At 39.7% G+C, this 72089-nt stretch overlaps 1 protein-coding gene across 1 annotated transcript; it reads right to left on the bottom strand.

Moving 5' to 3' along the window:
* Window positions 1–21725: 21725 nt before the first annotated feature.
* Window positions 21726–56574, bottom strand: LOC133561863 (ubiquitin-conjugating enzyme E2 E1). Its single transcript, XM_061915476.1, has 6 exons — window positions 56417–56574; window positions 42010–42194; window positions 35424–35474; window positions 31219–31351; window positions 22075–22222; window positions 21726–21999 (listed from the first exon to the last, which is right to left on the bottom strand). Exons 2-6 carry the CDS (start codon window positions 42162–42164, stop codon window positions 21902–21904), a joined length of 585 nt encoding a protein of 194 aa, XP_061771460.1. The 5' UTR covers window positions 42165–42194; window positions 56417–56574; the 3' UTR covers window positions 21726–21901.
* Between the last annotated feature and the right edge of the window lie 15515 nt (window positions 56575–72089).

The raw sequence follows: 72089 nt of genomic DNA, 5'->3' as shown, positions 1-72089 counted from the left end.
CTACGCATTTTTTTAACTGAAAAAATGTGCCCTGGCTCCAAAAAGGTTGAAAAACACTGTTCTACAGTATATCATGAATGGACTGAAACTTTGATTAAATTGAATTAGGATCAGGATCATAAATACAAATGGTTGCACATGCAAATTTACATTTTCCACTATGACAAAAATTTGACCTATTAGCATACTTGCCAACCTTGAAACCTCCGAATTCGGGAGATGGGGGAGTTATATATTTTCAAGTATTTATTTATATATATATATATATATATATGTATATATATATATATATATATATACATATATCCAACCATTCATCCATTTTCTACCGCTTATTCCCTTTGGGGTCGCAGGGGGAGGGGGGGGGGGCGCTGGTGCCTATCTCAACTACAATCGGGCGGAAGGCGGTGTACACCCTGGACAAGTCGCTACCTCATCACAGGGCCAACACAGATAGACAGACAACGTTCAGGCGCACTAACCCCTCTGCCACCGTGAAGCCCCATATATATATATATATATATATATATATATATATATATATATATATATATATATATATATATAATGAGTATATCCTTTCATCTACCGTGTTCAATGGAGAAGTCTGATCAGCAAAATTTGCAAGCAGCATACCCCTTCCTCTTCAAGTTGTCCTGGATGAACTGAAATAATTTTTTTCCAATCCTTTCGGAACTTGCAAGCGTACTTCTTACTCGTCGTCGCCACGTCTCTTCTTCGTTCTTCTGCTTCGTCTCTGTTATGTTTTTGGACATTACTACTTGCCGTAGTTTTGAAGCAATGCATGATGGGAATCCGGATGTTGTGTGTCAGTGTATTAACGTGCCGGCTGGAATAAACACGCTGAGAAATAGGTCTGTGCCTGCCTACTTTATGGGTTATAGATCAAGCTACTGTATGGATATTGAAGACATAAATAATAGTCTCCTTTTCAGGTGAGAGAGGACGCTAAAGGCAGTGCCTTTAAGGCCCGCCCCCAATATTGTTGTCCGGGTGGAAATCGGGATGAAATTCGGGAGAATGGTTGCCCCGGGAGATTTTCGGGAGGGGCACTGAAATTCGGGAGGATTGGTAAGGATGCATATTAGTATTAAAAATATTTATTTGTACAAACAAAAAAAGTAAATCCAAAGCAAACTGTAAAAGGATGACGATATGTCCTAATATTTCAGTAATGCCCAAAGTGCAGGCCAGAGGGCCAAGTTAATAGTAGTAGTTGTTAAAACAATAATTAAATGAATCAAATCTGCACGAGTCGGCCGGCAAGCTCAACGTTGTGGTCACATAGTAATTCCTGATGCCCTGACCCCTCCACCAAAAATGTCAGTAATGCTAGCATGCTTAAGTCAGCATGTGTCAAGTACCAGGTTATCTGACTCTGAGGTGGACGGCTGCAAAATTGGCCAATAAAAAGTTAGCATGCAAACAGCTAGGATTTGTCAAGTGCCAAGTTTTATGACTCAGAAGTGAGCCGCTGTAAAAGCAGGTAAACGAGTTAGCGTTCTAATGTTAACATTTAAAAGTTAGAATGCTAGCAATTTGCATGTGTCAAGTACCTTGTTATAATAATTTAAAGTCTTCGGCTGCAAAATTGGCTCAAAAAGTTAAAATGGTTACTTTGATTCAGGATACCGTTTTAATATATCCAGAGGGCAGTGGGGATACAAAGATACAGCCACTAAACCGTAAGTGAGAATGGTATGCTGAATAATTAATAAAGTTTTTCTGCTATCTACATGTGTATGGTTTGATGCGGGCCAACTACATGTTAATGTTCCAGCGGCCCAATCACATCTGAAAAAAGTTTGAGAAACATTGAACTATAGTAATACATTATATGTTTTTTTTATTTATAGCAATGTTGTTTTAAACACACATGCTTGGCACATGTTCTATATTTTCAATGGAACATAAAATGTTAGGGTTGTTTACTTGAGTCATATTGCTATCATAGTGCAGTCTACACTAGGGCTGGGCGATATAGCCATATACCCGGGATATCGCGGGTTGGTCTCTGTGTGATATAGAAAATGACTATCCTGATATTCAAGTATACATTCTCACACAGTTGCTTTTAGCTGCTGGCATCACACTACAGGCTTTTATCACTCTTTGTTGTGTCTCCTTCTCACAGACAGCAAGTGCACCATCTTACATACGTCACATACGTATACGCCCTCGCGGAGCAGAGAGGTAGCAGCATGGGTAACGTTAGCTGTGGTGCGAGTGGAAATACGAGAGAAAGAAGGTGCGAATCTCGTAACAAATGAAGGAAGAATGAATTCCCAAGAAAAACAGCAGGGGGTCCATCGTCTGGCGGTGGTTTGGCTTCAAGTGGGAATATGTCGAACAGACAACCGTGATTTGTTAAGTGTGGAGCAAAAGCGTTGCTACAAAAAGTAGCATTACTGCTAATATGTATCATCATTTGAAAAGTCACCTGCTAGAGAATGAAGGGTGCTTATTCTGCATGTCAACATCTCCATTTGGTGCCACACGACCACACCATCAAAATGATCAACACCGTATGAAAAAAATAGTCAACAACAACAGGAGATAATGTCTGCAGGAACCTACCACATAGCAAAGGACGAACACTATTTGATTTCCTATTATGCTGCTCATTTTTATTTGACACTTATTGAAATATCTTGTGTGACATCATGCACAAAAGTTCACTTTTGTTTCAAACTATTGAAGCGGCATTCTGTACAAAAAGTGCACTTTAATTTAGTGTTGTTTTGATATGTCATCTTAGTGACATCATGCACAAAAGTGCACTCATAGCTTGTTTTAAAATGTCTCTGGCAATTTTGCACTTTCTGTTTTAAAATGACAGAATGTTTGTGCCACTGCTTAATAACTGTTTAATAAATACAGTTTTGGTCAATTGACTTAGTTGTGATTACCCTCTCTGCATGAAAGTTTAAAATGAGCATATATTAATGCAGTGTAAAGAAGAATGTTTTAATGTAGACACATAGAATCATCATACTGCTGTGATTATATATATCAAGTGTTAATTCACGGCTAAGGCAAAATATCGAGATATATATCGTGTATTGTGACATGGCCTAAAAATATCGAGATTTTAAAAAAGGCCATATCGCCTAGCCCTAGTCCATACGTATCTCTTATGTTTGACTGCCACCTACTCGACACACTTATTACACCATGTACCAAATAAAATTGCTTTGAGGTTGGTAAGCAAAACCAGCTCCGAGCCAGGGAAGCTGCTCACCAGCCGGTGATGTCAACATAGCCACACAAGCTAGTTGGCTCTCTGTGATCACCTTGCCGCCATAGTTTGCAGTGACGTACAGTCAATTTTGAGGTTAACCCAACAGTCACTTTTCACAAACATACTATATGATGATAAAGTCACTGACTCAAAAGGTCATATTTACAAACATGACAGTATGATGCAACGGCATCGGCTCAAAATCCAAAAACACACAATATGATGATATAATAAAACATTTCAACACACTTAGCACACAATTAACATCACTGCAGAGAAGACACTAGACCAGACCTGGGCAAATTAAGGCCCGGGGGCCACATGCGGCCCATTAAGCTTTTCAATGTGGCCCGCCGGACATTCCCAAATATTTTTTTTTCGATCTTTAAGATGGAAAGTGTAGCTGCCATTATGATGTGCAGTGATGTTTTCAAATCACCATAAGTCTTGAACTACACAAGATATTTCAATGGATGGAATCTGCGCTTTTGCATGATATTTTAGTGACTGGTGTTGTCATGATAACAATATTATTTTGATACTTTTCGGTACTTTGATACTTTTCTAAAAAAGGGGGACGGGAAAAAATTGCATTATTGGCTTTATTTTAAAGGGAAACGTTATCACCAAACCTATGCAAGCGTCAATATATACCTTGATGTTGTAGAAAAAAGACCATGTATTTTTTTATCCAATTTCCGAACTCTAAATGGGTGAATTTTGGCGAATTAAACGCCTTTCTGTTTATCGCTCTGGAGGGGATGACGTCAGAATGTGACGTCGCCGAGGTAATACAGCCGCCATTTTCATTTTCAACCCATTGTAAACATTGGGTCTCAGCTCTGTTATTTTCCGTTTTCATGCCTCGTCAGTGTGTTGTCGGAGGGTGTACCAACACTAACAGGGAGGGATTCAAGTTGCACCACTGGTAAGAAATCTGCTGCCAGACCCCATTGAATTTGCCAGAGTGTCTGCACATTTGACCGGCGATGCTAAGGCAGACATGGCACAGAGATGTATGGATAACCTGCAGATGCATTTGCAATGATTAAGTCAACGAAATCACAAAGGTGAGTTTTGTTGATGTTGTTGACTTATGTGCTAATCAGACATATTTGGTCTCGGCATGACTGCCAGCTAATCGATGCTAACATGCTACGCTAATTGATGCTAACATGCTATTTATGCTAGCTGTATATACATTTGAAACTAGATACCCACATTTAATGCAAAACAAACACTTACCAATCGACGGATTTAAGTTGCTCCAGTGTCACAAGATGCGAAAGTCCTGATCGTTTGGTCCGCACATTTTACCGGCGATGCTAATAACGCAGCCATGCTATGGGCCACTTCATTAGGTACACCCATGCTGTGGCCGAATAGCGTCAATAGCTATTCGCTCAATAGCTTCAATTTCTTCTTCAATCTCGTTTTCGCTATCTGCCTCCATACTCCGACCATCTGTTTCAATACATGCGTAATCTGTTGAATCGCTTAAGCCGCTGAAATCAGAGTCTGAATCCGAGCTAATGTTGCTATATCTTGCTGTGGTAACCGCCATGTTGTTTGTATTGACAGCACTGTATGACGTCACAGGGAAATGGACAGTCACATCGCAAATAGCGAAAATCAAGAACTATAAAACTTTTTTTAGGGATATTTCGGGAGGTGTAAAATTTTGAAAAAAACTTCGAAAAATAAAACAAGCCACTGGGAACTGATTTGTATTGTTTTTAACCATTTTGAACTTGTGATAATGTTCCCCTTTAACAAAAAATCTTAAGAGTGTGGCGGACCGGTACTTTTCAGAGGCGGTATGGTACCGAATAGGACTCATTAGCATACTTGCCAACCCTCCCGGATTTTCCGGGAGACTCCCGAAATTCAGTGCCTCTACCGAAAACCTCCCGGGACAAATTTTCTCTTGCAAGTTCCAGAACAATTGAAAACAAGATTTTCAGTTTATCCAGGAGAGTTCGAAGGGGAAGGGGTATGTTGCCTGTAAATTTTGTAGAACAGACTTCTCCATTGAACACGGTGAACGGATATACTCAGCCATGAATGGTCAGTCAGCAAAGCACAAAGCTTCCGTAATGCAGCATCGTTCACAACCCAGTATTAAGGCCCATCTTGCAAAATGGAGACCCGATGGTGTATCTTATGCTGAGACAAAGATGGATGGCTATGCTGATAGCTGGAAGCAACATCCCGTTCTCATTTGCAGATGTCTACAACAAATCCGTGAAGGATGTTCACGGATTCGAAGATCGCTCGCCAATACACAAATGGCAGAACAAAGGTTATTCACATAGTGAAAGGTAAGTGTTGTTGTTGTTGTTGTTTAGTAACAAGCAAGCACAGTACAGTTAGTAGAACAACTGTGTTTTTATTACTGTGTATTTGATAGGTGCCATCTGAAATTCAACTATTTCTTTTATTTATATATATAATAAAATACATATATAGATAGAATTCACTGAAAGTCAGGTATTTCATATATATATATATATATATATATGAAATACTCGAGTTGGTGAATTATAATCCTCCCCTCTTAACCACGCCCCCCGCCCAAACCACGCCCCCAACCACGCCTCCGCCCCACCCCCCAAAATCGGAGGTCTCAAGGTTAGCAAGTATGGTGTTGGCCCTGCAATGAGGTGTCGACTTGTCCAGGGTGTAGCCCGCCTTCCGCCCGAATGCAGCTGATATAGGCTCCAGCGACCCCAAAAAGGGACCAGCGGTAGAAAATGGATGGATGAAAGGATGACTTTCTTCCCTGGCAATTATCTTAATTGAGAAAGAAAGACTTTTAAAACTCGAAGAAAAATAGAAAAATAAAGAGTTCTCCAACAAAGTCCAGAAGGAAAGGCGAAAGAACTCAATTTACAAGTAAAGTTAAGATATACTGTCTAGTGCAGATCTGGGCAATTATTTTGACTCGGGAGGGGCAAATTTTGAGAAAAAAATGTGTCTGGAGCCGGTGTATCTATTTTTAGGAAAACTAATACAAAACATTACAATAAAGGCTGGTTGAATGCTAAAAATGTTATGACAGACTGCCTTAAAAACGGAATGGAATTACATGTTTTTCTATAAACGATAAAACCCTGAATATTGAGGACCAAGGAACGTCACAACCCCTCTCAATCAACATATTTTGCAATCAAGCCAAATGCAACAAACACAGCGAAATATGAACTTGAAGGGTAAAAAAAAACCCATCTACAATATGACTTATGTGATATATCACTAAGCTTTAGAACTTGCTTCTAAAAAATCTCCTTCCACGTCTGTCCCTGACACCCGCCTTTCAGGCTGGCTTCTCTGGAAACACTCTGTGGAAACGCCCCCTACCCACACTGCTTGGTGCCTCGTCTGACCTTCTGTGACGTAGATTACCATAGTAACTAGTAGGGTTGTACGGTATACAGGTATTAGTATAGTACCGCGATACTAATGAGCATACTTGCCAACCTTGAGACCTCCGATTTCGGGAGGTGGGGGGTAGGGGGTGGGGCAGAGGCGTGTTTGGGGGCGTGGCTGGGGCGGGGGGCATGGTTAAGAGGGGTGGCGTATAATTCACCAACTCGAGTATTTCATATATATATATATATATATATATATATATGTATACTGTATGTATGAACTACTTGAATTTAAGTGAATTCTAGCTATATAGATTACTATTTCTTTTATTATATATATATATATATATATATATATATATATATATATATATATATATATATAATTTCTTGTCTGCTGCGTTATTTAAAGTTAAAGTACCAATGATTGTCACACACTTAGACATCTTATAAGCAGATGCAGCATTGGCTACTGTGACACGAGAAATTCGGCCACCATCTTGAAGTGGTGATGAGGAGCCAGCGAGCAGCCTAAACTGAGAGTTGACAGGTAGAAAACAAAGATGTGTTCGGCGTTTTCCTGCTCAAATGAGCGGACTGTTGAAAATAAAAAATCGGGGGATTACTTTTCACAATTAAGATTTAACATTAATGTACCATTGGTTGTATTTTGTGGAAAGAATATTACCACAGAGTAGAGAAGGAGCAAATATCTACAATAGTGCTGATTATGATGCCTTTTCATTTTAAGCAAAGTATACTTAAACTTTCTTAACACTATAATTGTAACCAGGAAAAAGTCTTCAAGTAACAATATTCAAATACCTACATGGTTTAAAATTTTGTTTTATTCTGAACTCAGTGAAACAGATTGGTGGTTTTCGCTAATATATTAAGACTTTCAGGTGTTTATATATGTTTATTTGGCAGATACTTTTATCCAAAGTGACATACATATAAAACAATCACTGTAAACGTTATCGTTTAAGGGAAGATTGTTATACAAAATATCAATACAAAGTGTCAAGATAGAATAAACTCTGCTGCTGCAGCAACAGAGATACAATCTGTAGGTCCCTAAAATATAGATATCTATTGTATTCATACATTGTTTATGTAGGATATATGCATGTGTATATAACCTAATCGTGTTGTTTTTTTTAACTTAAAAATAGCTGACCGTTTTTTCCCCCTTCTGTGAATATATTCCCTGTTTTGATCTTGGATGTCTGGTGACTTATAGCATATAAGAATATTCTATTACTGTAAAGCAAACTATGAATAATAAAACAGGCCAAAACATGTGTCCTTTATCATAGCTACACAAATGACAAAAAAAAAAGTGTGAAAATCAGTGGTATTCAGTGAGTTAAGATGAATTAAATGTGCTGACAGTTCATTGCTCCAGCCAAATGAATTGCACTGAGTGGAGCGGATCACCACTCCAAGATGGCGGCCCTGCGTCTTGTCAGCGCCACTAGCGCTCCATTCTGCGTCTACTTATAAGATGTTTATGGTCACAAACACACACTAGGTGTGGAGATGAGGGGAGCAGTGGGCAGCAGCGGTGGCCACGCCTGGGAATAATTTTTGCTGATTTAACCCCCAATTCCAACCTTTGAGGCTGAGTGCCAAGCAGGGAGGTAACGGGTCCCGATTTTATAGTCTTTGGTATGACTCTGCCGGGGTTTGAACTCACGACCTACCGATCTCTGGGAGGACACTCTAACCATAGGTTAACCACTGAGTAGGTTATTTTCATCAGTTAACACGGAATTTCCGCAATTTTGACCATGAAAACTATCAAAATATACAGGAACCACACCAAAATAATAAAGCACAGACCAAAAGAGAAATATTATGTTAACCCCCACCTGGAGGCAAGTGAGGCAGTGCCTCACTTGCCTCCCCTGGCAGCATGTCAGAGTTTGTCTGTGTTCGCGCTCATAGTCATACTTGCCAACCCTCCCCGATTTTCCAGGAGACTCCCGAAATTCAGCGCCTCTCCCAAAAACCTCCCGGGACAAATTTTCTCCTGAAATTCAGGCGGAGCTGGAGGCCACGCCCCCTCCAGCTCAATGCAGACCTGAGCGAGGACAGCCTGTTTTCACGTCCGCTTTCCCACAATATACACAGCGTGTCTGCCCAATGACGTTATAACTGTAGAATGATCGAGGGCGAGTTCTTTGTTTCTTATGTGGGTTTATTGTTAGGCAGTTTCATTAACGTCCTCCCAGCGCGGTAACAACACACAACAACAGCAGTCACATTTTCGTCTACCGTAAAGCAGTTTGTAAACAGCAAAGTCGTGATACTCTTGAACAGGACAATACTGCCATCTAACTGTATATGCATACAGTTAGAAAAATAGTGACAGAGAATAGAACAAGGATGGACAATTCAACCCTTAACTCAACAATGAGTGTTGTGTGTATATGTGTAAATAAATGAACACTAAAATTCAAGTATTTCTTTTATTTATATATATATATAATTTAAAAAAATAAAAAAATATATAGCTAGAATTCACTGAAAGTATTTCTTATATATATATTTATATATACATACATGAAATACTTGACTCTTAACCACGCCCCCCACCTCCCGAAATCGGATGTCTCAAGGTTGGCAAGTATGCTCATAGTATCACTAATAGCTGGGTAATAATATCCAAGTAACAACATGCAAATGGAGTAGTGTCTGGATATTTCTTGTTAAAAGTGGCGGCTCATGTACTTACTATCTTACCTGAGAAGAAATGGATGGATGGAGGACATGTCGCTCCCTGCGCGGTCTTGCAAGTAATCAGCAGCAGGTGTGGCAGAGGAATTGCCTCAAAAAGTGTCTTTGACGTAGTTATTTATCATTTTCCCACCAAATATTTACATGTGTCCTCTTCTCCAAGAATACAGCTTGTTTACTTTTTTCATCTCGTCTTTTCCAGAGAAACATGGCGGTTTGGACTTTTGTAGTGACGGCTATCCTGTTGGCTGTGGTACCTCTTATTGGTATTGTTGTGTCGCTGGGTGAGTTTCCTCTTGAACAACACCAAATGTTACAAAACATGAGAGTTCTGGTTGGACAAATGAACATAGAGGTTTATGTGGGTCAACAAGACCGGAAATAAACCACACAATCTTCCGCCTGATTGTTAACTCCATACACCTGTGCTTAAATAATGTTATACTGCCACCCGTGGACACCTGGTGTAATAACATGACAATAAATAGAAGACAGTGGCTCTTACACAAACAGATATTTGTTGTAATGGGGAAAAAAAGAAGGAATTTGCCCACAAATTATCCAAAAATGAACACAACAGTAGTCATTTTAAGTGTCCTGTTGCATTATGGGATATTCACTTAATAGAACAGACTCCCAAATAGTTATCTTTATGAAAATAAATAGAAGGTGGCCCCCACTCAAACAGAGCACATATTACAAGGAATTTCCCCAAATAAGCCCAAAATTAACACAACACCGCAAACGTGAGTGTTCCGTTGCATTCTGGGTGAGGCTGGGCCATGAAAAAAGATTTCTTAAAAAAAATGTTGCATACTCCTCAGCATGTCTAGTTGTATAATGACGTTTCAAATTGTATCCTTTGTGCACTGCAACTTTCTCTGTGCAAAAAAGAGACGTCGGGGTGCCCCTGTGCTCCACAAAGAAATATTGCATTTCCCACTTTTCCTGAAATTGTCTTTGCTCGTTACCAACCTTTTTCTTCATCTTTGAAAAAGACACGTTTGGGGTTGTGGAATATATTTATGTTCAGCCGACGCATGGAGGATAATGTTATTTCCGTAATGTGTGTCGTTCCGATTTTCCTCCCTACAGCAACACTGTGGGCAGCGGATAATAGCCGGGAAAGTACCGGTGAAGCGAGCGCAAAAAAGTGACAGCTCCCGGACTGTAAATCCGGCGTCATATAAAAATATATGTAGAGTTAATCGAGGGAGGCAATGCTAATTAAACAATAAAAAAAACTAATAACGGTTTGAATTGGTCCAGGTTATCAGGGACTGTTATTACTGACGGACAGGTGTCGCGGTGTGACTGCAGCCAGGCACGTAAGAAAACCCTCGTCTCCATGGCAACGTCTGTCGCTTTCACTCACTTGCCGCTTTTCCACTAACGCAGAGGTAGGCAACCCAGAACGTTGAAAGAGCCACTTTGGAGCCAAATAACACAACGCTGTCAAGGGCCATTCATATAAAACTCGCAGGCCGCACGAACATTAAACTTTCATATTAAGGTAGGGGCTGCAAAATAACGTCTCGCGGGCCGCAATTGCCCCGCGTGTCTCAGACCCCTGCTCTAAACAGAAGTGACTCCCAACATAAATAAATGATAAATGGGTTGTACTTGTACAGCGCTTTTCTACCTTCAAGGTACTCAAAGCGCTTTGACACTACTTCCACATATACCCATTCACACACTGATGGAGGGAGCTGCCATGCAAGGCGCTAACAAGCACCCATCAGGAGCAAGGGTGAAGTGTCTTGCTCAGGACACAACGGACGTGACGAGGTTGGTACTAGGTGGGAATTGAACCAGGGACGCTCGGGTTGCGCACGGCCACTCTCCCCAATGCGCCACGCCGTCCCCACGTCATGCATTTAGCTGCTGTTAAATATGTTGTACTATCTTTATGAAAATAAATAGAAGAAAATGGTTCCTACACAACTAGATAATATATTTGTGGTAATAAAAAAAAACAAGGAATTTTCCCCCAAATAATCCAAACATGAACACAACACCGCAAGGGTAGTCATTTGAAGTGTCCCGTTGCATTCAGGGGTAAACTCTAACCCAAGGGTCACCAACCTTTTTAAAACCAAGAGCTACTTCTTGGGTACTGATTAATGCGAAGGGCTACCAGTTTGATACACACTTAAATAAATTGCCAGAAATAGCCAATTTGCTCAATTTACCTTTAATAAATAAATCTATATACATAAATAAAATGGATATTTCTGTCTTGTCATTTCGTCGTACATTTTTTTTCCTTTTATGGAAGGTTTTTTGTAGAAAATAAATGATGAAAAAAAAACACTTGAACGGTTTAAAAGAGGAGAAAACACGAAAAAAAATGAAAATTAAATTTTGAAACAGTTTATCTTCAATTTCGACTCTTTAAAATTCAAAATTCAACGGAAAAAAATTAAGAAAAAATAAAAAGAAGAATTTATGGAACATCATTAATAATTTTTTCTGATTAAGATTAATTTTAGAATTTTGATGACATGTTAAATAGGTTAAAATCCAATCTGTATAATATATAACAAATTGGACCAAGCTATATTTCTAACAAAGACAAATCATTATTTCTTCTAGATTTTCCAGAACAAAAATTTTAAAATAAATTCAAAATACTTTGAAATAAGATTTAAATTTGATTCTACGGATTTTGTAGATTTGGCAGAATAATTTTTTTGAATTTTAATCATAAAAAATTTGAAGAAATATTTGACAAATATTCTTCGTCGAAAAAACAGAAGCTAAAATGAAGAATTAAATTGAAATGTATTTATTATTCTTTACAATAAAAAAATACTTGAACATTGATTTAAATTGTCAGGAAAGAAGAGGAAGGAATATAAAAGGTAAAAAGGTATATGTGTTTAAAAATCCTAAAAACATTTTTAAGGTTGTATTTTTTCTCTAAAACTGTCTTTCTGAAAGTTATAAGAAGCAAAGTAAAAAAATAAATGAATTTATTTAGACAAGTGAAGACCAAGTCTTTAAAATATATTCTTGGATTTTTAAATTCTATTTGAGTTTTGTCTCTCTTAGAATTAAAAATGTCGAACAAAGCGAGACCAGTTTGCTAGTAAATAAATAAATTTTATAAAATAGAGGCAGCTCACTGGTAAGTGCTGCTATTTGAGCTATTTTTGGATCAGGCCAGCGGGCGACTCATCTGGTCCTTACGGGCTACCTGGTGCCCACGGGCACCGCGTTGGTGACCCCTGCTCTCACCGAACGTACTCCCAAGTAGTCATGCATTTAGCTGCTTTTAAATACCTATCTTTATGAAATTAAATAGACAGTGGCTCCTACACAAACAGATAATACATTTGTTGTTGTATAGCTCGGTTGGTAGAGCGGCCATGCCAGCAACTTGAGAGTTGCAGGTTTGATTCCTGCTTCCACCATCCTAGTCACTGCCGTTGTGTCCTTGGGCAAGACACTTTACCCACCTGCTCCCAGTGCCACCCACACTGGTTTAAATGTAAAAATTAGATATTGGGTTTCACCATGTAAAGTGCTTTGAGTCACTACAGAAAAAGCGCTATATAAATATAATTCACTTCACAAGGAATTTCCCCAAATTAGCCAAATATGAACACAACACCGCAAACATGTGTCCCGTTGCATTCTGGGATATCCTCTAAACAATTGACTCCCAACTATTCATGTAATTTGCTGCTTTTACATACGTTGTATTATCTTTATGATAATAAATAGAAGAAGGTGGTTCGTACACAACCAGATAATATATTTGTGGTAATGAAAAAAAACAAGGAGATTTCCCCCCAAATTATCCAAAAATGAACAGAACGCCGCAAGGGTAGTCATTTTTAAGTGTCCCTTTGCATTCTGGGATATCCTCTAAACAGCACGGACTATCAAGTAGTCATACATTTAGCTGCTTTTAAATACTGCTTTTACTATCTTTAACTATAAAAACGTATATTACCACCACTTTCAATTAGTAATAAATAAACAGCTAGGATATTCTATGAATGCTTTACTATGTTTATTTTCTTCTCAACTTGGTCTTGTTTTTAAATTTTAATATACAGTTGATATATTTTTACCAACACTGAAGTATGACGCAAAACCTAGTTTTAACAATACTAGATATAATACTTTATTTAACAAGCATGTACAGCAACATTAAATATAGAAACGTCCATACGAAAATAATTTATCACTTTATTTGACGATGCCCTTGTGGTGACCCATCGGTGTTCCAAACTTAAAAAAAAAAAACCCTGAAAACAGCTCAAATCCAAAATCTAAAACCAAATAAAATATTGTGGAAGTAAAAACAAAAACAACAATCCAAAAAGTCTCAAATGCCAAAGAAGACTATATATATATATAAAAATAAAAACATGAATACAAAAGTGAAGTGTGGGTTTTTGCCCCAGCAAAAATTAAACACTTTTAAAGGCAAATTGATTTATTAATTTAAACCCGATACCCGAACTCTACACATATAGTGGGCCTCAGCCGTGACAACAAGGACATGGACTACAGGGAGGAGGTGAAACATCTGGTACACTGGTGCAGAACCAACAACCTAGTCTTGAACGTCAACAAGACCAAGGAGATCATAGTTGACTTCAGGAAGCACCAGTCCAGCCACACTCCACTCTTCATCAACGGCACAGAAGTGGAGATGGTTAGCAGCACCAAGTTCCTGGGGGTGCAGATAACTGACAATATGACCTGGTCTCTACACACCAGAGCTCTTGTAAAAAGAGCACAGCAGCACATGCATTTTTTGCGTCGGATGAAAAGGGCACAGCTCACTCCCCCCGATCTCAGCACATTCTACAGAGGCACTATATAGAGCCTATGACCAACTGCATTTCTGTCTGGACTGGAGCCTGCAGTGCCTCATACGGGAAGTCTTTGCAGAGAGTTGTGAGGACGGTGGAAAAGATCATCAGGATTCCTTTTCCTCCTATTCAGGACATTGCAAAACGCCGCTGCATGACCAGGGATCAGAAAATCTGCAGAGACTCCTCCCACGCCCACAAAGGACAGTTTTCACTGCTGGACTCTAGAAAGTGGTTCTGTAACAGCTTCTTTCCTCAGGCCGTAAGACTCTTGAACACACCATAATAATCCCCTCAATTCCCTCCAAAAATGGATTAACTGGCTGGAATGTAAAGACAATATAACATACATCCATAAACCTGGATGCACATGCAAAAGTGCAATATATTTATCTGTACAGTAATATATTTATTTATATCTGCACCTCATTGCTCTTTTATCCTGCACTACCATGAGCTAATGCAACAAAATTTTGTTCATATATGTACTGTAAAGTTCAAATTTGAATGAAAATAAAAAGGAAGTCTAAGTCCAAGTCTATAAATATATGTATACATATACATAGATACGTATACATAGTAGAGATGTTTGATAATGGCTTTTTTGCCGATTTCCGATATTGTCCAACTCTTAATTACCGATTTCGATATCAACCGATACCGGTATATACGGTTGTGGAATTAACACATTATTGAACCTAATTTTGTTGTGATGCCCCACTGGATGCATTAAACAAACAATGTAACAAGGTCTTCCAAAATAAATCAACTCAAGTTACGGAAAAAAAAATGCCAACATGGCACTGCCATATTTATTATTAAAGTCACAAAGTGCATTATTTTTTTTAAAATGCTTCAAAACAGCAGCTTGGAAGTTGGGAGATGCTCTCCCTGAGAGAGCATGAGGAGGTTGAGCTGGGCATATATTGTAGCATCCCGGAACAGTTAGTGCTGCAAGGGTCCTGGGTATTTGTTCTGTTGTGTTTATGTTGTGTTAGAGTGCGGATGTTCTCCCAAAATGTGTTAGTGAATTCTTGTTTGGTGTGCGCATATTTCTAACAGTGTTAAAGTTGTTAATACCGCAACCCTCAGTGTGACATGTATAGCTGTTGACCAAGTATGCATGAATTCACTTGTGTGTGTGAAAAGCCGTATATATTATGTGACTGGGCCGGCACGCAAAGGCAGTGCCTTTAAGGTTTATTGGCGCTCTGTACTTCTCCCTACTTCTGTGTACACAATGGCGTTTTAAAAAGTAATACATTTTAGTTTTTGAAACAGATACAGATAAATTTGAAACCGATACCGATAACTTCGGATGTTACATTTTAAAGCATTTATTGGCCGATAGTATCGCCAGTCCGATATAATCGCACATCCCTAATGAATACCGTATTTCCTTGAATAGCCGCCGGGCATGTAACATGCGCCTGCCTTGAATTACTGCCGGGTCAAACTCGCTCCCCAAATTTATTAGCGCATGCTTACTTTTACCGCCGGGTCAAAGTCGTGACGTCACGAGTGACGCTTCCCCTGTCGTTATTTCCAAAATGTTGGAGTTTTTTTTTTGCTTTTACTATGTGTAAACCAGGGGTCTTGTTCCACAGCCATACAGATCACACTGATGGTTGTGATATAAAACAACTTGTCTTTAACAGTGTTAGTAATATGCGCCACACTCTGTGAATCCACATTAAACACATTTCTGGAGAACATTGGCTCTGTAACTCATTATAAACACAACATAAGAATTACCAAGAATTCCAATGCATCAATGACTCTTGGCTATATTATACACCCCGCTAGCACCAAACCTCCCCGCCTCTCCGTGCGCCGGTTGAGGTGGGCGGGGTTGGGAGGCGCGTGTATAATATAGCCAAGAGTCATGGATGCATTGGAATTCTGGGTAATTCTTATGTTGCGTTTATAATGTGTTACACAGCAAATGTTCTCCAGAAATGTGTTTGGTGTGGGTTCACAGAGTGTGGCGCATATTAGTAAGAGTGTTAAAGTTGTTTATATCACAACCATCAGTGTAAAAGGTATGGCTGTTGACCAAGTATGCATTGCAATCTCGTATGAGAAGCAGCGATATGCATGCGTCCGACTGGCACGCAGATAGCATGGTGTAAAAGTGGGTGCGGTGACATGTTGTAGAGCAGTGGTCCCCAACCACCGGGCCGCGGAATAATTATTTTTATTATTTTTTTAATCACACTCAATTTTTTACTGCATGCCATTGGTAAGCACAGGGGTGAGAAAAGGTTTATAAAATTATTTGCGCCTGCTTACTTTTACCGCATGCCTAGAATAAGCGCAGAAGTGAGAAGAGGTTTTAAATTAATTAGCCCGCCGGTGGCTATTCAAGGAAATACTGTATAAATGAGGACAAAGAAGTTTACCAAGTGCAGCATGAGGGACATATTTGGCCTAAAGTGAAATGATTAATAATTCATGATATTCTAAGATATCCCACACCTTTGAGTAAGTTTTGTTCAGACAGTTGCATATACTGATGTACTGATTCATGTTAAGTTAAATTTTTTAATGTGTGCAGTCCTCCTTGGAAGAAAGTTTGTTCACATCTGCGTTAGACTGCAGTTGCTTTGTATTATTTATAAAACAGAGCAGGACTTCACTCGATATTATGTTGTCACACGAGTAAGACTTCGAGCAGCGTATTTTCCTCTGCTGAGTTGTTTGCGCCGCCATTGTTTTTTCCCTTCACACAGCTGGCACTAAATTTACGAGGAGTGCGGCAGGCCAATATACGCTGCAGAAAAGTTTAGAACATGGTGTCCACCCCACAGCTGACTCACACGCACGATCTGCACGTGAACAGGCAGCGGCACATGCTGCAAGTGGGACAGGGAAATCGCAAACAGGTCCTCTATGAAAAAAACTCCAAAAAAACAGCTTTGTCGTGACACGTTATGCGTGACATTTTGGACACAATTTTTTTTTTTTACGGACACTGAGTAAAGATACAGAAAGGGGCGGGGCTAAGCGACTAACAACTTTTCCGACGTTAGAGCAGGGGTGTTAAAAAAGCGACCAGCGGCTCGTTTTTTTTATTGGCCCGCGACACATTCCAAAGACAAAATGTGTTTAAAACCAAGTTACTATATATACTTTTGAAGTGCATGCATGCAAAAGTTTGCATGCTAACAGTTAGCATTTGTCAAGTATCAAGTAATATGGCGTAGGCGTTCAGCTTTAAAATTATCGTCTAGTGGCCAATACTACTGAAGTGTTGATATTTTTAGTTGATTTACTTATTTGTATGCGTAAAAATTTTACATTTACGACAGAATTAGAGAATATTCAAGCCGAACTTAGAGGCAAAAATTAGCATGCTAACAGCGAGAATGCATCAAGTACCAAGTTACATGACTATAAGGTGTAGGCATGCAAAATTAGCAAACAAAACATTAGCATGCTAACAGGTAGAATTCACCAAGTACCAAGTTACGACTATGATGCGTAGGCATGCAAAATTACCTAAAAAAATTTTAGTATGCTAACATTTAGCATGTGTTGAGTAGGCGTTCGGCTTCCAATTCATGTCTCGTGCCCAATACTACTGTAGTGTTGATACTTTGTTAATTTAGCAATTTGTATGCGTAAGAATTTTACATTTACAGCAGAATTACAGAGAATATTCTTTGAAAATGCGCACGCCGAACTTAAATGCTAACGTTAGCATGCTAACACCTAGAATGCATCAAGTACCAAGTTATATGACTAAAGTGTAGGCATGCACAATTAGCAAACAAAACGTTAGCATGCTACAGGTAGAATTTACCAAGTACCAAGTTATGACTATGATGCGTAGGCATGCAAAATTAACTAAAAAGTAATGTTAACATGCTAACATTTAGCATGTGTTGAGTAGGCGTTCGTCTTCAAAATTCTCGCCTAGTGGCCAAAACCACTGTAGTGTTGACATTTTTAGTTGATTTATCCATTTGTATGCGTAAAAATGCTACATTTAGGCCAGACTTAAGTAGAATAGTATTAGAAATGCGCAAGCTGAACTTAAATTGTAACATTAGCATGCTAATACCTTGAATGCATCAAGTACCAAGTTATATGACTATAAAGTGTAGGCATGCAAAATTAGCAGAACATTTTTTTGGGCATGCTAACATTTAGCATGTGTTGAGTAGGCATTCAACTTCAAATTCGCGTCTAGTGGCCAATACTACTGTAGTGTTGATACTTAGTTGATGTATCCCTTTGTATGCGTAAAAATGCTACGTTTGGGCCAGAATTACATAGATTTGAAATGCGAAAGCTGAACTTAAATTCTAACATTAGCATGCTAACAGCTAATTATCAAGTTATATGACTATAAAGTGTAGGCATGCAAAATTAGCAAACAAAAAGTTATCATGCTAATAGCAGGTGTCAAATACAGTTATACTCTCAAAATTCTCACCTATAGGCAGTAAATGGAATGACGCGGACACGTTTGTTACTGGATACTTTCCAAATCGCCTCTGCCTTGGAGAGTTTGTATGTGTAAGTAAAATACAACTAATTATTTTGACAATTCAGGTTGACAAAAGTGTTTCAGACTGCAATATTGTTCAATCAAGGACACTCATTACCTACGTCTAGCTTGTGTGCAATTAAGTGCTTAGCTGTTGTGTATCTGCCAGCCTCTCGCTTTGCACAAGCAAGCGTGCTGCAAGACGACTTGTATCGGAGGTCATATTGGACATTTTACATGCAAGCGGATATCATCCGACAGTCGTTTTATTTGCTGATATCAAAAGTGACATCTTATGTTGTATCAGATCGATGTCATCGTAGGACAGTCCTGGTCTAACACGTATCAACGTGGGAACTGGAAGTGCGTTCTCTTACAATCATCTTAAAAAAACAGCACAACTTCAGAGACTTTTTCGGTGTAAGTTAAGAATTTGTGCCTGACGACACAAAAAGTGGACATTCTAGAGTTTAATGTTAGAATAGTCAATATTATTGTACTATTATATATTATATAACAGCAGTGCCGGGCCGTGCGTTTCCCACCTAGGCCTCCAGTGATGTCCGACTAACGATTACCTCTCAAAATACCATCATTGATGTCACCGCATGACCATTGCTGGAGAAATACTATACAGAAACAAAGTTACACACTACTTTTCTGGCGCATTTAAAGATCAATAAACCCGCATCAGCAATTAAAACATATCTTATGTGGTGCCGTCAAAATTTAAATTGCAAAAAAAAAAAACATTGTAAAAGGGAAAAAATAAAGACATAAAATATCTGAACTCACATTTCAGGGACAGCTGAGCCAGCTACCGGGGTTGGCCAAATGGTCTCCCAAGATGTGGTTTCTCTTGAAATATCCTTTTTGAAAATAATGGCTTTGCAAATATATTCAAAAGTTAAAGTAACAATGATTGTCTCACACACACTAGTTGTGGCGAAACGATTCTCTGCATTTGACCCATCCCCCTTGATCCTTGATCACAACTCTGGGAGTTGAGCGGAGCAGTGAGCAGCAGCGGTAGACGCGCCCGGGAATAATTTTTGGGTGATTCAACCCCTAATTCCAACCTTTGATGCTGAGTGCCAAGCAGGGAGGTAATGGGTCCTATTTTTTAGTCTTTGGTATGCCGACCTACCGATCTCAGGGCGGACACTCTGGCCACAACGTGTTGCCTTGTCTAATCATAAAAGATACAGACAAGGCGTGTTGGGCTGACTTCTTAAACTTTACTCCACACCGGCATGTCTGGATTAAACAACCTAAACGGGGCTGCTGTGCATGGTCTCCACTACTGCACTGAAGCAGAATGAGCTGACAACGCCTTGGAAGGATGTTAAAGTATTATCTTAGGAGCGGACATTTATCAATGAAAATATGGAGAAGCTGCTGATTGTATGTTTGACAAAGAAGTAGCTGAAACTCTCGGGGCAAAATGCAAGGTAAAATAATAAATAAATATTATTATTTCTATAACGGTGTGCTACATTCTATGTTAAAGTTAAATTTAAAGTACCAATGATTGTCACACACACACTAAGTGTGGTGAAATTTGTCCTCTGCATTTGACCCATCCCCTTGATCACCCCCTGGGAAGTGAGGGGATCAGTGGGCAGTAGCGGTGCCGCGCCCGGGAATCATTTATGGTGATATAACCCCCAATTCCAGCCCTTAATGTGGAGTGCCAAGCAGGGAGGCAATGGGTGCCATTTTTTTATAGTCTTTGGCATGACTCGGCCGCGGTTTGAACTCCGGCCGAGTCATACCAAGTGGTAGTTTTTCATGCAATATTTCATATGTAAAAAAAAATATTTTTAAAAAGGCATGCCACATGTTAAAATTGTGCTCTGTTGAGGCTCGAAGCATGGATTAAATTAATTTAATTTTTTTTCATTAGGAGCTGTTTCGCAATACAAGTCTTTTTTGCATTTTAGTGTTACAAGATCAATCAATCAATCGTTTATTTATGCAGCACGAAATCACAAGTGTCTCAAAGGGCTGCACAAGCCACGACGACATCCTCGGTTCAGAGCCCACATAAGGGCAAGGAAAAACTCACAACCCAGTAGGATGTCGATGTGAATGACTATGAGAAACCTTAGAGAGGACCGCAGATGTGGGTGACCCCCCCCCCCCTTTCCCAGAGGAATACCAATTAAACTCATATCCCAATGTACTTCAGTATTCAAAAACAAAGCTTTTAATTATTTAAAATGACAATTGTTTCTTTCTACTGCCTTCCTATTAAATTATTTCCCATTTTAACATTGTTTAATTTTACCTCCAGAATGTGCCGTGGGTCAATAATTGAGGCGAAGTAGCACAGATATGTGTAAAAGACAGTAATTAATAGTAGTGTACTATTTACACCTGCTCAGTGGCTTAGTGGTTAGATTGTCTTCCCTGAGATCGGTAGGTCGTGAGACTATAAAAATTGGAACCATCACCTCCCTGATTGACACTCAGCATCAAGGGTTGGAACTGGGGGTTAAAATCACCAAAAATGATTCCCGGGCGCGGCCACTGCTGCTGCTCACTGCTCCCCTCACCTCACCTCCCAGGGGGGTGATCAAGGGTGATGGGACAAATGCAGGGAATGATTTCGCCACACCTAGTGAGTGTGTGACACTCATGGGTACTTTAACTTTAATATAGTGACATTTATCCCTGCCAAGTGTGGCCCACTTGAAAATGTCAAGTGGACCATTTGTTTGTGTACAAAGTGTGTACCCAAAATAAGTGGAGCATTAAGTACAGCTGCTGCTGCGGAGATGAATAACATGTTAAAGAACACGCTGTACTTGAGGTCGACACTGGAAAAAAAACACATCGCATTTGCATACGTCTGGTATGCTCACCATGATTGGCCCGAACTTCCTTTTTGGGCTTTTTATTGCTTGTTTGCCCGAGCGAGCGAGCGAGCGAGAGTGAGCGAGGGTATATGAGGTGAACCCCTCCTCCCTACATTAAAAAAACTATTTCTGTATTAAAGAATAGGCGACCAAAATACAGTCTCCTTTCCTTCGTGTTTTTATTTCCATATTTGCGCAGATAACTTAATCAGGAAGCAAAAAATATACCAGACAATAAAGTACTAAAAATCTGAGATAGAAACAAAAGCCCTCACACAAACCACCGGGAACTCGCACCCCTCCTCCTCCTCCTCTCGCTGCCGTCGCCCCCTGCTGGTTTATGTGGCGTACCGCTTTGTCCACTGTTTGGCTGTTCGGTCATGTTCGGCTCTGTTGGTCGTGTACTGGGTGGCGATGCTTCCAACCAGAGGGTCGGCTGCAGGGGGCGAGACGGGCTGAAAGGTCAAACGACCATTTGACCGGACAGGAAGTGTGTGTGTGTGTGTCTGACCTGGGTTGCAGTCTGTGAGCAGGGAGCAGATGGACAGCAGCACCTTGGAGATGGTGAGGGCGGGGCTCCAGTTGTCCTTCAGGATGTCCAGGCAGATCACGCCCTGGCTGTTGATGTTGCAGTGATAGATCCTCGTGCGGAACGTCACCTGCGGGCGACGCTCACGTTAGCAAACCGCACTCGCATCTTTGTTTACACTCGAATGGACGTCACGGTCGTAAACACTAGACAAGGCAAGGAGGGCCGGGCCGATAAAATTATATCAATATATAATCGCTATAGACACAATCGATATATATATTTTTGGGTGGAAGAAACCGGGAAATAGGGTTGCACGGTGTGGAGGGGGGGCGTGGCCTGCGGACCTGCAGTGAAGCAGGGCGTGCCAGGACCGGCTTCGAGATCAGCGACAGGTGATTAGACGGCCCACCTGAGTGTGTTTTTCTAATCACCTGTCGCTCTGTTAAAAGGCAGCAGCCGTGAAGGAGGAGGTGGATGGTGGAGCACGAGCGAGACCGACCGAAAGACACTTGCTAAAAAGTAGTAAAAGACTTTGCACATTGCTGAAAATAAAACATTGTTGTGACCCTGGAAAAGCCTGGCATGTCTGTGATTGGTTTTCCGAAAAACCCGGAAGTGCAAGTCTTCCACATACGGTATAGTATATTACTGCGATACTAATTAATCATATTCGGGACTATACCGCCTCTAAAAAGTACCGGTCCCCCACCCCTGCCAAGTCATTGCTGGTTTACAAGCAGAGGAGCATGTTCGGCAACGCACAATCGCGGAGTACTTACAAACAGACACAGTGTGTAGACATACAAGGGAAAAGGAACGCATTTTGGCTTAAAAACTACAGATAAAGGTGACGTTATAACACTGAAACAACCTCAGGAAGAGGTGTTTTAAAACATGGCTAGCTAGCTAGCGGCTAATGTGTTTTAGCTACTTTTAGCAGTGTTTTAAAGTAGGTTTCTTACAAGTATCATCCCTTCAGGACCAGGAATAGCTAAACATGCGTCACTACACACCGTAGCTCACTGGCGTCCAACGCCATTGGTGGTTCTACACCTGACATCTACTGTAATGATACCAAGTGCAGGAGCGTATCTAGTCGATACTACTATGACTACATCATTTTTTTTTTAGCATCAAAAAAAAATCTTTTGTTTTTAAAAAAAATGTATATTATGTTGATAAACTCAGGAAATATGTCCATGGACACATGAAGACTTTGAATATGACCAATGTATGATCCTGTAACTACTTGGTATCATCCAAAACTAATGTAAAGTATCAAACAGAAGAATAAGTGATTATTACATTTTAACAGAAGTGTAGATAAAACATGTTAAAAGAGAATGTGAGCAGATATTAACAGTAAATGAACAAGCAGATTAATAATTCATTTCCTACCACTTGTCCCTCATAATGTTGACAAAATAATAAAATGGAAAATGACAATATGTTACTGCATATGTCAGCAGCTAAATTAGGAGCCTTGGTTTGCTTACTTACTAATAAACGACATGTTGTCTTGTATGTTCACTATTTTATTTAAGGACAAACTTGCAATAAGAAACATACATGCACCGTAAGATTTTATGATAAAATAGAGCCAATAATGCAATTTTTTGTGGTCCCCTTTTTTTAGATAAGTAACGAACTACATTTTGGTACCGGTACCAAAATATCGGTATCAGGACAACACTGCGTGGAAACAACAAAGCAAGGCATTTGTTCTGGTAAGCTTGCAAATCAGGAAGTGATCAGTAAGCAACGGGAGGGACGCGCTCAACAGCCAATCGCCTAGAAATATCAACTATGATTATGACGTCTAGTTGTCTTACTGTTGATTCTCTGCACGGAGTGAGAAGAGAAAGTAAATACGAGAGCGGCACATAGCCCAGAAATTGTGGTCAAAACGGGAAAGTCCCCACAACAATATGGCACTTTTTAAAAACAGACCGTAGTCTTTCACCACGCTCTCCTTTTTTTCCAACTCTCGTCTGTTCCCTATTTGGATGTACTGAAACAACAGGTAGGAAATACCGTGCAGGACCGTCTAATTAAAAGAAATAACTAAATATAACAAATGTGCAATGTTTCATCCAATAATATTTAGAGAACTGCATAACAAATTAATTTCCATAATTAAATAAGAATTACAGACCAAATTAAATGGTAGATGGTAAATGGATTATACTTGTATAGCGCGTTTTCTACCTTTTTTAAGGAACTCAAAACGCTTTGACACTATTTCCACATTCACACACATATTCACACACTGATGGCGGGAGCTGCCATGCAAGGCACTAACCACGACCCATCAGGAGCAAGGGTAAAGTGTCTTGCTCAAGGACACAACGGACGCGACAATGATGGTAAAAGTGAGGATTGAACCAGGAACACTCAGGTTGCTGGCACAGCCACTCTCCCAACCGCGCCAAAATAAATGTTGCACAGCCATAATGTCCCGATACTAAACTGTAACAAGTAGTTTAAGTTTTTCTATATTTACAGGTTCACACTTTGCACTACTTCGCTACTTTCTTACATAATCCTTATTTTTGCACCCTCACTTTACGAGGTTATTGTTAAGTGTTTATATTGATTTTAGAATTTTCTTTACATTGAGTGGTTTCCATGCTTGTGTTGACATTTCCTTTCTGCCTCCTTGATAGCTGAGGGGATTACAATCAGAGGAAGGTTACATTTGAAACAAAAAATTTTACATTTAATATAAGTTTTCTTCTCATCCTTATCTTCCATAGATCATAAAAAATATCAACAATTATCGATAGACCGATATAATAAACATATATCGCGATACAGTTTTCAGCCAAATCGCCCAGCCATTAAGGAAAGTTTTTTGCAAAGCACACTAAAACTTAAATGCAGCAAGACGCAAAGACAGTTGATTACAAAGCGAAAAAACATAACAATAAAATAAAAAAAGGTAACAAGAGTTGCAGTGCAATGAAGTGCAGGGAAAGGGAAAATAAAAATGGAAATATACAATCAAGAATAATGAGCACATAAAAGTAAAACTGCAAAGGAAAGGTGTGGTTAAAAGTGAGAGCAATAGAATACAGCAGGTAGGTATTTCATCCAAGAATATGCTGCAGTAAACAATAGTTGTTATCCCTGATTTAAAAGGAGTTGACAGTTTGAGCAGACCTCAGATCAGCAGGAAGTCAGTTCCCCTGGTGAGGAGCATTACTGAATGCTGCCTCACCTCTTTTGGTTTTTGTTCTTGGGAAACGCCACAAACTAGTTCCCGGGAAACGCCACAAACCAGTTCCTGATCAACTAATGCAGTGGTTGTCAAATAGGGGTACGCGTTCCCCTTGGGGTACGTGAGATTTTTTTAAAATATTCTAAAAAAAGCAATAATGCAGAAATCCTTTACAAATATATGTATTGAATAATACTTCAACAAAAGATGAATGTAAGTTCATAAACTGTGAAAAGAACTGCAACAATGCAATATTCAGAGTGGACAGCTAGATTTTTTCATAAATATTGATGTTAAAGATTTTTTTTTTTTGTGAAGAAATGCTTAGAATTAGTTTATGAATCCAGATGGATCTCTATTACAATCCCCAAAGAGGGCACTTTAAGTTGATGATTACTTCTATGTGTAGAAATCTTTATTTATAATTGAATCACTTGTTTATTTTTCAACAAGTTTTTAGTTATTTTTATATATATATTTTTCCAAATAGTTCAAGAAAGACCACTACAAATGAGCAACATTTTGCACTGCTAAACAATTTAATAAATCAGAAACTGATGACATAGTGCTGTATTTTACTGCTTTATCTCTTTTTTTCAACCAAAAATGTTTTGCTCTGATTAGGGGGTACTTGAATTAAAAACATTTTCACAGGGGGTAAATCACTGAAAAAAGGTTGGGAACCACTGAACTAAGGGGTCTGGATGCTTAATAGGCAACTGGTAAATCAAGCATGTATTTTGGTCAGAGACCATTCAGTACTTCATGGACCAGCAGTACAAATTAAATCTATCCTTTGACTCACAGGAAGCCGGTGTCGTGATCTTTAAACCTGTGTGATATGATTCAGTTTCCTAGTGTTTGTAAGGACTCAACATTCTGCTGCGTGTTGAGGCTTGTAAAGACGCCATTACAGCAATCCAACTTACTAAAATTAATGCATAAATAAGTTTTTCCAGGTTTAGTGAGACACCCCTTAATTCTACCACTGCTGTTTAGGTGGTAATAGACCAATTTCGTGATGGACTTTGGATACTCGTTGAAGTTGAGGTCTGAGTCAATAATTACACCAAGATTTCTGGCTTGATTTGTCGCGGTCAATGACATGGAGTTGCGATGAGCACTAACAATATTAATGCAGACGCACACCAGTAAAATATAAATAGGTGCTTAATTTATGCTGGGGCTTTAAACAGTGTGCTGTAGAAACACACGGATGCCCCCTGGCGGCCAAAGAAAGAACTGCTTTGGCTCCAGGAAATGGAGCCTATCAAAATAGTTGAGCTTTCACTTTCCCAAACAATTACTTACCATCCTTGGATTAAAAAATGTGTCATGCAGCACAAAAGGCTCAATTAATTTCGTAAAACTTGTGTTTTTTACAAAAACGTTTGGACTTTTCAATTTAAAAAGAGTTGTATTAAAACACTTCCTTGTGGTCTACCTCAGTGGTCCCCAACCTTTTTTGCACCACGTACCGGTTTAATGTAGGCATTATTTTCCACTTGTGTCAAATAAATACTGCAAAAATAAGGGCATGAAAAATACAACTCACTATAACGCTGAATTAGAGGGAGCCATGGGCTTGTTTCTTTTCAATGAAATGCAGATAGAAATCAAGCTTTGGCTACAACCTGTCACATTTATATTTTATATGTTCATTGATGTGCATTGTATCATGTCACCAAGTTATGACAAATATAACGGATGACAACTTCCTATCAGTTTATTGTACATCTGTAAAGAAGCATATTGGTGTGTGTAGAGGGCCAGGCGAAAGTTAAGTTGGAGAAAATGCGTCACGGACCGGTACCCGGACCGGTGGTTTGGGACCACTGGTCTACAAAACATGTAATGGTGGTTCTTTGGTCAAAATGTTGCATAGATGATGTTTTACAGATCATCTTCAAACCATTTCTTGACCGTCTTTAAAGGATACGCTTTTTTGTGGGCGGTTTTATTTACGTGGCTCCACTTCGACTGAGCCTTATCCATGTCAGCCATGTTGTAGTTTTTAGCACTCCCCTTTGGAGTCTACTGACTGACAGGTTAGAACTCTACGCTACTTTGTATTAGAAATGGCAACAGTGGAGGATGCATGTGCATGTACGAGCCAGTCTGCCCTGTGACAAGAGAACAAAGAGAAATAAAAAACGTCTTTGTGTAAATTTCTAACATATATGGAGATATCTGCTGACGCCAACAATTGTAAACGGATTGTTCGGAGAAAGTATAAAGGAAGGCAAGATTGTTTTATAAATATTTCCGCAATCCATGGTTTGCATTCAAATTTTCAGGTCCTATGCAGACCGTAAATACCCTATAACAGGTACCAATACGTAAAAAAAACCTAAATTTGGCCTAATAAGTCACTTTTAATATGAACACAGTATTTTTCGGAGCACAAGTCGCTCCGGAGTATAAGTCGCACATGGCGAAAATGCATAATAAAGAAGGGAAAAAACATATATAAGTCGCACTGGAGTGTAGGTCGCATTTTTGGGGGAATTTTATTTGCTAAAACCCAACACCAAGAATAGACATTTGAAAGGCAATTTAAAATAAATAAAGAATAGTGAACAACAGGCTGAATAAGTGTACGTTATATGACGCATAAATAACCAACTAAGAAGGTGCTTGGTATGTTAACGTAACATATGGTAAGAGTCATTCAAATAACTATAACATATAGAACATGCTAAACGTTTACCAAACAATCTGTCACTCCTAACCGCTAAATCCCATGAAATCTTATACGTCTAGTCTCTTACTAAATAATATTATTTGATATTTTACAGTAATGTGTTAATAATTTCACACATAAATCGCTCCTGAGTGTAAGTCGCACACCTGGCCAAACTATGAAAAAAAATGCGATTTATAGTCCGAAAAATACGGTACACACTATGAGATTAAAGGCTTAATATATTAAAGTGTTGAATCATCCAAACTAACAAATTTAGTACGAGTAGGGATGTCCTAATTTAGGCCCCTAAAAAAAGAATATACCTGAAAATATTTTATAGCAAGTAACTAAAGCAAAAGCAGTAACACTTTTTAATAAAGGTCATCTTATTAAATGTATAATTTTCAGCATTGTTTTAAATCGGGTGATGTACTACATTTTTATAAGAAAACACAGTAGTTAGTGAATAATAAACAAAAAACAAATTTGCTACCATTTAAATCCTTTAGGTTTTTTTCCTCAAAGCATACTCTGTGAGTTTGTAAACAATAACAAAAAACACCAAAAAATTTGTTAAAAAAAAAAAAAAATTACTCACTTATATATACGAATACTATACTAGGTATCAATAGTGTCAACATCTGGATCGATCACCCCTACTTTACATTGAAGCTTTAGCGGTTTACTTCTTGTGTTGTCCTGTTCGGTGTGTGTCGCATGCTTCGCCAAACCCTTTTCTCTAGTCTTCCAGTGATAATGTTACGTGGAAGAAACTTTGTTTATTTTTACCAATAATATTTAAGAAATGGCTTCCCACTGTGGATAGACAACCCGCTCGTTGCAGCTCACTCTCAAATTGGAGCTGGAGTTATATGCATCCATACTGGAATTCAGGCAACTCCTGCTTGTGTGCAACAAGGAATATGCAAATGTGATTGTGTCTCCCTGAGCGTGCATTTTGAAGGAATCTTTCACATGAGTACAATCTTTAGCAGGTAAAGACTGGCACAGATGGATGTAGTAAAGAACTGCTGGGCGCAGCAGCTCATCAGCTGAAAAAGGCAAATATCGGCCCTGTTTAGGACATCTCTAGCAAGGAGCACAGAAAGAGGCATCTAAAGGCTAATATGTCACAACATTATGAAAAGCTCTATTCTATCATGCAGCCTAACGAGTCATTAGTATTATTGCAGCAACATTAAAAACACAAACAATGGAGTTAGGGCTGGGCGATACATCGATATATTGCGGGTTTGTGCATTATAGAAAATGACTATATCGTGATATTTGAGAATACATTGTCACGCAGTTGCTTTTAGCTCCGGGCATTACACTACGAGTGTTTCCCACTCTTTCTTGTCTCTCCTTCTCACAGAGACGTAAACCAAGCGCACCTTCTTACACACGTCATGTGTGCAACGTCACACGCTCCCGCGGAGCAGAGAGGTAGCGACATGTTAACGTTAGCAGTGATGCTAAAGGTGAGGTGCGGTTGGTAATATGAGAGAGAGAGAGAGAAGGTGTGAAGCTGGTAATAAATGGAGGAAGAATAATTCCCAAGAAAAACAGCATGGGATCCATTGTCCGGCGGTGTTTTGGCTTCAAGCGGGAATATGTTCAACATTTATGCGGCAAAAGCGTTGCTACAAAAAGTAGCAGCACCGCTAATGTAGCATCATTTGAAAAGTCACCCGCTAGAGCAGGTGTAGGGAACCTATGGCACTCGAGCCAGATGTGGCTCTTTTGATGACTGCATCTGGCTCTCCGATACATCTTAGCTGACATTGCTTAACACAATAAGTAATGAATAATTCCGCTGGTAATCAGTGTTAAACATAAAGTTCAAAATATAAAACATTCTCATGCATTTTAATCCATCCATCAGTTTTCTACCGCACCTGTTCAAAAAGTTGCAATAATGGTAAGAACTATTTTATTTATTATTGGTTGGTTTCAGAATAACACTGTTCATTTATTTGGCTTTCTCAGCCAAAAAGGTTCCCGACCCCTGCGCTAGAGAATGAGGAGTGCTTGAAACTCTGCATGTCAACATCTCCGTTCGGTGCCACACCAACAAAATGACGAAGCAACTATTTCCAGATCAACACCGTATGAAAAAAAAAGTCAACAACAGGAGAGGATAACGTCCGCAGGAACCTATTATGCAGCTCATTTTTATTTGACAGTTATTAAAATATCTTGTGTGACATCATGCAGAAAAGTGCACTTTGTTTTTAACTATTGTAGTGGTGTTCTGTACAAAAAGTGCACTTTAGTGTTGTTTTGATATGTCATCTTGGTGACATCATTCACAAAAGTGCACTTGTAGCTTGTTTTAAAATGTCTCTGACAATCTTGCACTTTCTGTTATGAAATGACATGAATGTTTGTGCCATTGCTTAATAACTGTTTAATAAATACACTTTTGGTCAATTGACTTAGTTGTGATTTCCCTCTCTGCATGAAAGTTTAAAATGAGCATATATTAATCCAGTATGAACAACAATATTTTAATGTAGACACAGAATCATCATACTGCTGTGATTATATGCATCAAGTGTTATTTCAAGGCAAAGCAAAATCCATCCATCCATCCATTTTTCTACCGCTTATTCCCTTCGGGGTTGTGGGGGGCGCTGGTGCCTATCTCAGTTACAATCGGGCGGAAGGCAGCGTACACCCTGGACAAGTCGCTAACTCATCACAGGGCCAACATTCACACTCAAATTCACACACTAGGGCCAATTTAGTGTTGCCAATCAACCTATCCCCAGGTGCATGTCTTTGGAAGTGGGAGGAAGCCGGAGTACCCGGGGGTAACCAACGCATTCACAGGGAGGACATGCAAACTCCACACAGAAAGATCCCGAGCATGGGATTGAACCCAGGACTACTCAGGACCTTCGTATTGTGAGGCAGACGCACTAGCCCCGTGAAGCCTGGCAAAGCAAAATATCGAGATATATATCGTGTTTCGTGACATGGCCTAAAAATATCAAGATATTAAAAAAGGCCATATCGCCCAGCCCTAAATGGAGTCATTTCATGTTCATGAACTGAAACTGTAAAACCGAGTCACTGAGAAGGAAAACAAAGAAATGAATGAAACCTCTACGTGACACAGACACATGACTAATAATTTACACACAGTTATGGCCGACCTATTTAGAATGTAATGTCAAGAAGCCACAAAATACAAAACAAGACTGTGACATACCTTGGGGGGTTTAAAGGGGTAGTCGGGCGTGAAGGCGATGTCCAGGAAGAAGACGCCTCCCTCGTACACGGAGCCCGGCGGTCCCAAGATGGTGGACCTCCACTCATAGATGTTGTCTCCTTTAGGGCCGGCGCTGCAGGGACAACCCACGTGAATGAGAGAAAGCTGAGAGGCGGCAGCAACGTAGCTCTTTCACTTCACATGCAGAAACCACATCCTGGTACATATATTTTGCTTTTGAACTGAAAGCCCCTTCAAGAAATTTCAATAACACAGTAAGTTTTACAAGACTGTACATCCTGATTCCGTAGCCATATTTTATCAAAACTTGTGCAATCAAAACAAAATCATTCAGCAGACGATAGAGGTTTTCAATTCTACTAAAATAATCTACACTGATGACACCGTTTAGCAGAGACCCGCACAATTAAACACGCTGCACCGCATCATTGATGTAATAAATAAGCATGGGTGAAAGCTGGTAGGAGAAAACTAATGAAAGACAAATTCAACATCCACCGTTGTTTGTCATTTAAGTAGCCATGCCTAATACCTAGTTTTTTACCTAATCCACATTATCCCTTCCTTCATTAACACTATATTATTTTTTAATGTTCTCTGTAACTTGGCTAACATTTTAGAATCACTAAATCAAAAATCTAGCTGGATGTCAAAGAGCTCATATTATGATTTTGTTCTACATTTAAAACACTTCCTTGTGGTCTACATAACATGCAATGGTGCTTCTTTGGTCAAAATGTTGCACAGTTTGTTTTACAGACTGTTTTCAAGCCGCTTTCTCACAGTCTCCTCAAAATGTGTCGTTTTGTTGGGTTTTATTTACGTGCCTCCACTTCAACAGCGTGTTCTGCCTATCATCTATGTCACATCTCTTTAATTTTCCTAAGGGAACTCACCTGAAGGAATCAATAAAGTACCATCTATCTATCTATCTATCTATCTTTGTAGTAATTTTTAGCTCTACCATAGCGGTTTTACGGAAAGACATAAGTTAGGACTACACGCTACTTTGTATTCGAAATGCCAACAGTGGAGGATGCATGTGCATGTACGAGCCAGTATGCCCCACAACAAGAGCGTAGACAAACTTTTTGACATCGGACTACAATGGTGGGCGGGCGCAAAATCTCTACCATAAACGGATAATCCGCTTACGTCACTAATGATAAAAACGTCACAATCTGGGCCAATTCCAAACAGCTCGTTTGGCGGAAGCATGAAGAAAGGCAAGATTATTTTATAAATATCTCTGCTTAACCTCCACGGTTTGGCTTCACATTTTATGTGGACCCCAAATAGACAACAGCCAGCAGGTACCAAAATGTAAGAAAAGTGTTTTTGCACAATAGGGTCCCTGTAAAGAAATGCACCAATGCTAACCATGCCAAAAACATGTAGTTTTTTATAACGTGCATCGGTTTTAGTACGATTACAATTACTGTGCTTTTTAAAACGTCATCATTGAGCACACTTGAAACATATGCCAGCTTATAGCCAAATAAAGTTTTAGCATGCAGTAACAGTCCAATTAAAGTCAATGAGAGCCTTCAGGGGGGCTGAATGATAATGGACAAAATAATACACAGGATTATTTTTACCAATATTGAATGACGAGGGCTGGGTATCGAGGCTATTTTCCAAAAATAATTAAATTTCGATTCATAGGGTTCTAAATCAGATGTTTCCAACCTTTTTCCACTGAGGGCCAGACACATAAAAATGAGAGCATGCGGGGGCCATTTTGATATTTTTAGTTTTCAAAACCATTAGAGCTCCCCTCAGGTTTGGTGAATATTCAATAACTAAGACCCCTTTAGGTCCCAGAGTCCTTTAAGTGTTAAAAATAAGTCACTATCTAATATAAATGTTATACTTTTAACAACTTCAGATCCTTTCGGTGCCATAAATAAAGTCATACATATTTTTTTTTTTTTAACTTTCAATACTTATGTCTTTAGATCAAATTCAGATCCATCCGTCGATTATAAGTTTTTTATTATTTTTTGAGCCATGAACATTTTTAACTATATAACTGTCTTCATTACAGCTTTGTGTTATTGGCGTCTGTCCTGGGCATGACGTTAAAGTGCATCCGGCAGTGGAGGCTCCTCTATGGGGTCTTGGGGCACTAGGAGGTTAACCCCTTTACTACTGTTATCCCAGGTGGCCCTTGGCAAAGGCCTAGTACCTGACTGCCCCCTAGCCAGGGATACGGTGAAGACCTCAACGGCGGAGCATGCGGAAGACGGTAGATTTAAGAACTACCACAACGGCTGCGACAGAAGGCTGCAGCAGAAAAGGGTCCCCAGTCGTCTTGGACTCCATGCCACTGGACCCTGACCCGATTCGGTCCAGGATCACGTGGTGACTGTTTGTGCACCAGTCCCCCCACGTTAAACAATGTCACGCACAGTCATCCTCCATAAAGGGATACACCCCTACCAGGAGGATCATCATACTCGTTTGAGTGACCGCTGATGATTGGCGTCAAATTGCAACATTTTCTAATTACCGTATTTTTCAGACTATAAGTTGCAGTTTTTTTTTAATAGTTTGGCACCGGGGGTGCGACTTATACTCAGGAGCAACTTCTGTGTGAAATTATTAACACATTACCGTAAAATATCAAATAATATTATTTAGCTCATTCATGTAAGAGACTAGACCAGGGCTGCCCATTACGTCGATCGCAAACCAAGCATTAAAAAAATAAACCTAAATATTTGTGATCATCAATCTTCACTACGACGTCACTTTTGTCACTTGATTGACATTCACGGCACAGCTTCTGAGATGACGCTGGCTGCTGCCAGATCATTATTAAGAAAACATGACCGAGAGGAGAGCGAGAAACACTTTATTTCAAAACTCTCGCGCCATACCTGCTGTCAAAACCCTAAAGACAGACTGCACAGTTGCTGTCTTCACAAGAAAAGCCCTGCTTCAACATGCCTGCGCTAACAAAATAAGAGTCTCGGAAAGCTAGCGTGCACAAGTTAGCAAGCTATGGAGTTGGCCGTCAATGTATTTCTTGCAAAATTTATAAAAACGAGTATGGAAGCTGGACAAATAAGACGCCAAAAACTAACCACTTTCATTTGGTATTAGACAGAGGAGGACTTTTTTGTCCTCCATTCGAAAATGTGGATGTTATCAGCACTACTGTCTGATTCCAAACAACGCAAGTCATCAGAATCAGGTAACACACCAACTTATATTCTTGTCTTCATGAAACAAAAGAAATCTATATGTGTTAAACATGATTGTGTTATCATTAAACACTAACGTGTTAACAAAAATGTCTCTTTCATAAATAATTAAATATAAATTATGTATATGAATGAGGTGGATTCCTTCGACTCGGTCAATTGAAAAGTCGCTCGCCTGCAGAAAAAGTGTGGGTACGCCTGGACTCGACGTTATATGATTTCATGGGATTTAGCAATTAGGAGTTACAGATTAAATGGTAAACCTATAGCATGTTCTATGTTATAGTTATTTGAATGACTCTTACCATGATATGTTACGTTAACATCCAGGCACCTTCTCAGTTGGTTATTTATGCGTCATATAACGTACACTTATTCAGCCTGTTGTTTACTATCCTTTATTTTAAATTGGCTTTCAAATGTCTATTCTTGGTGTTGGGTATTAGCAAATAAATTTCCCCCAAAAATGCGACTTATACTCCAGTGCGACTTATGTTTTTTTCTTTCTTTATTATGCATTTTCGGCAGGTGCAACTTATACTCCGGAGCGACTTATACTCTGAAAAATACGGTACATAACACCGGTTTGCTGTTTAATTCCTATTTCTGTGGTTTTTTTGTAATAGTAGTTTTAAAATGTGCCTCGGGCCACAGATTGGACACCCTTGTTCTAAAACAAAGATAACACGATTCAATTCCGATCTACACTTAAGTATTAAAAATACTGCAGGTAAGGCCGCGAAGTCCCGACAATGTGACGTTTCGTACCATACAACTGCCTCACGCATGTGTGTGATTGTATTAGTTGAGTGGTGAGTTCACAGCTGTTGTCTGTGCGTTCTTGCATATAACACGAGCGCCAACACTAAAGAAGGTAAGTAAACACTATTGAAATCCAGAAAGAAGTAAGAGGTGGTGTTGGTGCTCCACCCCCAGTGAGATGTTAGCACTTGTAATGAAGGTCAGTGAACTCACCTGCAGTTTGGCGGAGGGTCCAGTGTGATATCAGCCAGCTCTTTCTGAATCCTGCACAAAAGAAAGGACCAAACAGTTTTTACGATTGTCTGCCGCCACACCTGATATTTGTGTACATCACCATTACAACAAACACACCAGTCATGTAACTTCACTACAATTTTGCAACTTATTTAAAACTACAACTTAAACAGTATCATACATCATAAACCAACAGTCCATGACAGAGTCATGACATTTTATACATTTACTGAGGGAAAATAAAAATCCTGATGTACGGCTCATAAGTTCTTGAAGACAGTTGCTCAAATGTTTGCAGCTCAACTATAGCTCAAATTGTGAATTTTCTTAATACAATGCCAACGGATAAGTTGCTTATTAAATGTTCGACTGTCTAACCACACAACATTCTAATAAAACATGCCATTCAATCTCTAAATAGCGACAGTGCAATTTAAAAAGTAATAATTATTTAAGGAGCCATCATAAGAAATAGTACAATCCAAGTCCAAGAGTCTCGCCGGCCAAGTAACTGCTGTTTAGTGACGTCACAACCAAGGCTGGCTATTAGGGGTACTTTAAAAAAATATATATTTTCACATCCGAATCCCGATTCTCATTTATTCAGAATCTAAATTGATTGTTTAAAAAATAAAATAAAAAAAATAATAATTTTAAGGATTACGTTGTGTAACCTGTTTTGAAAAGTTTTTAATATAATTACTCTTGGGGCTGGGCGATACGGACAAAAAAGTATGTCAATATATTTTTACTTAAACTTGATATGGTAAATGGGTTATACTTGTATAGCACTTTTCTACCTTCAAGGTACTTAAAGCACTTTGAAACTATTTCCACACTTATGGCGGGAGCAAGGGTGAAGTGTCTTGCTCATGGACACAACGGATGTGACGAGGTTGGTAGAAACTGGGGATTAGACCAGGAACCCTCAGGTTGCTGGCACGGCCACTCTGAAAACCGCGCCACACCGTCCCCAAAATATATCTCGATATATTTCCCGGTGAAAGTATACACATAAAGATATTCATTTTTGAGCGAGATTCACTTAAATTGAAGTGAGTGACAACTGTAGTGTAAACAGTCAGTGGCACTTTTATTAACCCAGTTAGTCAAGATGGGTATTGACAGCACAGAAAATAAACTGCACATAATTACATAAATAAAATATAAGAATATTATTTCAATTTTTTTGTCTGTTGTGATTTCCCTTCCTGGTTCCATGACCTGCCCTATCATGCCTCTGATTGGCCTGTCCCTACTGTTTTTCCTTAATCTCTACCAATCGTGACTCATCATAGTAAACAACCAACCAATCATGGATATTTTTATACGTGCAAGCACATTTTGGAAGGATGAAGGGAGGGGGGGGTGTTATTAGCCCATGAGAGGACACAACACAACAAATAAAGCGGTGTTTCGTCATTTTAACGTGAAATAAATAACGATATTACAATATATTCTTTATTTATATCTTGTTTAAAAATATATCGATATATCTTACAAACCTCATATATTGCCCAGCCCCAGTTAATACACTAAATAATACATTGTACATAATACAATAATACATCAATTCTGAATCTAATTGTCACTCTAAGAGCGGGCTCGAATGAGTCTAATGAGCTTCCCCTACATGAAAAATCAGCAGCCGCCACTGGTATGTGGCCTGTGTTACATTCTACAATAAGCAGCAACAAATAAAAAATACAGCAAAACTATATGAAAAAATATACACTAATCACCAATAACACAGACTACTTTTAAAACACAGACTACTTTTAAATGTATGGACATTTGTAATAGCTTTTTAAAGAAAATGTATGCATCATTGCTAAGAGTGTGCATCTCTACCTTGAATGGCAATTCGGTATGAATCTCGATACACGGGTTACGAGTCGATTCACTAATACTTTTTAAAATGTTACGATTTGATTTTATGCAATGCAGATGGAAAATTACATGTATCATGTCAGAACAATGTAATGTGTTTATTTTCTAAATAGACACATACGAAACAGGCGGTGCTTACATTAATTATGAGCAACTAGTTGACGTATCAACTTCAAGGCATTGCAATCCATAAACTTAAAAGAAAAGCTGTAAACAAAACACTTTTGGGAAGGCTACTATGTATTTACTGTTTGCTCAGCTAGCAAAAATTAAATGGAGAGAAAGAAAGCAAGCAGGATGTGCATCTAGTAGAGGTGTTTTAACCCCACAGTAACACAAGTGCAAGATACAAATAAGTGCTACCACATAAACTAAACAGCAGCTGCAGTGCAGAAGCTCAAAAGGAAACATTCCAAAAAAAGGGCAGTTCCCCTTTAAGTGGTGTTCACTTGGAACTGTCTAACTCTTGTTAGCGTGCGTGACTTTGAGGGACTTTTGAGGATGAATGGTTGTGTTACAAACTTTTGTGGTGTTGCTTCTTATTTGTAATTATTCCAAGATGATTCGTTAATTTATATGCAGCGGTATTCATCCCTAATAAACAGCAGAGTTCCGTATTTTTCCTTATAAGTCGCTCCGGAGTATACATCATACCGGCCAAAAATGCATAGTAAAGACGGGAAAAAATATATATACTTCGCACTGGAGTATACCGTATTTCCTTGAATAGCCGCCCGGCATGTAACATGCGCCTGCCTTGAATTACTGCCGGGTCAAACTCCCTCCCCAAATTGATTAGCGCATGCTTACTTTTACCGCCGGGTCAAATTTGTGACGTCACAAGTGACCCTGTCGTCATTTTCAAAATAGCGGAGAAGTTTTTTTTGCTTTTACATCACACTGATGGTTGTGATGTAAAACAACTTTAACACTCTTACTAATATGTGCCCCCCCCCCCCCGCGTCGGTTGAGGTGGCCGGGGTCGGGGGCGCGTGTATAATATAGCCAAGATTCATGGAGGGATGGCATTGTGGGTAATTCTTATGTTGCATTTATAATGTGTTACAGAGCCAATGTTCTCCAGAAATGTGTTTGGTGTGGGTTCACAGAGTGTGGCACATATTAGTAAGAGTGTTAAAGTTGTTTATATCACAACCATCAGTGTAAAAGGTATGGCTGTTGACCAAGTATGCATTGCAATCTCGTATGAGGATCAGCGAAATACATGCATCCGGCCGGCACGCAGATAGCATTGTGTAAAGGCGGTCGCGATGACATGTTGTAGAGCAGTGGTCCCCAACCACCGGGCCGCGGCCGCAGAATAATTTTTTATTAATTTTTTTTTTTTTTAATCACACTCAATTTTTTACTGCATGCCATTGGTAAGTGAAGGGGTGAGAAGAGGTTTTAAAATGATTAGCGCCTGCTTACTTTTACCGCATGCTTTGAATAAGCGCAGGAGTGAGAAGAGGTTTTAAATGAATTAGCGCCCCGGCGGCTATTCAAGGAAATACGGTAAGTCGCATTTTTGGGGGAAATTTATTTGATAAAATCCAACACCAAAAATAGACATTTGAAAGGCAATTTAAAATAAATAAAGAATAGTGAACAAGCTGAATAAGTGTACGTTATATGACGCATAAATAACCAACTGAGAAGGTGCCTGGTATGTTAATGTAACATATTATGGTAAGAGTCATTCAAATAACTATAACATATAGAACATGCTATACGTTTACCAAACAATCTGTCACTCCTCCTATCCCATGAAATCTTTTTCCTTGATGTCGCTTCTAAACAACTCGGCCAACTCCAAAGGTATGCGCTGCTTCCTCTTGTCGTTTTCTGCTGCATATTTCACTACGTCCAGCTTGTAATCTGCAGTACATGATTTCCCTTTCGGTGCCATTTTTGTTCAGCCCTTCTCGGTGTTTATAAGTTACCGCCAACGATGAAATTATCCATTTTAATAGCGACGGCAGTAGCATATAGCAGTTAGTATTCCATGACCCACAATGCACTTCTGCCATGACCCTCTCCTGCCAAATTCTTATTGGTTCACGTGTGTATGACTATTGCTGACGTGTGAGTGACGATTGCTGACATTCTCTTTGTCTCTTCCGCGAATGAGATAAATATTTGATATTTTACGGTAATGTGTTAATAATTTCACACATAAGTCGCTCCGGAGTATATGTCGCACCCCGGCCAAACTATGTAAAAAACTGACTTATAGTCCGAAAAATACGGTAGTTATGGTAACATCACAGAGTTGTGGCTGAAAGTCTTTCAAATCAGTCTTTGTCCTGCCAATTGGTATGTCTGCTAGCATTAGAATCCTTAGCTTCCTCATCGTTGGCTTGAGTGTCTCGATGCGGTCACTCATTTTAGTCGTGTTGCTGCTAATTTATCACTACTTTCTAAACGTTACAAATGGCCATACTTTCATCTAACTGACCATTCTTTTTAGCCACAAATTACATTTAATATTCGGTGGTGCATTGTTTGTAAAATCTTTTCGGTGCTCTCTCGTCAGTACTCTCGTATCACGCCGTCACAGAAATCTCGCAAAATTAGAGCGACCATATTTTGTAGTATATTTGCAAGCAATCGATTTATGACTTTAAAACAGGACATCGACTGATCCGTACAATATATTGATCCACCCAGCGGCCCGCCAAACGATGTACTCATATATATATATATATATATATATATATATATATATATATATATATATATATATATATATATATATATATATATATATATATATATATATATATATATATATATATATATATATATATATATATACTGTATATATATAAAGTAGGGCTGGGCGATATATCGACATACTCGATATAGCGCGGGTTTGTCTCTGTACGATAAAGAAAATTACTATATCGTGATATTCGAGTATACGTTCTCACGCAGTTGCTTTTAGCTGCGGGCATTACACTACATGGTCTTCTCACTCTTTGTTGTCTCTCTTTCTCACAGAGACAAAAAACAAGCGCACCTTCTTACATACGTCACATAGGTATACGCCCTCGCGGAGCAGAGAGGCAGCGGCATGGGTAACGTTAGCTGTGAGGCGAGTGGTAATACGAGAGAAAGAAGGTGCGAACCTCGTAACAAATGAAGGAAGAATTTTAGAAAAACAGCAGGGGGTTCATCGTCTGGCGGTGGTTTGGCATCAAGTGGGAAAATGTCAAACAGACAACCGCAATTTGTCAAGTGTGGGGCAAAAGTGTTGCTACAGAAAGTAGCATTACTGCTAATATGTAGCATTATTTCAAAAGTCACCCGCTAGAGAATGAGTGCTTGAAACTCTATGTCAACATCTCCATTCGGTGCCACACCAACAAAATGCCGAGGCAACCATTTCCAGATCAACACAGTATGAAAAAAAGAGTCAACAACAGGAGATAACGTCCGCAGGAACCTACCACACAGCGAAGGACATACACTATTTGATTTCCTATTATGCAGCTAATTTTTTTTTGACACTTGTTGAAATATATTGTGTGACATTATGCACAAAAGTGCACTTTGTTTTAAACCATAGTAGTGGCGTTCTGTACAAAAAATGCACTTTAATTTAGTGTTGTTTTGATGTCATCTTAGTGACATCATGCGAAAAAGTGCACTCATAGCTGGTTTTAAAATGTCTCTGACAATCTTGCACTTTCTGTTTTGAAATGACATGAATGTTTTGCCACTGCTTAATAACTGTTTAATAAATACACTTTTGGTCAATTGACTTAGTTGTGATTACCCTCTCTGCATGAAAGTTTAAAATGAGCATATATTAATGCAGTATGAACAAGAATGTTTTAATGTAGACACATAGAATCATCATACTGCTGTGATTATATGTGTCAAGTGTTAATTCAAGGCTAAGGCAAAATATTGAGAAATATATATCGTGTATCGCGATATGGCCTAAAAATATCGAAATATTAAAAAAAGGCTATATCGCCCAGCCCTAATCTTCAGTTAAAATCCGTTCGTACCAATTCTTTTTCACTTTTTTTTGTAGATTCCTAATGAAGCCTTAGCTTGACACTCTACTTTCTCCTACACCGCTTGCTGCGGCAACAACAAAACTCCAGACGTCCCTCTTCATTTTGTATCGTTTACATATCAACTTCAAAAATGTAAAACAATAACGGTGTGGGAACAAATGAAAGGAAAAATAAAGCTTGTTTGTTACAGTAACAAAGAGTTAGAAAAAGTATGAGAGAGCGTCAAGCTAAGGCTTCATTAGGAATCTACATTTTACTCAAAAAACTGTGTGGCTCGATTCCACCGCACCTGACCGCCATTACCCAAAACACCTTGTGTCCAAAATCCCCTTACCACACAGATCCTTCCGCCATATATGTAATTAAAACAGTTACGTCATCAAATTATTTAGACAAATGGAATAATTACAAATAAAGTGAGCCTTATAATTACTCTAAGCATTCAATATATACATGTTTGTATCATGCAAATAAAGTAAATAGTCCCCTTTTGGCTGACTAAACATAAAGCACCTTCCATAAAATGTAAATAAACTTAAACAGCATTTAGGCTCCAACACCCAATCATCGCCGATTATGCAAACTGTAAGACGACACCATATTTACCACAAGCTGGAGTAAACTCTTGTGTATTTTTGAATGACCTTTTGGCGCTGGTGGAAAGCAGCTTGGAGGTCTTGCTCATGCTGGCTTTGCTTTCGCGCTTCTTCTTGCAAGATGTGTCCCTCTGTCTGGTCTGGCTGGACGAAGGTGGTGACGAGGAAGAGCTGGTGCTGGCACGAGAATCCTCATCCGACATACCGCTTTGGATTTGGAGAAGAACCAGGACCTGAAGCAGGCAAGCGGGCACGGAATTTAAACACAGGACTTTAAAACTGACAGGGACGGCGTGCACTCTAGTTGGAGACACCGTCCACTCTGACCTGGAATGGCATGAAAATTCATCATGATGCTAAATACTAAAGTGACATTGAAGGCGGGTCACTGTCATGCCCAAAGCAAGAAAAAACCTCCTCATAATGATTACGGTAGCAAGAAGTGCACCTTAGGCTAGCAATCAACATTTGACTTTGTGCTTAAATACAGTGAAGATCAGTCACAGCAGGGCTGTCCAAAACGCAGCCCAAGGGCAATTTTTGCAGGGAAGCCCTCACCATATTTTAAAAATAGAATATACTAATTACACTTTTAAATAGGACACTCATGCTTCCCAAAAAACTGCAGGCTAGTTTTTATGATGGTCTAATTGGCCATGACGCTTTATAGACTATGTCTACAAATTGTCTGAAGACAAATAATTTTTTTCCTGTTTTAGACACCACAAGGGGGAGACACTGAGTGCTTTTAGATCAGGGGTGTCCAATTTTTTTTTTTACAGCGAGGGCCGCATACAGAAAAGTTGAAGGGTGTAGGGGCCCCTTTGCACATTCAAGATCCTAAAACCTGTCATGATCCCACATGACCATTATTGGTTTCTTGTATTTTATATAATTTCCTGTACGGCGCCCATATTTTTTGCTCTTGCTCCATCACTTATTCCTGGTTGCCGGCCAGGAGGCTTTTTGGGATGGAATTATTTTGCTTTGTACCTTTGTGATCCATTTGCCCGTTTTCCCTTCTGCACATCTTTGTTTTTGTTACCTGTTTTTCACGAATAAAAACTGCTTTTCTACACTTGCCTCCCATCTCTGCGTCTATACATAGACCCGTTGAAAAAAAGCCAATACAATGTAGTTTAATAGATTATCCCCATTAATATTCTTAAATAATTATTGTATTGTTAGCATATTAGGGCTTTAGCACATTCAAAATCTAACCATATCTTGTAAGAAAGTTTTACATAAATGATCAATCACCATGTATGAGACGCAAAGGTCATCGGACATTTCAGTTTTCAAGTCACATTTTGGGGGAAATAAGGCTGGGTCCATTTTTCCTTGGTTTTATTTGTTTTCTAATCAATAACTTATTCATTTTGTATGTAGAAGTTGTCTAGGGCCCCGGGCTACCCTCTCGACATCGCTGTTTTAGATGCAGGGTAGGGGGAGAGGAGCAATTCAATCGCAAATCCCATAGGGGTGATGAAAGGATGGTCAGCGCCTGAGAGCTGCGGCCTACCACCATGACCCCGCACTCCCTTCCCTCTGTTGCTAGATATCTCGAGATGTATGTTGTAATATGTATACGTGCTTTGCTATGGAGGTGTTTTCCCACACCAGAACGGGCCCCCTTAAGAGTCCAGTCTAGATTGTATTTTTTTACTCATCCTTCCCCAGCAAGTTTTACCTTTTTCTCCCCATCTTTTACACTGTTTGTTTGTCTAACCTTGAACGGGTTTGTGCTGAAAACAAAGTTTCGTTGTACTTGTGCAATGACAAAGACCTATCCCATTTTAAGAGTCTCCAAAAGTGTCAACAACACAAGGAAAATCATTTGGTCAGTTTTTATTTATTTAAAAACAATCTAGACGTGTAATAGATTTAAATATATCACTAAGATCCCTCCTGCTGTGTCTTGTTATTCTCTGGCAGATCAGATGTATAATGGCTGTGTTCAGAAGCCGAGTTATGATGTACGGAGTCATAACGACAAGCTGCATGTACATATGATCACATGATTACGCGTTTATGAGCGAGGACAAAAAGTTGAGGTCAAATGTAATTGTGGCAATCCGCCACAGATAAATGTAGGAGAAAAACGACACTAATTTGTTTCATCACCGAAATCACAACTGTGACACACAAGATGCAGATGTTATTTTAATTAACTTAGCATATATAGACCTAGATTGGATTAGTTTTTAGCATCTTTTGGGGCTGCAACAATTAATTTGATTAGCTTCAATTAATAACATGTTGCTTCATGTAATCATTTAATGAGTGTAACTAATTAAAAAGTGAATAAAATGCAGACAGTGTGTAGACAGAAAAGAAAGAAGGAACGCTTTTTTTGGCTGAAAAACTAACGATAAAAGTTTAACACTGAAACGCCCTCAAGAAGAAGTGCTTTAAGACATTGCTAGCTAGCTAGCGACTAAAGTCCATCCGCAGTTTGCCGTGTTGTAGCTACTTCTAAAATCACTAATCCTCGCCTCCACGGCGACAAATTAAGTAATTTTCTTACAAGTATCATCCCTGCAGGACATAGAATAGCTAAACATGCTTCACTACACACACACACCGTAGCTGACCGGCGTCAAAATGTAAACGAAACGCCATTGGTAGGTCAACACTTGACATCCACTGTAATGATACAAAGTACAAGAGCGTATTTAGTTGATACTACTCTAATTACATCGATATTTTTTAGCATCCCAAAATATTAGTTTTTTTAAAGTTTATTTTATGTTTATAAAGTGAGGAAATACGTCCATGGACACATGAGGACTTTGAATATGACCAATGTATGATCCTGTAACTACTTGGTATCGGACTGATACCCAAATTTGTGGTATCACCCATAACTAATGTAAAGCATCCAAACAGAAGAATAAGTGATTATTACGTTTTAACAGTAGTGTAGATAGAACATGTCAAAAGAGAAAGTAAGCCGATATTAACAGTAAATGAACATGTAGATTAATAATTAATTTTCTACCACTTGTCCATAATAATTTTGACAAAATAATAGAATGATAAATGACACAATATGTTACTGCATAGATCAGCAGCTAAATTAGGAGCCTTTGTTTGCTTACTTACAAATAAAAGACAAGTTGTCTTGAATTTTCACTATTTTATTCGAGGACAAAATTGCAAAAAGAAACATATGTTTAATGTACTGTAAGATTTTTTGTTAAAATAAAGCCAATAATGCATTTTTTGTGGTCCCATTTATAAATAGAAAAGTATTGAAACACATTTTGGTACCGGCACCAAAATATTGGTATCGGGACAACACTAATACTACTTCACTTCTTTTTACACCTGAACAATGGTTGTGATGACTCATGTGCAAATGTTCCATGACATGGCCACAGCTCGACCCTGGAACAAACTATTTTCACTTACATTATGGAAGAAATTGCAGAAAATGTATGAGTGTCCTGGAGTCGTCCAGGTTCTATTTCAATGTCAACTCGAAAACAAATAGCATTAATATCATCAGGACTTTGATAATAATGATGCTTTATATCGGGCAAGGCTTATAAAACAATATCAATATGTATTGCGATAACACATAATCAATATCAATAAAAGATGCGATCAATATATTTTTTTTGTCGGCAGAAACCGTAAGTTCCGAAGGAAAGTTGGTTGCATGAACAAACGTGAACTAATAAGGTAACAGTATCAACAATCAAGTTTGGTTGCACCATCTTGTTGTCTCGCTGCTGATTGTTTTCCAAGGTTGCGTTGACATTTCCTGTCTGACTCGATAGCTGAGGAGATTATAATCAGAGGAAGGTTACATTTGAAATAAAAATGTTTGCATTCTAAATGTTTTTCTCCTAATCCTTATTTCCAATAGGTCATATAAAAGATTAAAAAAATAAATAATTATCGATTATCGACCAAAATAATACACTTATGATACAGTTTTCAGCCCTGTGGCCCAGCCTTAGTCTTATAACAGAGGTTCCCCAACTTTTTCCACTGAGGGCCACAGACTGACAAAACAAAAGGATGTGGGGGCCATTTTAGGTAGTTTTCACCCACAAAACAGGAACTATATATTTTTTTCAAAGAATGCATTTTCAATAGAAACTTTATGTGAATGCTAAAGAGCCAAAGTCAAACAGAAATTCTAACAAATAAGCAAAATGAGCTAAAAAAGAAAAAAAGTCACTATGCTAACAATAAAATGCTCACAGTTAGCATTCATGAAATACCAACCGTGTACCTGAAAATGTCTTTAAAATGCTAGCATGTTAACATTAGCATTCATCAAGTACCAAAACAACGTGTGATGCGTTAACTTACAAAATTTGCTAAAAATGCGGGCATAGCAATGTCAGAATGCTGAAAACATCTGATGCTGATGTGTATACCTGCAAAGTTTGCAAATAAAAGCAAGCCTGCTAACATTATTAGAATGTTAACAATTATCCATCCATCCTTTTTCTACCACTTATCCGTTCCGGGGTCGCAGAGGGTGCTGGAGCATAAAAAAATAGCTACTGGCCGCAAACGGCCCCTGGCTGCACTTTGGACACCCCTGCTTTAAATAAACAGATAAAAAAATATACTGCCATAATGTCATAATGCTGTAAAGTATTAAATGTGCTCAGCTGGGGTAAAAAAAATCCACTGTCATTCCTGACACCAAAATTAAACTAAATTAAAGTTATTATCCCAATGATGTTGATCTTTCTACCAGTCTTAACAATTACTTCATTCATTTCTACAGGTGAAACGTTTTCAAAAAATATAATCCCACAAAAGGGAACAGCATACCAACATTACCTTAAAGCTAACTATTTAAACTAATTTTTTCTTACACCGACTAATAAATCAGAAGTTATTAAAATTATTATGAACATGAAAAGTTCCCATGCAGTCGGCGCGGATGATGTGAGTGCTAAAATTGTATAATTCACTGTACAAGAAATTGTGGATCCGCTTGTATATTGTACAAATCTCTCTCTGCTCCACAGAGTGGTACTTAAAATGACTAAGATGGCAAAAATTATACAAATTCAAAAACCTGGTAATAAAAACGACTTGCAAAATTATCGACCTATATCGATTCTACAAACATTCTCAAAGGTACTCGGGAGGGTTGTGTACAATAGACTTAGCGGATACCTGGATAAACTACCGTATTTTTCGGACTATAAGTCGCAGTTTTTTTCATAGTTTTGCCGGGGGCGCGTCTTATACTCCGGAGCGAGTTATGTGTAAAATTATTAACACATTACCGTAAAATATCAAATAATATTATTTATCTCATTCGCGGAAGAGACGAAAAAAATGTCAGCAATCATCACACACGTCAGCAATTGTCACACACACGTCAACCAATAAGAATTTGGCGGGGGAGGGTCATGGCAGAAGTGCATTGTGGGTCATGGAATGCTAACTACTATATGCTACCGCCGTAGCTATTAAGAGGGATCATTTCATCGTTGGCGGTAACTTATAAAAAACTAAGAAGGGCTAAACAAAAATGGCGCCGAAAAGGAAATCATGTACTGCAGATTACAAGCTGGACGTAGTGAAATATGCAGCAGAAAACAACAAGAGGAAGCGGCGCATACCTTTGGAGTTGGCAGAGTTGTTTAGAAGCGACACCGAGGAAGAAGATTTCATGGGATTTATCGATTAGGAGTGACAGATTGTTTGTTAAACGAATAGCATGTTGTATATGTTATAGTTATTTGAATGACTCTTACCATAATATGTTACGTTAACATACCAGGCACCTTCTCAGTTGGTTATTTATGCGTCATATAACGTAGACTTATTCAGCGTGTTGTTCACTATTCTTTATTTATTTTAAATTGCCTTTCAAATGTCTATTCTTGGTGTAGGATTTTATCAAATAAATTTCCCCCAAAAATGCGACTTATACTCCAGTGCGACGTATATTTGTTTTTTTTCCTTCTTTATTGTGCATTTTCGGCCGGTGCGACATATACTCTGGAGCAACTTATACTCCGAAAAATACGGTAAATATACTCCGCCCATCCCAATATGGCTTCAGGAAGAAGAATACCACCTGTATGGCAATCATTGATCCATTTGAAAAAAATACTTAATGCTGTTGATAATGGTGAGTGTGGAATTGGTAATCCTTGATTTATCAAAGGCATTTGATACTGTTGATTTTGAAATCGTATTGAGGATATTGCAACACTATGAATGGAGAGGAGTTGCACTCAGTAGTTTCAGAAGTTATTTATTTTAAAAGGGAGCAATATGTGCAAATAAATAACAGCAAATCTCCAAGTAAAGTTATAAAATGTGGCGTTCCACAAGGTTCCATATTGGGACTACTTTTTATATTATATATAAAAATGACTCTGAACTCATCAATTATTTTTCACAAAGTAATTTTTGCTGATGACACATTTTTCTCATCCATCCATCTATTTTGTACCGCCTTTCCCTTTTGGGGTTGCTGGAGCCTGTCTCAGCTGCATTCGGGCGGAAGGCAGGGTACACCGTGGACAAGTCGCCACCTCATCACAGGGTCAACACAGATAGACAACATTCACACTCACATTCACACACTAAGGCCCATTTAGTGTTGCCAATCAACCATGTCTTTGGAGGCGGGAGGAAGCTGGAGTGCCCGAAGGGAACCCACGCAGTCACAGAGAGAACATGCAAACTCCACACAGAAAGATCCTGAGCCCGGGATTGAACTCAGGACTACTCAGGACCTTCGCATTGTGAGGCACATGCACTAACCCCTGTTCCAGTGTGCTGCCATTTGACATTTATTCATATCACATAAATCCTGAAAGCCTCCAAGCTATTGTCAATGGTGAATAAGTTAAAGAAGACAATTGATTTGAATGTAATAAATTATATTTGAATATAAATGTAGCTGAGATAGGCACCAGCGCCCCCCACCACCCCAAAGGGAATAAGCGGTAGGAAATGGATGGATGGATGAATATAAATAAAACAAACTTTATTACATTTCGTTCAAAAAGAAGCCGTAAAAACTGATTAAAATAAATGGTAAAGCAGTTGAGAGAGCTGAGAGCACTACATTCCTTGGAGTATACATAGATGGATTTATAAATTTCAAAAGCCATATAGAATATTTAATGAATAAATTAAATATGTCGGTCTACTCTTAAAATCGAGGCACTTTCTTCCTCTTAATGCTCTCCTAATTCCGTATCGGACTCTGTTTCAATCACATATAAACTATTGTAATGTCGTGTGGTGTAACACATATCCCAGTTATCTTAAAAAACTGGAGATTTTTCAGAAGAAATTCATACGTGGTATATATCATGGGGAAACTTTAATGCTCCCTCAAATTCTCTTTTTTATTGGTCCAGTCTTCTGAAAGTTACTGTGTGCAACAGATTCCACAGTGCATGTATTATGCATAACATAGTTTACAGATTAAATTCCAGACTCTGCTAGCTCTTTCCGGTGACCACTACTTCTCATAGACATAACGCCAGAAGTAAACCTTTATTAAGGGGAAAAATCGTCATCTAAAGCAGTGTTTTTCAACCACTGTGCCGCAGCACACGAGTCATATAACGTAGACTTATTCAGCGTGTTGTTCACTATTCTTTATTTATTTTAAATTGCCTTTCAAATGTCTATTCTTGGTGTAGGATTTTATCAAATAAATTTCCCCCAAAAATGCGACTTATACTCCAGTGCGACGTATATTTGTTTTTTTTCCTTCTTTATTGTGCATTTTCGGCCGGTGCGACATATACTCTGGAGCAACTTATACTCCGAAAAATACGGTAAATATACTCCGCCCATCCCAATATGGCTTCAGGAAGAAGAATACCACCTGTATGGCAATCATTGATCCATTTGAAAAAAATACTTAATGCTGTTGATAATGGTGAGTGTGGAATTGGTAATCCTTGATTTATCAAAGGCATTTGATACTGTTGATTTTGAAATCGTATTGAGGATATTGCAACACTATGAATGGAGAGGAGTTGCACTCAGTAGTTTCAGAAGTTATTTATTTTAAAAGGGAGCAATATGTGCAAATAAATAACAGCAAATCTCCAAGTAAAGTTATAAAATGTGGCGTTCCACAAGGTTCCATATTGGGACTACTTTTTATATTATATATATTATTATATATACACGAGTGTGCTGCGGGATACAGTCTGGTGTGCCGTTGGAGATTATCTAATTTCCCCTAATTGGGTTAAAACCTTTTTTTGCAAACCAGTTATTATAATCCACAAATAATGTGCGGTTGTTGAGTGCTTGTGCTGTCTAGAGCTCTGCAGAGTAACCGTGTAATACTCTTCAATATCAGTAGGTGGAGGCAGGTAGCTAAATGCTTTGTAGATGCCGGGAACATGGTTTGTCGTGATCACAATATGGAGACGACAGCGGGAGGCAGTGTGCAGGTAAAAATGTGTCTAATGCTTAAACCAAAAATAAACAAAAGGCGAGTGCCGCAGGGAAAGGCATTGAAGCTTAGGGATGGCTATGCAAAACGAAACTAAAACTGAATTGGCTGCAAAGTAAACAAAAACAGAATGCAGGATGACAGCAAAGACTTACAGCGTGTGGAGCAGCAGACGGCGTCCACAAAGTGCATCCGTACATGACATGACAATCAACAAAAAAATAGGAAACACTACACACAGGAAAACAGCAAACAACTCCAAATAAGTCAGGGGGTGATGTGACAGGTGGTTACAGTACACCTACTATGAGACGAGATATGGTTGGTTATGCTTTGAATTTATATCCAACAATTGCGGGACGGACTTTTTACTGTCAATCTCGGCTGCTGAGGTTCTTTTTTTTATGTTTTTTTGCTAGTAGTGTGCCTTTGGATTTTTACAATGAAAAAAGATGTGCTCAAAAAGGGTTGAAAAACACTGATTTAAAGTCTACGAGCATTAGTATAGCCTGTAGAGGCCCGACGATCTGGAATGAGATTGATAGCTTTATAAAAGAATCACACTCTTTAAACATTTTTAAAAGGCATTTTAAGCTAAATTTATTGCAACGTTATGCTTAGTACTTTTAACACAATCCTTATGGTTGAGGAATTCACATTAGTCGCATCATTTTGGTCTTGACGTCTGTATGCATGAGATTACCGCAGAGCTTCAAGATGCAACCTTTTAATCAAATTTGAATAATAGGATATGGAGACTGACTTGGTGGATTTAAAGATTCCTTTTTTATTTATAAATGAATTTGTAAATGAGAATTTGGTGGGTAGATTTTGAAATGTATTGTATTTGGTATATTATATGATGATGTATATTCTAGGGTTGACCTTTTTACAGAACATACTCTGATATTAACAAAAGAAACAATGAAATACAAAACTGTGTCTGTAAATAAATAAATATTTCAAGATGCTAATTTAGTTAGTTTATTATTTATTCGGTCAGTGGTCAGCAAAATAAATAAACAGTTGTACATTCATAAACTGAAAATGATAGACTGAAAGGGTTTAGGCTGAAGTTGAACACTTTTTGCGCCTAACCCTATAAACAATGTCAAAAGTAAATGAACTTCCACAAAATATAAAATTTCCTTTGCATAACATAATATAAATCCATTTTGTACACAACACTGTTCAATTATATACACAGTAAAGACATGTGAAATATCCTAGTTAAACCTTTGTACCAATTATATGCTATATACAAACAATTATACTTCCATTATTTATATCCCACATTTATTTTTTAATTAACATTGATCATAGTATTAACTACAGCGGTGATTCAAGAGTGATATATTTTTCCAACAAAACATTGGTCTTAAAGTGTTTTCTTAAATGAGTGAATGGAACTGGAAAATTTTAAGGAATTATCCAAGCAGTTCCACGAATAAAAGATAAACTGTAGCCAAACAATATCTACTAACTCTGTTTCCATATGAGTTGGGAAATTGTGTTAGATGTAAATATAAACGGAATACAATTATTTTAAAATCCTTTTCAACCCATATTCTGCGTTTCTGGATGTTTTTGATAAATGGCTTTCGCTTTGCATCGTAGAGCTTTAACTTGCACTTACAGATGAAGCGACAAACTGTATTTAGTGACTGTGGTTTTCTGAAGTGTTCCTCAGCCCATGTGGTGATATCCTTTAGACACTGATGTCTGTTTTTGATACAGTGCCATCTGGGGGATCGAAGGTCGTGGTCATTCAATGTTGGTTTCCGGCCATGCTGCTTACGTGGAGTGATTTCTCCATATTCTCTGAACCTTTTGATGATATTGGGGCGGTATAGCTCGGTTGGTAGAGCGGCCGTGCCAGCAACTTGAGGGTTGCAGGTTCGATCCCCGCTTCCGCCATCCTATTCACTGCCGTTGAGTCCTTGGGCAAGACACTTTATCCACCTGCTCCCAGTACCACCTACACTGGTTTAAATGTAAAAATTAGATATTGGGTTTCACTATGTAAAGCGCTTTGAGTCACTAGAGACTCAAATTTAGGGAATATTGAAATCCCTAAATTTCTTGCAATTGAACTTTGAGAAACGTTGTTCTTAAACTGTTTGACTACTTGCTCACGCAATTGTCGACAAAGGGGCGCACCTCGCCCCATCCTTTCTTGTGAAAGACTGAGCATTTTTGGGAAGCTGTTTTTATACCCAATAATGGCACCCACCTGTTCCCAATTAGCCTGCACACCCGTGGGATGTTCCAAATAAGTGTTTGATGAGCATTCCTCAACTTTATCAGTATTTATTGCCAACTTTCCCAACTTCTTTGTCATGTGTTGCTGGCATCAAATTCTAAAGTTGATGTCCTGAGTAGTCTGGGGTTCTATCCCGGGCTCGGGATCTTTCTGTGTGGAATTTGAATGTTCTCCCCGTGAATGCGTGGGTTCCCTCCAGGTACTCCGGCTTCCTCCCACTTCCAAAGACACGCACCTGGGGATAGGTTGATTGGCAACACTAAAATTGGCCATAGTGTGTGAATGTGAGTGTGAATGTTGTCTGTCTATCTGTGTTGGCCCTGCGATGAGGTGGCGACTTGTCCAGGGTGTACCCCACCTTCCGCCCGATTGTAGCTGTGATAGGCACCAGCACCCCCTGCTACCCCAAAGGGAATAAGCGGTAGAAAATATTTGGATGGATAATTATTTGGAAAAAAAAATGTTTATCAGTTTGAACATCAAATATGTTGTCTTTGTAGCATATTCAACTGAATATGAAAAGATTTTGCATATCACTGTATTCTGTTTGTATTTACAACTAACAAAATTTCCCAACTCATATGGAAACAGGGTTTGTATCTGCAAAAAAAAAATACTTGGAATAAAATGCAAAAACATGTAGCTGGGGATAGGTTGATTGGCCCTAGTGTGTGAATGTGAGTGTGAATTTTCTATATGGTGAATTGTCAAGGGTGTACACCGCCTTCCGCCCAAATGCAGCTGAGATAGGCTCCAGCGACCCCGAACGGGAAAAGCGGTAGAAATGGATGGATGGTTGGAAAATGATTCTACAGTTGGCCGTTGCCTGTAAAGTTTACGCACTAATGCAGTTATTTAAATGTCATAACACCACCGCAGGTGTGGCTATTAAACAGGAACGTTATATTTTTCGGTGTTGGAAAGCATATGTTTTAGATTTCCGTTGACATAGTTTGATAATGTTTATAAACATTAATATTAAGCCTTTTAAAGGCCTACTGAAACCCACTACTACAGACCACGCATTCTGATAGTTTATATATTAATGATGAAATATAAACATTGCAACACATGCCAAGACAGCCTTTTTAGTTTACTAAATTGCAATTTTAAATTTCCCACTAAATATCCTGTTGAAAACGTTGCGGTATGATGACGCGTACGTTTGACGTCACCGGTTGTAGCGGACATATTTTTCCAGCCCGATCCAAGCTATAAGTAGTCTGCTTTAATCGCATAATTACTAGGGTTTGGTATAGAGTATTGATTTGAACTGGGACTAACTTTCCGATTCTCCCGGAATTGTTCAAAAGTTTGAATTTTGATTCTTAGTTTCGATACCCAGTCCGCCGACCGGAAAAAAATAATAAGTCTATCGACCCGGAAGAAGAAGCCGCTGAACACCAACGAAGAAGCGCCCACCGACGGAAGTGTTAGCATAGCCAAGCGAGTCAGTCAAGCATGGATAGCGGGCGTTGACGGTCAAAAGTGTGGCTTTATTTTGCTAAAAAAAAAAAAAAATGAAATATCGGCGAAATGTAACACGTGCGACAGGACTGTTTCGTGCTTAGGAGGGTGCACGTCGAACATGATGAAGCACGTCCGAGTTCATGGAGTACAGATAAATGCGTGTCCCGTCTTCGACAGGAGACACTATCTGTCCAGAACGCTCACGCATCCTGCCTGAGAAGGCGGATATGGTCATTTTCCTAAACAAGAAGTGTCTTTGATTTTATACTGTACCTGCTGCTAATCTGGATTGGGTTTTGCAAGTTGTTTCTTATTGTTTATTTGCTTTTCTGCACCAGGTTAACCCATCAGTGGGAGCACGGTAACAGGTTTAAGTACCTGTAGCATCATATACTTGTGTGTGTAAATGTGTTTTCATGAGGTTTCCTGGAGCATCATACACTTATGTGTTGAATGTGTTTTCATGAGGTTTTCAAAAATAAAGCTCTCTTGATGAAAGTGTACCCCTGTGAAAATGTATTCATAATTTATAATATTTATATTCAAGGTCATAGATTTGATATTTATATTCTAGTAGAAAATAGCCCTGTGAGGAATTTATAGTGAAGTTCATAAAAAGTTAAAGTTAACAGAATTAAAATTGATGGAGAATGTCAGACTATTTCATTCAGAAAGACTGTAGGTTAGCAAGCTCATTTAAAATGTCCTAAACTTTTTCTTACCCTGCCTTTTTTTTTTTTTTTTTTAAAGAAAGAATCGGAATCGAGAATCGTCAGGAATCGGAATCAAAACAAAGAATCGGAATCATTCGAATTCAAACGATACCCAGCCCTAATAATTACACAGTATTCTGGAGATCTGTGTTGCTGAATCTTTTGCAAGTTGTTCAATTAATAATGGAGAGGTCAAAGTAGAAAGATGGAGGTGGGAAGCTTTTAGCCTTTAGCCACACAAACACAGCTGGTGTTTCCTTGTTTAAAACTCCTGAAGGTGAAACTTTACTATGGAACAGAGCGGTCAAACGAACATGGATCCCGACCACATGTCAACCGGCAGGTTTCGGTGAGAAAATTGTGGTAATACGCCGGCTCTTACCGTAGTTATGAGCGGAGCTTGCGTCCCCCTGTAGCTGCGGACTATTACCTCCTCCCACCGGAGACACTGGCGGTCACCACACCCGTGGCCACACCCCTCCGACATTTTAAGGTACCATATAATCTCACTAAAACACTAGTAACACAATAAGCAGTTAAGGGATTTTCCAGAATTATCGTAGTAAAAGTGTCTAATAACTGAATCGCTCTCACTGACCTCCCCTCTTTTTTTTTCTCTAGTCCTTCATTCTCACTATTCTCATCCACGAATCTTACATCCTCGCTCAAATTAATGGGGAAATTGTCACTTTCTCAGTCCGAATCACTCTAGCTGGTGGTGGCCATGATTGTAAACAATGTGAGGATGTGAAGAACTCTACAACCAGTGACGTCACGCGCACATTGTCTGCTACTTCCGGTACAGGAAAGGCTTTTTTATTAGCGACCAAAAGTTGGGAACTTTATCGTGGATGTTCTCTACTAAATCCTTTCAGCAAAAATATGGCAATATCGCCAAATGCTCAAGTATGACACATAGAATGGATCTGCTATCCCCGTTTAAATAAGAAAATCTCATTTCAGTAGGCCTTTGAGGGTGATTAATGGCATGTTAACCAGCTAGCACACCCGTTAGCCGGCATGCTAACTGTTTTCACGCTAGGACTATTCCATTGAAAAAGATTATAATTATATTGTGTTAAACAAGTATTCGTTTGTGTGAGTTATTTGCTCTTATCGAGTAAATACAAGCATACAATAGCCTTGTTTTGGCGACCTCTACACTTTAATGGGCTATTCAGGCCCGTGTTAGGTGGGCCATGGCTACTTCCTGAAACGGCGTGGCTAAAACCCGACCGGGACGCAAATATGAAATGATAAATTATTGCAGATTCAAAAACAAAAAAAGACATAACTCGGCTTCGTCGAAACGACGGCAGCGACCACGGTCGCGAGTGCGGTGTGCTCAGAGGCGACTGCGACGCATTCAATTGCGTCTGACGGGGCCAGAAATGAAACGAGGCCGCGCCAGCACATAGTCGCAGCCGCTTTTTCTACTAGTCTATTTTGTTTCGTCCTTAAATGACGGCGGCCATACAAACACTGCGCGGAGACGACGACGACTCTAGCCGTCAACAACGCGACACATGTGAGGAAAGTTAAACGGCGACGTGTCGGTGTCAGGGTGTCCCCCCTTGGTCCACTCACCCAGTCTTTTGTGTCTGGACCTCCGCCACAGTCTCGGCTGGCTGCTGCCTGTCGCCCTCTGCGGACCGGAAGTAGGCTCTCCTCGGCCGCAGTGGGCTGGACTGTCCGCTGCTGCTGCGGAAACACTGCAATCTTTTTTCCCCCCTTAATGTCCGACCTTTAAACATCATAAAAGCCGCTTTTTAGTTTTTTTTTTACACTTACTATTTTTAATTTAAAAATTACATCTATATAATCAATACAAAATCCCGTACGACTTGATTACTTGTAATGTTATATAGTTCAAACATTTTGTAAAAATACTGTCCTTTTTTGTATTTTCTTTTTTTTTAGCAGAAACAAAAACAATATTTTGAAGCCTCCAATTGGATTGCGTTGATGACGTCTTCGTACTTGCCGCCCACATCCGCTAGGGGGCAGCTGGGGGTCGCTATGATACCCTTCCATCCATTTCCTACCGCTTATTCCCTTTTGGGGTTGCGGGGGCGCTGGCGCTGTCACGCCTAATTTCTTCCCCCCCACAACCCCCCCCCCCCCATTTACTTCCGGGGTCATAATTAATACAGACGTTTTGTTAACGCTAAAAAATAAAAATATGCCGCTATATTATAAAAATACGGACGTTTTGTAACGCTATATTATAAAAGATGAAATAAAAATAAAAAAAACTTACAAAAACAATTTACAAACACAAGCTATGGGATGACGTGAGAGGAAATGTGACCCCGGAAGTAAATGCGTCATCCCATAGCTTGTGTTTGTAAATTGTTTTTTTTTTATTTTATTAAATTTTTTTATAATATAGCGTTAACAAAACGTCTGTATTAATCATGACCCCGGAAGTAAATAGGGGGGGGTTGTGAGGGGGAATACATTTGGCGTGACAGCGCCTATCTCAGCTACAATCGGGCGGAAGGCGGCGTACACCCTGGACAAGTCGCAACCTCATCACAGGGCCAACACAGATAGACAGACAACATTCGCACACTAGGGCCAATTTTAGTGTTGCCAATCAACCTATCCCCAGGTGCATGTCTTTGGAAGTGGGAGGAAGCCGGAGTACCCGGAGAGAACCCACGCCATCACTGGGAGAACATGCAAACTCCACACAGAAAGATCCCGAGCCTGGGATTGAACCCAGGACCTCCGTATAGTGAGGCAGATGCACTAACCCCTCTTCCACCATGAAGCCCTGCTGTGATGTGCATCCGCCATTATTTACGGTAGTTGTCACACGCTTGAGTAATTACATTAAAAATACAGTATTTCCTTGAATTGCCGCCAGGGCGCTAATTAATTTAAAACCGCTTCTCACTCCGGCGCTTACCAAAGGCATGCGGTAAAAGTAAGCATGCGCTAATTATTTTAAAACCTATTCTCACTCCGGCACTTACCAAAGGTATGCAGTAAAAATTTGAGTGTGATGTAAGCTTGGACCTTAAAGGCCTCCTGAAACCCACTACTACCGACCACGCAGTCTGATAGTTTATATATCAATGATGAAATATTAACATTGCAACACATGCCAATACGGCCTTTTTAGTTTACTAAATTGCAATTTTAAATTTCCCGGGAGTTTCTTGTTGAAAACGTTGCGGAATGATGACGTGTACGCGTGACGTCACGGACTATTAGGAAATGTTAGCGCTGCGCACAAACACAGCTAAAAGTCCTCTGCTTTAACCGCATAATTACACAGTATTTTGGACATCTGTGTTGCTGAATCTTTTGCAATTTGTTCGATTAATATTCAAAGTAGAAAGATGGAGTTGGGAAGCTTTAGCCTTTATCCACACAAACACACGGTGATTTCTGGTTTAAAATTCCCGGAGGTGAAGCTTTCCTATGGATCAGAGCGGTCAAGAGAACATGGATCCCGACCAAATGTCAACCAGCAGTTTTCCGTGAGAAAATTGTGGTAAAAAGTCGCCACTTACCAGAGATCAGCTGAGCTTGTGCCGTCCATACAGCTGCCATCGACTTCCCTGAGACATTGGCCTCAAGACACCCGTGGACACACCCTTCCGACTATCAGGTACTATTAAACTCACTAAAACACTAGCAACACAATAGAATAAGGGATTTCCCAGAATTATCCTAGTAAATTTGTCTAAAAACATCTGAATCCGTCCCAATGCAATCACGTTTTTTTTTTTACTTGATTTTTTTTTTCTAGTCCGTCGCTATTAATATCTTTAAACACAAATATTTCATCCTCGCTCAAATTAATGGGGTAATCGTCGTTTTCTCGGTCCGAATAGCTCTTTTTGTTGAACTCTCCCATTAAAAACAATGTGCCCTCACACGGGTGACGTCATCGTCTGCGACTTCCGGTAAAGGCAGGGCTTTTCTATTAGCGACTAAAAGTTGCGAACTCGACTAAATCCTTTCAGCAAAAATATGGCAATATCGCGAAATTATCAAGAATGACACGTTAAAATAAGAAAATCTCATTTCAGTAGGCCTTTAAATCCTACTGAATAGCTCCTAATCTTCTTCCCTTTATGCGATTTCAAATTACCGGTTTTGAAATCAGCCTGCTCCATTTTGAAAATGATGACAGGGGAAGTGTCACTCGTGATGTCACGAGTTTGACCAGGCGGTAATACTAAGCATGCGCTAATTATTTTGCAAAGCGAGTTTGACCCGGCAGTAATTCAAGGCAGGCGGCTACTATATGCCCTGCGGCCAATCAAGGAAATATGTTACGTAAAAACAAGAATAAAAATGGCCACAAACATGTAGAAAAAAACAAATAAACACATAACACAGTGGGGCAAAAAAGTATTTAGTCAGCCACCGATTGTGCAAGTTCTCCCACTTAAAATGAGGACAGAGGTCTGTAATTTTCATCATAGGTACTGTGAGAGACAGAATGTGAAAAAAAAATCCAGGAATTCACATTGTAGGAATTTTAAAGAATTTATTTGTAAATTATGGTGGAAAATAAGTATTTGGTCAACCATTCAAACCTCTCACTGATGGAAGGAGGTTTTGGCTCAAAATCTCACAATACATGGCCCCATTCATTCTTTCCTTAACACGTCCTGTCCCTTAGCAGAAAAACAGCCCCAAAGCATGATGTTTCCACCCCCATGCTTCACAGTAGGTGTGGTGTTCTTGGGATGCAACTCAGTATTCTTCTTCCTCCAAACACGACGAGTTGAGTTTATACCAAAAAGTTCTATTTTGGTTTCATCTGACCACATGACATTCTCCCAATCCTCTGCTGTATCATCCATGTATCCATTTTGGTATAAACTCAACACAAACTCAAGATGCTGCTGTCAACAGAATCGCCGCGCTTCTGTCGTCGGTGATTTGTAATTTATCGTCGTCGGAGATCATTTCCGCCGTGTGGGAATATTTTGATCATATATCGGAAAAAAAGGTATTTGTGTTCATTTCCTTGTCGTTTTATCCTGTTCTCTGAAAGTTTCTACTCGATCTGTTAGTAGGGCTGTAACGGTACGTGTATTTGTATTAACCCGTATCGGTACGGGGGTGTTTCTAAGCTAAAGTCTTAAAGGTCTACTGAAACCCACAACTACCAACCACGCAGTCTGATAGTTTATATATCAATGATGAAATATTAACATTGCAACACATGCCAATACGGCCTTTTTAGTTTACTAAATTGCAATTTTAAATTTTGCGCGAAATATCCTGTTGAAAATGTCAAGGAATGATGACGCGTGCGTGTGACGTCACGGGTTGTAGCGGACATTTTGATCCAGCAACGATCCCAGCTATAAGTCGTCTGCTTAAATCGCATAATTACACAGTATTCTGGACATCTGTGTTGCTTAATCTTTTGCAATTTGTTCAATTAATTATGGAGACGTCAAAGAAGAAAGATGTAGGCGGGAAGCGGTGTATTGTGGTTGCCTTTAGCCACACAAACACAGCCGGTGTTTCCTTGTTTACATTCCCGAAAGCTGACGGTGAAGCTTTTATATGGAACAGAGCGGTCAAGCGAACATGGTTCCCTACCACATGTCAACCGGCAGGTTTCGGTGAGAAAATGGTGGTATTAAGTCGGCTCTTACCGTGGTTATGAGCGGAGAGCTTGCGTCGTGCCTCCTACAGCTGCGGACTCTCTGTTGCCTCCTCCCACCGGCCGCCCCCGACCGTCGGATGCTTACACCGTGGAGGAGGGGGGAAAATAAATCCTCAGCCCGGCTTCCTTGCCTCGTCAAGAAACGTTGCTTTCATCGAAGACACTGGAGGTCACCACACCCGTGGCCAAACCCCTCCGACTTTCAGGTGCGACTATATAATCTCACTAAAACACTAGTAACACAATAAGCAGATAAGGGGGTTTCCAGAATTATCCTTGTAAATGTGTCTAATAACATCTGAATCGCTCCCACTGCTCTGGTCTTTTTTTTTCTTTTTTTCTAGTCCTTCACTCTCACTTTCCTCATCCACGAATCTTTCATCATCGCTCAAATTAATGGGGAAATCGTCGCTTTCTCGATCCGAATCGCTCTCGCTGCTGGTAGCCCCGATTGTAAACAATGTGAGGAGCTCTACAACCAGTGACATCACGCGCACATTATCTGCTACTTCCAGTACAGGCAAGGCTTTTTTATTAGCGACCAAAAGTTGCGAACTTTATCGTCGATGTTCTCTACTAAATCTTTTCAGCAAAAATGTGGCAATATCGCCAAATGATCAAGTATGACACATAGAATGGACCTGCTATCCCCGTTTAAATAAGAAAATCTCATTTCAGTAGGCCTTTAACACGATAAGTAATGAATAATTCAGCTGGTAATCACAGTGTCAAAAATAACGTTCAAAATATAAAACCTTTTCATGCATTTTCATCCATCCATTAAGTTTCTACTGCACCTGTTCAAGTAGTCGCATTAATGGTAAGAAGTATTTTATTTATTTTTGGTTAGCCTGAGAATAATAATATTATTAAAAAGAATAAGAGACTTATTATACTCTAAAAATGTTGGTCTTTCTTAAAAATGCACGCATATACAGTGGGGCAAAAAAGTATTTAGTCAGCCAGCGATTGTGCAAGTTCTCCCACTTAAAATGATGACAGAGGTCTGTAAGTTTCATCATAGGTACACTTCAACTGTGAGAGACAGAATGTGAAAAAAAATCCAGGAATTCACATTGTAGGAATTTTAAAGAATTTATTAGTAAATTATGGTGGAAAATAAGTATTTGGTCAACCATTCAAAGCTCTCACTGATGGAAGGAGGTTTTGGCTCAAAATCTCACGATACATGGCCCCATTCATTCTTTCCTTAACACGGATCAATCCACCTGTCCCCTTAGCAGAAAAACAGCCCCAAAGCATGATGTTTCCACCCCCATGCTTCACAGTAGGTGTGGTGTTCTTGGGATGCAACTCAGTATTCTTCTTCCTCCAAACACGACGAGTTGAGTTTATACCAAAATGGATACATGGATGATACAGCAGAGGATTGGGAGAATGGCATGTGGTCAGATGAAACCAAAATAGAACTTTTTGGTATAAACTCAACACGTTGTGTTTGGAGGAATAATAATACTGAGTTGCATCCCAAGAACACCAGACCTACTGTGAAGCATGGGGGTGGAAACATCATGCTTTGGGGCTGTTTTTCTGCTAAAGGGACAGGATGATTGATCCGTGTTAAGGAAAGAATGAATGGGGCCATGTATCGTGAGATTTTGAGCCAAAACCTCCTTCCATCAGTGAGAGCTTTGAATGGTTGACCAAATACTTATTTTCCACCATAATTTACAAATAAATTCTTTAAAATTCTTACAATGTGAATTCCTAGATTTTTTTTTCACATTCTGTCTCTCACAGTTGAAGTGTACCTATGATGAAAATTACAGACCTCTGTCATCATTTTAAGTGGGAGAAGTTGCACAATTGCTGGCTGACTAAATACTTTTTTGCCCCACTGTAGTTGTATTCAGTGTTAAAAAAAACTAAATAAATTATATCGCTCTCATGGAATACTTTTAAAAATATTTGGCTTGTATGTCTCTCTCAGCCAAAAGGTTCCCTACCCCTGTTCTAGGTCATAAAATCGTATCAGTTGAGTCGGTCCATAGGTTGCCTGTAGGGATTTTTAATGTCCAGCAGATGTCAGTATTTAGTGACACAGTATCAATACAGTTTTGCAATGTGTCGAAACGCTTCATGACGCCTCATCAACCCATCACTAATATACAGTAATAGAATAAAATGGCTTTATTGTCATACTTTAGCAAATTAAAAGCAGAGGTGACCAAACGTATTTTCCACTGAGGGATGCACACTGAAAATGTAACGCAAGGGGGGCCGTTTTGATATTTTTCAAAATATAGAGTTTTTTTCTCTCCTTTAGGGCATCCTAAAAATTTGGCAGTGAGTAGCCGAATGGGTTTTACTAATAATAAAAAAAAAAATCAAAAACAAGTCACATATTATTATTATTTCAAATTTTTCTACTCAAAAACTTAAATCTCAAGATCTATCTGTTGAAAAAATAAAAAGCTTTTTTAAATGAATTTGTCAAACATGGACTTGGATCTTTTCTTCGATGCAAAGGATGATTGGCACGAGCCAGGCGTGAATGAAGGTACATTTTTATTTATATTCTAACAAAACTAAAAAAAGGCAAACAAAGGGCATTCACAAAGAGGTACGAAAACTAGGCTGCAAAATACAAACATGAAACAAAAACACTTGCACGGTGGCATGAAAAAACAAAACTTGCACTGAAGCATAAATACACAACTTACGTGGCGTGGACAAAAATGAACAGCATAGCAATGCATGCAGCAGATGAATAAGGGATGTGTAGGTATGTCGGTAGGTAGGTGATGTGGGAAGTTGCCAGGTGGACTACCTGGTAACTCTGGCTTAAATAATAACTGTGATCATTACTAACAGGTGTGAGGGCTGAGGACAAGGGCGTGACTTGAGGGCAAGTTGAAAATCAATGAGTTGGCATGGAGACGAAAACAAACCAAGAAGTGCAAAAACAGAACTGAGTGTCCAAAAAACAAAACATAACCTGACCAAACATGACAAAAACAAAACATGATCCAAAGGCGTGACAGAAGTATGCGCTTTTTTGTCAAAACCCTTTTTGTTTTTAATAGTAATATTTTCCACACACAATTTGACGCATAATTTTTGATGTGAATTAATTGGAGCCATAATAGGTCAATGATTTTGATTCATTATTATCTTTTGAGTAATGATTGTTTAAAATAAAGTACTACTAAAATTGTTAGTGTAGAAATCCGCAAGGGTACAACTCATTGAAGTGTTAAAAATAAGTCATACATTTTTTTTTTTTTTTTACTTTCAATGCTTAAGTTTTCACATCAGCTTCAGATCTATCTGTCTGGCTTTTAAAGATCATTTAAGTCTCTTTTTAGTTTATTACACTCACTATGTTTTAATGATAAATGCTGTCTGAATAATTGTGACTAAGTTATCACTAAAACTTTGTGTTTCAATGAGTTCCCGGTGAGACCAAAACTGTCTTTAATCCTACAAATCCAAAAGCTTGTAAAACTCCACTGTGTAGGATGGGAAGCAACATGAAGGTGTTCTGTTTCTTTCATGTATTGTAATCAACAGAAATATATTTTCTTGACCCGAGAGCTACAAAGCGAAGAGGAAGCAGGACCAGACTCCCCTCCAGGCACCGCTTCTTTGAACTGTTTTAATAAAAGGCGATGGCGGTTTACGACCGCCGTCCCTTAGAAACAGATGTTGCCAAGTAATCAGGGAAAGTCCAACTAAAAGAGGAGGCGTACAATATTTCGCCGGAGCGTGGTGAGACTGTACAAGAGTATAGCACAGACATCTCTCCCCAATTGAGCCAAATTTAATTCTGTCTCTGTTTAATTCCTTGATTCTTGTCTTGTTTAATAGATGTCATCAGTGTTTGAACCTGACAAATACGTCAACACAATCAATACAAAATCCCGTGAGACAAGAGTACTTGTAATGTTATTCAGTCCAAACATTTTGTAAAATATTGTACTTCTATTAGCAGAAAAATAAAAGTTAATTGAAAATGGCACAACATTTTGAAGCCTCCAATCAGATTGCGTTGTTGACGTCATCATCTATGCCGCTCACATCCGCTAGGGGGCAGCTTCAGGTTGCTATGATATGCATCCGCCAGTGTCGTGGTGATGCTTTACGGTAGTTGTCCCACGCATGAGAAATTACATTAAAAATACGTAAACACAAGAATAAAAATGGTCCCAAACATGTAAAAAAAACAAATAAACACATCATATATTGAATAGACTCCTCTCTGAGCTGCAACCTTATCGTGGTAGAGGAGTTTGCGTGTCTCAATGATCCTAGGAGCTATGTTGTCCGGGGGCATAAAGCCCCCTGGTAGGGTCTCCCAAGGCAAACAGGTTCTAGGTGAGGGATCAGACAAAGAGCAGCTCGAAGACCTTTATGAAGAAGAAAAATCATGGACCCAGATTTTCCTCGCCAGGCCCGGAGGTGGGGCACGATGGCGAGCGCCTGGTGGCCGGGCTTGTTCCCATGGGGCCCGGCCGGGCACAGCCCGAAGAGGCAACGTGGGTCACCCCTCCAATGGGCTCACCACCCATAGCAGGGGCCATAGAGGTCGGGTGCGATGTGAGCTGGGCGGCAGCCGAAGGCAGGGAACTTGGCGGTCCGATCCTCGGCTACAGAAGCTAGCTCTTGGGACGTGGAACGTCACGTCACTGGGAGGGAAAGAGCCTGAGCTAGTGCGCGAAGTCGAGAAATTCCGGCTGGATATAGTCGGACTCACTTCGATGCACAGCAAGGGCTCTGGAACCACTTCTCTCGAGAGGGATTGGACTCTCTTCCACTCTGGCGTTGCCGGCAGTGAGAGGCGACGGGCTGGGGTGGCAATTCTTGTTTCTCCCCGGCTCAAAGCCTGTACGTTGGAGTTCAACCCGGTGGACGAAAGGGTAGCCTCCCTCCGCCTTCGGGTGGGGGGACGGGTCCTGACTGTTGTTTGTGCTTATGCACCAAACAGCAGTTCAGAGTACCCACCCTTTTTGGGAACACTCGAGGGAGTACTGGAAAGTGCTCCCCCGGGCGATTCCCTTGTCCTACTGGGAGACTTCAACGCTCACGTTGGCAACGACAGTGAAACCTGGAGAGGCGTGATTGGGAAGAATGGCCGCCCGGATCTGAACCCGAGTGGTGTTTTGTTATTGGACTTTTGTGCTCGTCACAGTTTGTCCATAACAAACACCATGTTCAAACATAAGGGTGTCCATATGTGGACTTGGCACCAGGACACCCTAGTCCACGGTTCCATGATCGACTTTGTAGTTGTGTCATCGGATTTGCGGCCTCATGTTTTGGACACTCGGGTGAAGAGAGGGGCGGAGCTTTCTACCGATCACCACCTGGTGGTGAGTTGGCTGCGATGGTGGGGGAGGATGCCGGACAGACCTGGGAGGCCCAAACGCATTGTGAGGGTCTGCTGGGAACGTCTGGCAGAGTCTCCTGTCAGAGAGAATTTCAATTCCCACCTCCGGAAGGACTTTGAACATGTCACGAGGGAGGTGCTGGACATCGAGTCCGAGTGGACCATGTTCCGCACCTCTATTGTCGAGGCGGCAGATCGGAGCTGTGGCCGCAAGGTAGTTGGTGCCTGTCGGGGCGGCAATCCTAAAACCCCTTGGTGGACACCAGCGGTGAGGGATGCCGTCAAGCTGAAGAAGGAGACTTATCGGGTCCTTTTGGCTCATAGGATTCCGGAGGCAGTGGACAGGTACCGACAGGCCAAGCGGTGTGCAGCTTCAGCGGTCGCGGAGGCAAAAACTCGGACATGGGAGGAGTTCGGGGAAGCCATGGAAAACGACTTCCGGACGGCTTCGAAGCGATTCTGGACCACCGTCCGCCGCCTCAGGAAGGGGAAGCAGTGCACTATCAACACTGTGTATGGTGCGGATGGTGTTCTGCTGACCTCAACTGCGGATGTTGTGGATCGGTGGAAGGAATACTTCGAAGACCTCCTCAATCCCACCAACACGTCTTCCTATGAGGAAACAGTGCCTGGGGAATCTGTGGTGGACTCTCCTATTTCTGGGGCTGAGGTCGCTGAGGTAGTTAAAAAGCTCCTCGGTGACAAGGCCCCAGGGGTGGACGAGATCCGCCCGGAGTTCCTTAAGGCTCTGGATGCTGTGGGGCTGTCTTGGCTGACAATACTTTGCAGCATCGCGTGGACATCGGGGGCGGTACCTCTGGATTGGCAGACCGGGGTGGTGGTTCCTCTCTTTAAGAAGGGGGACCGGAGGGTGTGTTCCAACTATCGTGGATCACACTCCTCAGCCTTCCCGGTAAGGTTTATTCAGGTGTACTGGAGAGGAGGCTACATCGGATAGTCGAACCTCGGATTCAGGAGGAACAGTGTGGTTTTCGTCCTGGTCGTGGAACTGTGGACCAGCTCTATACTCTCGACAGGGTTCTTGAGGGTGCATGGGAGTTTGCCCAACCAGTCTACATGTGCTTTGTGGACTTGGAGAAGGCATTCGACCGTGTCCCTCGGGAAGTCCTGTGGGGAGTGCTCAGAGAGTATGGGGTACCGGACTGTCTTATTGTGGCGGTCCGTTCCCTGTACGATCGGTGCCAGAGCTTGGTCCGCATTGCTGGCAGTAAGTCGAACACATTTCCAGTGAGGGTTGGACTCGGCCAAGGCTGTCCTTTGTCACCGATTCTGTTCATAACTTTTATGGACAGAATTTCTAGGCGCAGTCAAGGCGTTGAGGGGTTCCGGTTTGGTAACCGCAGGATTAGGTCTCTGCTTTTTGCAGATGATGTGGTCCTGATGGCTTCATCTGACCGGGATCTTCAGCTCTCGCTAGATCGGTTCGCAGCTGAGTGTGAAGCGACCGGAATGAGAATCAGCACCTCCAAGTTCGAGTCCATGGTTCTCGCCCGGAAAAGGGTGGAATGCCATCTCCGGGTTGGGGAGGAGACCCTGCCCCAAGTGGAGGAGTTCCAATTCCTAGGAGTCTTGTTAACGAGTGGGGGAAGAGTGGATTGTGAGATCGACAGGCGGATCGGTGCGGCGTCTTCAGTAATGCGGACGTTGTACCGATCCGTTGTGGTGAAGAAGGAGCTGAGCCGGAAGGCAAAGCTCTCAATTTACCGGTCGATCTACGTTCCCATCCTCACCTATGGTCATGAGCTTTGGGTCATGCCCGAAAGGATAAGATCACGGGTACAAGCGGCCGAAATGAGTTTCCTCCGCCGTGTGGCGGGGCTCTCCCTTAGAGACAGGGTGAGAAGCTCTGCCATCCGGGAGGAACTCAAAGTAAAGCTGCTGCTCCTTCACATCGAGAGGAGCCAGATGAGGTGGTTCGGGCATCTGGTCAGGATGCCACCCGAACGCCTCCCTAGGGAGGTGTTTAGGGCACGTCCAACCGGTAGGAGGCCACGGGGAAGACCCAGGACACGTTGGGAAGACTATGTCTCCCGGCTGGCCTGGGAACGCCTCGGGATCCCCCGGGAAGAGCTAGATGAAGTGGCTGGGGAGAGGGAAGTCTGGGTTTCCCTGCTTAGGCTGTTGCCCCCGCGACCCGACCTCGGATAAGCGGAAGATGATGGATGGATGGATATTGAATAGAATAAACTTTCTTCATTGCCATACTTTAGCGAAAGTAGATCGGAAGGGTTTTACTCATAAAAAATGTCAACAAGTCACATATTATTTGTTCACATTTTCCCACTCAAAACTTAAATAAATCTCAAGATCCATCCGTCAAATTTATTTTTTATTATGAATTTTGTCAAAGCCCTTTTTTTTTTTTAACGGTAAAACACTTAAGTCTCCAGATCAACTTCAGATCTATCCATCGATTATCAGTTATTTTTTAGTTTGTTTTATGCCCTTTTTTGTCAACCAACTTTGTTTTTCATACCACAAAACAAACAAAAATATGCAACATGTTCCCAAAAAGATATTTCAAAATGGAATATTTGCATACTTGTCGACCCCCCCGGATTTTCCGGGAGACTCCCGAAATTCAGCGCCCCTCCTGAAAACCTCCAAGAAGAAATTTTCTCCCGAAAATCTCCCGAAATTCAGCTGGAGCTGGAGGCCACGCCCCCTCCAGCTCAAACATGCACAGTTCGAAGCTTGAAAGGGAGGATTGCAGGCGGATCTGACGGCATTTAAAGTCATTTTTAAAAACGACAGCTAATCCTCCTCCTTTTCGACCGGACGACTGCGGAGAATTAAAGTAAGAACACTCCGGAGGCAGAAGTTCATTAAGAGGGGCGGACTCACCGGCTCTCAGCCATGTTTCCGTCACACAGAGGAAGTCAAGTCCGCGGGAAGTGAAGAAATCCTTCAGGATAAACGTTTTGTTTGTCAAAGAGCTTGCGTTCACAAGACCGAACCTGGCGGGGGCCAGCACGTCTAAGTGCTCAGCAAATCCAGGTGGGGCCCGACACAAAGCCCGCAGGTGGCGGGGGAAAGGAGCCACGAGGTGGGGAAGGAAGGCAGGAATCTGGCCAGGTGAAAAAGCTGACTGGGACGTCGAAAAACCAACGTCCAAGTTGATCCTATCGGTGGGAAAGGGGCAAAGATCCAACAGTGTTTGGCGGTCATACACAAGCACTGAGCTGACAAGAGACGAAAATAGTCGCAAACAACACAAAAACGAACAGAGCTGACACCGAGAGACGGCAGGGCAAAGCACATACTGGTGCCATCTTCTGGAAACTCGGAAGTGACGTTACTCAAATAGTGAAAGGTAAGTGTTTTTTTTTTTTTTTGTAACCAGCAAGCACAGTACAGTTAGTAGAACAACTGTGTTTTTATTACTGTGTATTTGATAGTTGCCATCTGAACTTCAACTATTTCTTTTATTTATATATATATAATAAAATAAATAAATATAGCTACAAATCACTGAAGTAACTTAAGTATTTCATATATATATATATATATATATATATATATATATATATATATATATATATATATATATGAGAAATATATATGAAATACTCGAGTTGGTGAATTGGCTGTAAATATACTCTCCTCTTAACCACGCCCCCGCCCCAACCACGCCCCCAAACCACGCTTCCAAGCACCTGGGGATAGGTTAATTGGCAACACTAAATTGGCCCTAGTGTGTGAATGTTGTCTATCGGTGTCAGCTCTGCGATGAGGTGGCGACTTGTCCCGGGTGTTCCCTGCCTTCCGCCCGATTGTAGCTGATCCCAAAGGGAATAAGCGGTAGAAAATGGATGGATGGATTTGTAAAATTAAATATGTTATGGGCCGTTAAAAATGAGCTACCCTTCAAACACCTCTGGATTAGAGCATTATCAATATCAGTGCATAAGCGAAGTGAAGTGAATTATATTTATATAGCGCTTTTCTCTAGTGACTCAAAGCGCTTTACATAGTGAAACCCAATACCTAAGTTACATTTAAACCAGGGTGGGTGGCACTGGGAGCAGGTGGGTAAAGTGTCTTGCCCAAGGACACAACGGCATTGACTGGAATGGCGGAAGCGGGAATTGAACCTGGAACCCTCAAGTTGCTGCACGGCTGCTCTACCAACCGAGCTATACCGTCCCACGGTGTTGAAGAAAATATGTAAAAAAATAAGAAATATATATACAATATAAACCGTGTTGGCGAGATGGCGACTTGTCCAGGGTGTACCCCGCCTTCCGCCCGAATGCAGCTGAGATAGAATCCAGCACACCCCGCGACCCCAAAAGGGACAAACGGTAGGAAATCGATGGATGGATAATGTCAGGCTTGCTACTGACAGTATGTTTGTGTTTTAGTTTCTCCTCTGTGTGTTTAGTATTTCTTGTCCTTAGTTCCTGTCAGCACTCTTATTTTGGTTCAGCTTCCTGTTTGTCTCCCTGAGTGCTTTGTTTCCCCTCAGCTGTGGTTGATTGGCACCTGGCCACACCTGATGTCAATCAGCCAGCTCCTATTTTACCTCCTTTGTTCCTCCAGTCAGTGCTGGACTATTGTCGCTCTTGTGTCGTTGCTACCTGTCGTGATTTGTCGATTTCATCATAACAGCTACTACCTGTCGTGCTACTATTTGTCCTTGTCGTCGTAGCGGTAAGCTATTCCTGTTTGCTATTTGTGGTTTGTTTTCTCCTAGCATTTTGGTTTCGTGTTTTCTTGTTAGCCATTAGCTGTTTCCAGTTTTTCTGTTTCCTGCTAGATACCTGTTAGCTTCCACACTAAGCCTTTTGTTTGTTATCCGCCCACGTGCGCGCTTTTGGTTTGAACCCTTTGTTTGGTTTTTGTTCTACTTGTTTATATTAAAACCATGTTTTCTCACTCCATGCCTGCCTCCTCCTCTGCATCTTGGGGTTCATCAACAACAAACTCTAACAGATAAACATAAAAGGTGCACAGTTCTGTGGCGGTAACCTGAAATAAGCATGGTGAAAATATGAGAATTAAATATGAATGTAAAAAATGCTCATTGATGGTTTTGATTAATTGTAGAATATATGAAATATACATAATACACAAATTAAATAGTAATAAATACATGCAAGAGTAAAAACATAAAAAAAGATAACATGTTGAAAATAATGGATCAATACAGAACCTATAATGGATAATACCTTAATTAACATGTTTAATAAATAAATAATTGCAGGACATGAGGGTGTTATGGTTGATTCTAAAATTGTCAACAATACAGAATGAATGTCAAAATTCATAATATTTATTCGTATTCTGTTAGTTTAGAGCAGGGGTCACCAACCTTTTTGAAACCAAGAGCTACTTCTTGGGTACTGATTAATGCAAAGGGCTACCAGTTTGATACACACTTAAATAAATTGCCAGAAATAGCCAATTTGCAAAATTTTCCTTTAATTAATATATATATATATATATATATATATATATATATATATATATATATATAAATGGGTATATATATATATATAAATGGGTATTTCTGTCGTACATTATTTTTCCTTTTATGGAAGGTTTTTTGTGGACAATAAATGATGAAAAAAAAAACACTTAATTGAACGGTTAAAAAGAGGAGAAAACTCGAAAAAAAATGAAAATTAAATGTTTAAACATAGTTCATCTTCAATTTCGACTCTTTAAAATTCAAAATTCAACCGAAAAAAATTAAATGAAAAACTAGCTAATTCGAATCATTCTGAAAAAATTTAGTTTTTCCTGATTAAGATTAATTTTAGAATTTTGATGACATGTTTTAAATAGGTTAAAATCCAATCTGCACTTTGTTAGAATATATAACACATTGCACCAAGCTATATTTCTAACAAAAACAATTTCTTCTAGATTTTCCAGAACAAAAATGTTAAAAGAAACTCAAAAGACTTTGAAATAAGGTTTACATTTGATTCTACAGATTTTCTAGATTTGCCAGAATAATTATTTTGATTTTTAATCATAAGTCTGAAGAAATATTTCATAAATATTCTTTGTCGAAAAAGCAGAAGCTAAAGTGAAGAATTAAATTAAAATGTATTATTCTTTACAATAAAAAAAATAAAATTACTTGAACATTGATTTAAATTGTCAGGAAAGAAGAGGAAGGAATTTAAAAGGTAAAAAGGTATATGTGTTTAAAAATCTTAAAATCATTTTTAAGGTTGTATTTTTTCTCAAATTGTCTTTCTGAAAGTTATAAGAAGCAAAGTAAAAAAAAA

This window comes from Nerophis ophidion, linkage group LG11 (genome assembly GCF_033978795.1).
Source record: "Nerophis ophidion isolate RoL-2023_Sa linkage group LG11, RoL_Noph_v1.0, whole genome shotgun sequence".
Lineage (NCBI taxonomy): Eukaryota > Metazoa > Chordata > Actinopteri > Syngnathiformes > Syngnathidae > Nerophis > Nerophis ophidion.
This window is presented reverse-complemented; position numbering and strand designations above follow the sequence as displayed.

Coding starts and splice junctions, on each gene's coding strand:
- LOC133561863 (XM_061915476.1), bottom strand. CDS start 42,164: ATGTCGGATGAGGATTCTCGTGCCAGCACCAGCTCTTCCTCGTCACCA. Junction 31,352..35,423: donor GACCCTCCGCCAAACTGCAG/GTGAGTTCACTG, acceptor TTGTCCCTGCAG/CGCCGGCCCTAAAGGAGACA. Junction 22,000..22,074: donor GCTCACAGACTGCAACCCAG/GTCAGACACACA, acceptor CGCCCCCTGCAG/CCGACCCTCTGGTTGGAAGC.